The sequence below is a fragment of the Panthera onca genome (genome assembly GCF_046562875.1).
Source record: "Panthera onca isolate mPanOnc1 chromosome Y unlocalized genomic scaffold, mPanOnc1 haplotype 2 h2.ChrY_unloc_3, whole genome shotgun sequence".
Classification (NCBI taxonomy): domain Eukaryota; kingdom Metazoa; phylum Chordata; class Mammalia; order Carnivora; family Felidae; genus Panthera; species Panthera onca.
The window spans coordinates 662,502-734,590 of NW_027675866.1; positions in this window are offsets into that span (position 1 = coordinate 662,502).

The window sequence follows — 72,089 nt, forward strand, 5'->3', positions numbered from 1 at the left end:
GTGGAGGTGCTCCTTCCTGACTGTTGGACAAGAGAGGGCAGGTTATGCTGACCGAATTCTGGAAGAGAGAGAGAGAGGAGGTTGTCCTGATTGAGTTCTGGACGAGAGCCTGGAGGTTCTCCTGACTGACTTCTGGACCAGAGAGCAGAGGTTCTCTTGCAGGAGAGAGAGGGGTGATGCTCAGGACTGACTTCCAGGCGAGAGAGAGGGGAGGTTCTGTTGACAGATTTCTGGACTAGACACGGGAGGTTCTCCTGCCTTACTTCTGGGTGAGAGAGAGGGGTGTTTCTCCTGAATGACTTCTGGACCAGAGAGGGGAGGTTCTTGAGCGAGAGGGTGGGGAGGCTCTCTGAATGACTTCCCGACAAGAGCCAGGGGAGGTTCTCCTGACTGACTTCTGGACCAGAGATGAGAGGTTCTCCTGAGCAACATCCAGATGAGAGACAGGGGAGGTTCTCCTGACTGACTTCTGTCCTGACTGACTTCTGGACGAGAGAGGGGAGGTTTTCCTGCCTGACTTCTGGACGAGAGAGGGGAGGTTACCTGACTAATTTCTGGACCAGAGAGTGGAGGTTCTGCTGACTGACTTCCGGATGAGAGATGGGGTAGCTTCTCCTGACTGACTTCTGGATGAGAGAGGGGAGGTTCTCCTGATTGCCTTTCGGACTAGAGCGAGGGGAGGTTTTCCTGAATGTTTCCTCGACGAGAGAGGCTAGGTTCTCCTGAGTGACTTCTGGACCAGAGAGTGGAGGTTCTGCTGATCGACTTCCGGATGCGAGAGATAGGAAGTTCTCCGGACTGACTTCTGGATGAGAGAGGGGAGGTTCTCCTACATGACTTTTGGATTAGAGACCTGAGGTTCTCCTGACTGACTTCTGCATGAGAGAGGGGAGGTTCTCCTGACTGCATTCTGCATGAGAGAGGGGAGGTTCTCTTACAGGAGAGAGAAGGGTGATTCTCATGACTGATTTCCAGGCGAGATTGAGGTGAGTTTCTCCTGACTGATTTCTGGACCAGACAGAGGAGGTTCTCCTGTCTTACTTCTGGACGAGAGAGAGGGGAGGTTCTCCTGAATGACTTCTCGACCAGAGAGTGGAGGTTCTTGAAAGAGAGAGGGGGGAGGTTGTCTGACTGACTTCTGGACAAGCGAGGGGAGGTTCTCCTGGCAGACTTCCAGATGAGAGAGAGGGAGGTTCTCCTGACTGACATCTGGACCAGAGAGTGGAGGTTCTTTTGCCCGACTTCCGGACGAGAGAGTGGGTAGGTCCTCTGACTGATTTCTTCACCTGAGAGGGGAGGTTCCCCTGACTGACTTCTGGATGAGAGAGAGGGGAGGTTTTCCTGACTGACTTCTGGACAAGAGACAGGAGGTTCTCCTGACTGACTTCTGAATGAGAAAGGGGAGGTTCTCCTGACTGACTTCCGGACCGGAGAGTGGATTTTCTGCTGATCGACGTCCGGATGAGAGAGAGGGGAGATTCTCCTGACTGACTTCCAGGCGAGAGATAGGGGAGGTCCTCCTGACTGATTTCCGGACCAGACAGGGGAGGTTCTCCTGTCTTACTTTTCAATGGGAGAGAGGGGAGGATCTCCTGAATGACTTCCGGACGAGAGAGAGGGGAGGTTATCCTGACTGACTTCTGGACAATAGATGGGAGTTTCTGCCCACCGACTCCCGGATGAGAGAGAGGGGAGGTTCTACTGACAGACTTCTGGATGATAGGGGGGAAGGTTGTCCTGAGTGACTTCTGGGCGAGAGAGTGGAGGTTCTTCTGACTGATTTCTTGACCAGAGAGTGTATGTTCTGCTGATTGACTTCTGGATTAGAGAGAGAGGGGAGGTTATCTTGACTGACTTCTGGACCAGAGAGGGTAGGTTCTCCTGACTGACTTTTGGACAAGATAGAAGGGAGACTTCCCTGACTGACTTCAGGACCAAAAAGTGGATATTCTTGAATGAGAGAGAGGGGAGGATCTCCTGACTGACTTCTGGACGAGGGAAGGAGAGGAGGGCTCCTGACTGAATTCTGGACCAGAGAGTGGAGATTCTCTTGAAGGAGAGAGAGGTGAGATTTTCCTGACTGACTTCCAGGCGGGAGAGAGGGTAAGTTCTCCTGACTGACTTCTGGACCAGAGAGTGGAGGTTCTGCTGATCGACTTCTGGACAAGAGAGCGGAATGGTTCTCCTGACCGACTTCTGGACGATACAGGGGAAGTCTCCTGTCTTACTTTGGGAAGAGAGAGAGGAGAGGTTCTCCTTATTCACTTCTAGACCAGAGAGGGGGGGTTCTGCTGACTGAATTCTGGACCAGAGTGTGGAGTTTCTCTTGAAGGAGAGAGGGGGGAGGTTCTCATGACTGACTTCAGGCAAGAGAGAGGAGAGGTACTCCTGACTGTTTTCTGGAGCAGACAGGGGGGAGGTTCCCCTGTTGTAACTTCTGGACAAGAGAGAGGCGAGGTTCTCCTCACTGAATTCTGGACCAGAGAGGGGAGGTTGCTGAACAAGAGAGAGGGGAGTTTCTCCTGATTGACTTCTGGACCAGAGAGGGGATGCATTCCTGACCAACTTCCAGATGAGAGAGAGAGAGGGTTCTCCTGACTGACTTCTGGGCAAGAGAGAGAGGTTTTCCTGCCTGACTTCTGGATGAGAGATGGGAGGTTCTCCTGAATGTCTTCTGAACGAGAGAGGGGAAGTTCTGCTGACTAATTTCTGGACCAGAGACTGGAGGTTCTGGTGACCAACTTCCCGATGAGAGAGAGGGGAGATTCTCCTGGCTGACATCTGGACCAGAGACCGGAGGTTCTGCTGACCGACTTCTGGATGAGAGACAGGGGATGTTCCCCTGATTGACAAGATTCTCTCTGGATGAGAGAATGGAGGTTCTCCTGACTGACTTCTGGACCACAGAGTGGAGGGTCTCTTGGAGGAGAGACAGGGGTGATTCTCCTGACTGACTTCCAGGCGAGAGAGAGGGGAGGTTCTCCTGACTGATTTCTTGACCAGACAGGGGAGGTCCTCCTGTCTTACTTCTGGACAAGAGAGAGGAGAGGTTCTCGTGAATGACTTCTGGACCAGAGAGGGGAGGTTCTTGAATGAGAGAGAGAGGGGAGGTTCTCCTGAATGACTTCCCAACGAGAGAGAGGGGAGGTTCTCTAACTGACTTCTGGATGAGAGATGGGAGGGTCTGCTGACTGACTTCCGGACGAGAGAGGGGAGGTTCTCCTGACTGACTTCTGGATGAGAGAGGGGAGGTTCTCCTGAGTGACTTATGGACGAGAGACTGGAGCTTCTCCTGACTGACTTGTGGACCAGAGATGGGATGTTCCGCTGACCAACTTGCGGATGAGAGAGTGGGGAGGTTCTCCTGAGTGACTTCTGGACGACAGAGGGGAGGTTTTCCTGACTGACTTCTGGACCAGAGAGTACAGGTTCTGCTGACAGTCTTCCAGATGAGAGAGAGGGAATATTCTCCTGACTGATTTCTGGACCAGAGCCGGGATATTCTGCTGTCTTAATTCTGGACAGAGAGATGGGAGGGTTTCCTGACTGACTTCTGGATGAGAGAGGGGAGGTTCTCCTGATCGACTTCCAGATGTGAGAGAGCGGAGGTGGTCCTGAATGACTTCTGGATGAGAGAGGGGAGTTTCTCCTGACTGACTTTTGGATGAGAGAGAGGGGAGGTTTTCCTTACTGACTTCTGGACCAGAGACAGGAGGGTCTTGAACAAGAGGGAGGGGAGGTTCTCCTGACTGACTTATGGATGAGAGAGGGGAGGTTCTGCTGACTCACTTCTGGATGAGGGGGGGAGGGTTTCTGGCAGGAGACAGAGGGGTGATTCTCATGACTGACTTCCAGGCGAGAGAGGCGGGAGGTTCTCTTGACTGATTTCTGGACCAGACAGGGGAGGTTCTCCTGTCTTACTTCTGGACGAGACGGAGGGGAGCTTCTTCTGAATGAATTCTGGACCAGAGATGGGAGGTTCTCCTGACCAACTTCCAGATGAGAGAGAGAGGGAAGGTTCTCCAGACTGACTTCTGGACAAGAGAGAGTGGAGGTTTCCTGCCTGACTTCTGGGCGAGAGATGGGAGATTCTCCTGACTGACATCTGGACCACAGAGTTGAGGTTCTGCTGACTGACTTCTGGATGAGAGAGAGGGGAGATTCTCCTGACTGACTTCTGGATGAGAGAGGGGAGGTTTTCCTGACTGACTCTTGGACGGGAGCGAGTGGAGGGTTTCCTGACTGGCTTCTGAACCAGAGAGTGGAGGTTCTTGAATGAGAGAGACTGGAGATTCTCCTGAATGATTTCTGGACGAGAGAGGGGAGGTTCTCCTGACTGACTTCTGGATGGGAGAAGGGAAGTTCTCCTGAGTGACTTCTGGGTGAGAGACTGGAGGTTCTCCTGAATGATTTCTGGATGAGAGAGGGGAGGTTCTGCTGACCACAGTCCGGATGAGAGAGAGGGGAGGTTCTCCTGACTGACTTCTGGACGAGAGACGGGAGGTTCTCCTGACTGACTTCTGGACAAGAGAGGGGAATTTCTCCTGAGTGACTTCTGGGTGAGAGAATGGAGTTTCTCCTGACTGACTTCCGGACCAGAGAGTGGACGATCTTGATTGAGTGAGAGAGATGGGAGTTTCTCTTGACTGACTTCTGGACAAGAGAGTGGAAGTTCTCATGAATGACAGAGAAGGGAGGTTTTGCTGACTGACTTCTGGACAACAGAGAGGAGAGGTTCTCCTGACTGACTTCTGGACCAGAGAGGGAGGGGAGGTTCTTGAACAAGAGAGAGGGGAGGTTTCCTGACTGACTTCTGGATGAGAGAGAGGGGAGTTTCTCCTGGCTGACTTCTGGACCAGAGAGGGGATGTTCTCCTGACTGACTTTTGGATGAGAAAGAGAGAAGGTTTTCCTGAGTGACTTCTGCACCAGAGAGTGGAGGTTCTTTTATGAGAGAGAGGGGACATTCTCCTGACTGGCTTCTGGATGAGTGAGGGGAGGTTTTCCTGACTGAATTCTGGACCAGAGTGGAGGTTCTCTTTAAGGAGAGAGAGGGGAGAATCTCCTGACTGATTTCCAGGTGCGAGAGAGGGGAGGTTCTACTGACCAACCTCCAGATGCCAGAGAAAGTTGTTTCTCCTGACTAACTTCTGGACCAGAGAGCGGAGGTTCTGCTGACCGACCTCCGGATGAGAGAGAGGGGAGGTATCCTGTCCGATTTCTGGACGATATAGGGGACGTTCTCCTGAGTGACTTTGGAAGAGAGAGGGGGAGGTTTTCCTGATGGACTTCTGGACCAGAGTTCAGCTGTTCTTGAATGAGAGTGAGGGGAGGTTCTCCTGACCGAATTCTGGACCAGAGATGGAGGTTCTCTTGAAGGAGAGAGAGGGGAGATGATCCTTACTGGCTTCTAAGTGAGAGAGAGGGGGAGGTTCTCCTGACTGACTTCTGGACCAGAGATGGAGGTTCTGCTGACCGACATCAGGATGAGAGAGGGGAGGTTCTCCTGTCTGAATTCTGGACCAGAGAGTGGAGGTTCTCCTGACTGACTTCTGGACGGGAGAGAGGGGAGGTTCTGTTGAGTGACTTCTGGACCAGAGAGGGGAGGTTGTTGAAGAGAGAGAGGAGACATTCTTCTGAATGACTTCCGGATGAGAGAGAGGTGAGGTTCTCCTGACAGGATTCTGGACCAGAGAGTGGAGGTTCTCTTGATGGAAAGAGAGGGGCGATTCTCCTCACTGACTTCAGGCAAGAGAGAGGGGAGGTACTCCTGACTGACTTCCAGAGCAGTCAAGGGAGGTTCCCCTGTCTTAACTTTAGACGAGAGAGAAGGGAGGTTCTCCACACTGAATTCTGTACCAGAGAGGGGAGGTTCTTGAGCAGGAGAGAGTGTAAGTAGTCCTGAATGACTTCCGGAGAGAGAGAGAGGGGAGCTTCTCCTGACCGACTTCTGGATGTGACAGAGGGGAGGTGGTCCTGAATGACTTCTGGATGAGAGAGGGGAGTTTCTCCTGACTGACTTTTGGATGAGAGCGAGGGGAGATTTTCCTTACTGACTTCCGGACCAGAGAGAGGAGTTTCTTGAACAAGAGAGGGGAGGTTCTCTGAATGAATTCTGGATGAGAGAGAGGGGAGGTTCTCCTGACTGACTTCTGGATCAGAGAGGAGAGGTTCTGCTGACCGATTTCTGGATGAGAGAGGGGAGGTTCTCTTGCAGGATAGAGAGGGGAGGTTCTCATGATTGATTTTCAGGCGAGAGAGAGGGGAGGTTCTGTTGACAGGTTTCTGGACTACACAGGGGAGGTTCTCCTGTCTTACTTCTGGACGAGAGAGAGGGGTGTTTCTCCTGAATGACTTCTGGACCAGAGATGGGAGGTTCTCCTGACTGACTTCTGGATGAGAGAGGGGAGGTTCTCCTGACTGACTTCTGAATGAGAGACAGGGGAGGTTTCCCTGAGTGACTTCTGGACCAGAGAGGGGAGGTTCTTGAACGAGAGTGAGGGGACGTTCTCCTGAATGATTTTCGGACGAGAGAGAGGGGAGGTTGCCCCAACTGACTTCCAGAATAGAGACAGCGGAGGTTCTTCTGACTGACTTCCGGACCAGAGAGTGGAGGTTCTCCTGACCAATGTCAGATGAGAGAGAGGGGAGATTTTCGTGACTGACTTCGAGGCGAGAGAGAGGGGAAGTTCTCCTGACTGATTTCCGGACCAGACAGAGAGTTTCTCCTGTCTTACTTCTGGATGAGGGAGAAGGGAGGTTCTCCTGAATGACTTCTGGACCAGAGAGGGAAGGTTCTTGAATGAGAGAGAGGGGAGGCTCTCCTGAATGTCCTCCAGATGAGGGACAGGGGAGGTTCTCCTGACTGACTTCTAGATGAGAGAGGGGAGGTTCTCCTGAGTGGCTTCTGGAAGACAGACTGGAGCTTCTCCTAACTGACTTCTGGACCAGAGAGTGGATGTTCTGCTGACCGACTTCCAGATGAGAGAGAGGGGAGGTTCTCCTGATTGACTTCTGGATGAGAGAGGGGAGGTACTCCTGACTGAATTCTGGATCAGAGAGTGGAGGTTCTCTTGCAGGAGAGAGAGGGGAGATTCTCCTGACTGACATCCAGGAGAGAGAGAGCAGAGATTCTCCTGACTGGTTTCTCGACCAGACAGGGGAGGTTCTCCTGTCTTACTTCTGGATGAGAGAGTGGGGAGTTTCTCCTGACTGACTTCTGGACCAGAGAGGGGAGGGTCTCCTGACCGACTTTCAGGTGAGATAGAGGGGCGGTTCTCCTGACTGACTTCTGGAGTTGAAACCAGGCAGGTGCTCAGCGTGGCTATGTCACATCGAGGAAGCATCCTTACATTTGAAGGTGCTTGGGGAATGATGGCAACAGGGAAGTGCCAACTACCTCTTCTCAGGTGTAACAACAGTGGTTGTAGTATTTGCTCATTTCACCTACAGGTTGACTTCACTGATAGCAGATTCAGACAAATTGTGCCCAGCCAGCTCCAGGGGGCTGGTGTGAGCAGGACTCTGTCAGGATGGTCAGCAGGTGTGAGCAGGTGACCCACTGGGATGGTCAGCAGTTCTGAGCAGGTGCCCTGACAGGATGGTCAGCAGGTAGCATGTTGCAAGAGCCTGACAAGGACAGTGTAGGTGAGCAGTGTTCTGGGGATTATTGCTGGGGTCCTGTCTTTCAAATGGGATGGATGTTGCAACTGCTCACAGACACACTCCAAGGGGAATTACAGGGGATTTGGAAAAAGTTGTAGGGACTAGCAGTCCCAGAGGGTCTCAGGGCCTGAATGGACGGTCTGTCAGCCCAGGTCATGTGTCAATGCTTTCAGGAGGTCAGTAATTACTGGGGACACACTGGTCCTGTGTTTAGAGGATGGGTCAAGGGCACAGTGGGAGATGCGAGCTGCAGATCAGAGGAGGGGGCTGGACTGGAGAAAATCATGTGAGAATCACACATTCCTGTGCGGCTGAGGCCAGGGCCTGGGTGAGGTTCCAGAGTAACAGTGAGGATGTCACCCGTGAGGGAGTGAGGTCCACCATCTCTCTGTCTCTCACTCCACTCTTCTCTCTGTCTCTGTCTCCCCCATGTCTCTCCATGTCTCTGTCTTCTGTCTCTCTCTCTCTCTCTCTTTTGTCTCCCTCTGTCTCTCCTCTCTCTCCCCTCTTGTGTCTCTGATGAATGCCATGGCTGCCAGCTGGGTAGAAGAGACTATGCCTTACCAGCAGGCTGAGGAGCAGCGGGAAGGACACTGGAGACTGTAGCCAGGGGAGGAGTGTTTCTGGAAGGAAGTCGGTGCTGGGAGGTCCAGCAAGGGTATGGAGGATGGCGGTTGGGTGTGGGCAGGTGGAGGCCTCAGGAGACCCTGGGCAGGTTCCCGGGCCAGCCGAGGGGTAGGAGCAGTGTGGAGTGGACGCAGCAGTGGATGCGCCTGAGAAGCTGGTCTGGCACCCTCAGATGCCTCCAGAGGCTGTAGCTGGGGGAGCACTCGAGAGAAGTGGGAGGAGTTTTCAAAGGGAAGTACTGAAGCTGCCTACAGGTTGATGCAGCCAAGAGGGGAGTTTAATTGTGAAAGAGAGAGAGAGACAGAGACAGAGACAGAGACAGAGACAGAGACAGAAAGAAGGGAAACAATAGAGTAATGACCTCTGAATGTCATTCTCCCAGTAAGAAAAGGTGGCCGAACTGGTCAGAAGAAGCTTTTCCACAACTCTAGAAATTAATCAAAGTCTTCCAGGAACATAAGTTTTTCTGTGTTCTGGTTTTCCGTTGTTGTTTTGAGGAAAAGCCATTGAATTTTGTTAAGAACGGTGAGATTTCTGACTTTCCCCATATCGCTCCTGCTCTGCAACTCTGGGTGACCTTGAGCACCAGCAGTACCACCCAAGGGGTGAACACAGCCGGGGCTCGCCGAAACCTCCTCCTCAGAGCACTGTCCTCACCATACGTGTCCTGCAGTTGCTTGGACACCTCTGTCTACGAGGCTGTCTGTTTGCCTTGACTGGAGCTCACCTGGCGTGAAGTCAAGGAGGGGCAGGTGACAGACAGAGAGCCGGCCACTCAGTGATGGAGCACAAGAGCATTTCAGGTGGAGGGCACAGGTGCAGGTCCTGAGGCTGGAGTGAAGCTGGTTGGGATCCCAGAAGGAAGATCGGGGATAGGGCAGGTGTGGGAGTGCCAGAGAGGAGGGCTGGGGACCCTGGATCTCACCCCAGGGGCACTGACGAATTCTGGCTGCGTTTTGAGTTGGGGAAACCGCTCTGAGGTGGGGTGTTACTTTGTCTTTGAGCCACGATTCCGCTGGCCTGTGAGCGATGTGGGAATAGAGACTGCCTCTTACATCCTCAGGACAGAATCCTGCCATCTGTCACAGGTCCTGTCGTAGGGGCATTTGGGGAAAGAAAGAGGAAGGAAGGAAGGAAAGCTAGCCGGGTGGCCTAAGCTCACGCTGTTGCGCCTCTGCCCTTAGCATGCTGGAGGGGGTGCTCTGATTTGGGATTTGAGGCCTTTCCTGACTGTTTAGTTTAGCATCTGTGCCTGTTGGGCGTGACATGCTTCTAAATTCAATACCCTCTTCCTCTCATATTTTATGCCAAATTTCTCTACCTTGGAAATTCTAGATCCTTTCTTCTGGGAAAAAAAAATTGCATGTTTTTGATGCCATAAAATATAATTTACTGGGAGTTACACATAGCTTTTCCATTTAATCATTATTCATTTGTTCAATTTTACATTTCTTCTATCAATTTTATACCACTATGTTTCTCTCGGTTGTTAATTAGAGCCAGTCTGTATTCCAGGCATTCCTGGAGTCAGAACGCACAGGTTCGTTGTTTGCAAAGGTGAATGGGAGTTGCCAGCCTGTGCCTGCCCCAGTATGTCCCAGTATGCACAGTACACTCTGCGTTTGCACATTCTCAGAAGGCACCATATGTCCCATATCTGGCTGGGGAAGCCGTTGGTGGCAGGGATGGTCCTCACCTGGTGATGATCTCTTTACTGCGTCTGTTAAATAATGTAGTCACTTTTATTAATTCTCAGTCCATCTATGCAGGAGAAAATACCTGAACAGGCATATGGTTGACTTTAAAAAAAAATAATAATGTTTATTTATTTTTAGAGACAGAAAGAGAGAGACAGAGCGTAAATGGGTGGGGGCGCTAAGAGGGAAACACAGAATAGAAGCAGGCCCCAGGCTCTGAGCTGTCAGCACAGAGCCTGACATGAGGCTCAAACCCACAAACCGTGAGATCATGACCTGAGCTGAAGTCAGACACTTAATCATGCGAGTCACCCAGGCGCTCCCATACAGTTGACTTTTTAATGACTGCAAAATTCCTTTTTTTTCTTTTATGAAATTTATTGTCAAATTGGTTTCCATGCAACACCCAGTGCTCATCCCAACAGGTGGTCTCCTCAATGCCCATCACCCACCTTCCTCTCCCTCCCACCCCCATCAACCCTCAGTTTATTCTAAGTTTTTAAGAGTCTCTTATGGTTTGGTTCTCTCCCTCTTTTTTTTTTTTCCTTCTCCTCCCCCATGGTCTTCTGTTAAGTATCTCTGGATCCACATATGAGTGAAAACATATGATATCTGTCTTTCTCTGCCTGACTTATTTCACTTAACATAATACCCTCCAGTTCCATCCACGTTGCTACAAAAGGCCAGATTTCTCATTGCCAAGTAGTATTCATTGTGTATATAAACCACAATGTCTTTATCCATTCATCAGTCAATGGACATTTAGGCTCTTTCCATAATTAGGCTATTGTTGAAAGTGCTGCTATAAACATTGGGATACAAGCGTCCCTATGCATCAGCACTCCTGTATCCCTTGGGTAAATTCCTAGTAGTGCTCTTGCTAGGTTGTAGGGTAGTTCTATTTTTGTTTTTTTGAGGAACCTCCACACTGTTTTCCAGAGCGGCTGCACCAGTTTGCATTCCCACCAGCAGTGTGAGAGGGTTCCAGTTTCTCCACATCCTCGCCAGCATCTAGAGTCTTCTGATTTGTTCATTTTAGCCACTTTGACCAGCGTGAGGTGATATATCAGTGTGGTTTTTGATTTGTACTTCCCTGATGAGGAGTGATGCAGAGCATCTTTTCATGTGCCTGCTGGCCATCTGGATGTCTTCTTTCAGAAAGTGTCTATTCATGTCTTCTGCCCATTTCTTCACTGGATTATTTGTTTTTTGGGTGTGGAGTTTGGTGAGTTCTTCACAGATTTTGGATACTAGCCCTTTGTCCAATATCTCATTTGCAAATATCTTTTCCCATTCTGTCAGTTGCCTTTTAGTTTTGTTGATTGTTTCCTTTGCAGTGCAGAAGTTTTTTATCTTGATGAGGTCCCAATAGTTCATTTTTGCTTTTAATCCCCTCGCTTTTGGAGATGTGTCAAGTAAGAAATTGCTGCAGCTGAGGTCAGAGAGGTTTTCTCCTGCTTTCTCCTCTAGGGATTGACTGTTTCCTGTCTCACATTCAGGTCCTTTATCCATTTTGAGTTTATTTTTGTGAACGGTGTAAGAAAATGGCCTAGTTTCATTCTTTTGCATGTTGCTGTCCAGTTCTGCCAGCACCCTTTGTTAAAGAGACTATCTTTTTTCCATTGGATATTCTTTCCTGCTTTGTCAAAGATTACTTGGCCGTACTTGTGTGGGTCCAATTCTGGAGTCTCTATTCTATTCCATTGGTCTATGTGACTGTTTTTGTGCCAATACTATGCTGTCTTGACGATTACAACTTTGTAGTAAAGGCCAAAGTCTGGCATTGTGATGCCTCCTGCTTTGGTCTTGTTCTTCAATATTACTTTGGCTATTTGAAGTCTTTTGTGGTTCCATATACATTTTAGGATTGATTGTTCTAGCTTCTAGAAGAATGCTGGTGCAATTTTGATTGGGATTGCGTTGAACGTGTAGATTGATTTGGGTAGCATTGACATTTTAGCAGTACTTATTCTTCCAATCCATGAGCATGGAATGTTTTTCCATTTGTTTTTATTTTTTTTCAATTTCCTTCATAAGCTTTCTATAGTTTTTAGTGTACAGATCCTTTACATCTTTGGTTAGGCTTATTCCTAAATATTTTATGATTCTTGATGATGATTGAAAAATTCCTGGTGTCACATGAAAGATTCTGGATGCGTGCACATTATGCCTGATTTGCTGCTAACTACCAAACCTAGTTCCAATCCCCTCCTGGGGGACCTTTACTACGTGGCTGTGTATTTAAGAAAAGGGCACAGTTCACAGTGCAGGCACAGAGCTGCAATGCATACTTAATGGCTTGTTCCAAGGAGTAAATGAAGCCTGGAACTGTCACTGTATTAAACTTAGCAGAGCAGGTCTTGAGCATTAAGGAGAGACATTTCTGAGAGAGAGGGTTCATTCTTTCACATTGACTGAATAGTAAAATATAGTGAACTCTGACAATGTGATTTAGCAAAGACTCTAAAACATAACATGTTGGAGTGGCTGTGTATCAAAAGTTATTTTTCTGTTCTATTACCTTTAATGAATAGCTTAGATCACCAAGTATATTCACAGAGCTATGGCCCAGTACATTTTTGATAAGGAGAAAAAAAGTACCCTGGGTTATGGTGTAATTTTATATATGCCGACGTTGTGTGCTCAGTGTCCTGTGTGTGCAGAAGTGCCTGTCCCCGCGCACAGTGTCCGTGTTTGTTTACACACAGGGGCACGTGAAGATTTTACCTGTGGGGCTTCGACTGAATCAGGATAGGTTTGATAATAAAGAGCTTTATTGTGTTTTTCATCTTAAATAAATAGAAGCGCACAAAACCCTTTCTTGGAAATTCACTGAAGGGAGACACGTCATCAAATTAGTCCCCACAAGGCCAGCTGTGAGGTGAAGTGGTGAATCTATCTCAGATGAGTCACTGCTCTGTGAAAATGCCTCAGATTATTTAGCCCATGGCCTTGAAAGGACTAACTGTCTCCCAATGCATAGTTTCAAGCAGAGTTCAAACCACCCATTCCTTATTTTCAGAGTTCAGGTGGGAAGTGCCACTTGCCTTCTGGGCTGAGTCTCTTCTCCCCCTCCAGCAGTGTCTTCAGCTGCTGGGCAGGGAAGACAGTCTGTCTGCCCCTGAGGCTGGGTCGGCCAGTGACTCCCCTGCTATAGGACCCCATCCTGTACCGGGGACCCCTCACCTGGATGGAGAACCCTGGACAGGAATACTCTCCGTGGGGGTTGTGGTAAAGCCCTCTCCCCCATCCCCCGCAGGCTTCTGCCTGGTGTGGGTCAGCATGCCTCAGCTGGGACCACAGCTTTGCCGACCCCATGGTCACTGGAGGCACCCCCGCCACCACCCCTCTGGCCTTTCTTCAAGGTGCCCACCCCTCAGGGCTTTTGCTCTGACTGCACCTTTTGGCTGGAACACCCAAAGCCTGGTTTCCTTGTCCACATTCCTCTAAGATTTTTCTATCTTCTGAATCTATGATCATTCATTCATTCGTTCATTCATAACGTTTATTTTGAGACAGAGAGAGACAGAGAGAGAGAGAGCGAGCACTAGCAGGGAGGGGCGGAGAGAGAGGGGGACACAGAATTGGAAGCAAGCTCCAGGCTCTGAGCTGACAGCACACAGCCTGATGCGGGGCTCGAACTCAGAAACCATGAGATTATGAACTAACCTGAAGTCAGACAACTGATTGAGCCACCCAGGTACCCCGACACATATTTTTTAAAGTTTATTTATTTTGAGAGAGAGGGAGAGAGCAAGAGCAAGCAATCAGAGTGCACATGAGTGGGGATGAGACAGAGAGGGGGAACCCCAAGCAGGCTCCACGCTGTCAGTGCAGAGCCCCACACAGAGCTGGAACCCATGAACCATGAGATCACAACCTGAGCCAATATCAAGAGCAGACTCCCAACTGACTGAGCCACCCAGGCATCCCACGGCCAACCCATTGTTTTGATGACTTCCTCTGGATGGGAGGCACCAGGTAGAGGTGTGTCTCTGAATGAGCCATATGGGGGGATCATGTTCTAAGCAGGGGAGACAGTATACGTTTCATGGATGAGGACATGCATCACACACAATCTGTCCTGTGCTTGGCACAAGCCAGGCGTCACATGGGTTCAGGGGCCCTCATTCGGGCTGTCATAGGAATTTGTCATGGTGTGCACCACGCTGTATGAGAAAAGACCTCTTCCACTCCACTGTAAGTTCTGCAGGGCAGAGCCATACTGTTTTGATCTTTTTATACATAGTGTGGTGCCTTCTTGGCAGGTTCTAGAAAATACTTTCAGTGATGCATCCCACAAATATTTACTGAGCTCCTGCTGTGCAGCTTACCTCATTCTAGGTACCAGAGATGGAGATAGGTGAGGCTGCCACCCCCTGGGGAATGAGGGGAGGAAAGGAGGCTCAGTCAACTAGTTCACCTGGGACCCACCATCTCCAGAGTCTCTGATCAGGCAGGCGTGCCACGGGGTTTGAGAATGTGCATTTGCAGCAATCCCTGGAGCTGCTGCTGCCGGTGCATAGGACACTTGGAGAAGGGGACGTGGAAATTGAGGCCTGGAGGAGAGGAAGGGGGCAGAGTATTTCAGGGAGGGGCATCGAGGGCAAAGTCCCCGAGGTAGGAACAACCGGATCATAACACCAGGGGCCCTGAGCCTGGCGTCCAGTGAGAGGGGAGGAGGGACGTGACACACAGGGGATTTGGTGTCAGGTAGGTCCCCCAACCTGGGGCCACTGAGCTCAGCAAGGAGCTGATATTTTTGCAACAGCAGTGAGAAAGTGCTGTGGCCTGTTAACCAGGGAGTGACATCAGCTGATGTACATGACGGAAAACAGTGGCTTCAAGCACCACTGTTCTTCCCAGCTCCGGGCTCACCTGTGGTCTCACTGGGCTGAAGTCACGATGCCCACATGCCGCATTCCTCTTGGAGGCTCCCAGGGAGACTCCCACCTCCTGGCCTCTTCCAGCCGCTAGCGGCCCTCGTGGGCTGGAGTCTGCCTGCTCGGTGGTTAACACCCATGATGGTGCACCCACCAGTCTTTCTCTGCTCCCTTTCCCACCTTCAGGGATGACCCAGTTGGGTGACCCAGGGTACTCTCCATATCCTGCAGTCCACAGACGAGCCATCTTTGTGGGGAGCACTGTTCTGCCCGCACATCTCGTTTACGTTTAAAGTGAACACTGTGGATACAGTTCAGAGGTGGCAGCACAAGGGTCCCAAACTGGTCCAGGCATGGGATGGGCGGGCAGGGGTGCCATGAACTGAAGGACGAGGAAGATGAGGGTCAGAGTCAAATCTGTTCAACCTAGCTCACTTACCAGTATACACACCGGGCTTTAGAAGCACATAAACTTTATTTTTTGAACCAGAAGATGAATCTTGGGCTCTAGTGTCTTAAGGAAATCCATCACTCTGTGGGCTGGCACTGATTGACCTGTGGGACAAAAGGAATCTGCATCAATTCTGGAATGTTTCATAAAGAGAAAAAAGATGTTTGAAGACTGTGCTTGAAAGGAAGTGTGGACTTCTGGGATGGGCACAGGCTGACCTGAGTTTGAACCCAAGTTGGGCACTTACTAGTTGAGATATTCCAAGAACTTGGCTGACTTCCCTGACTCCTTCATCTGGAAATATGCCCTGAGAAATCAACCTGTGGGGTTGTCTAAGACTGGGCATGCTGTACATAAATGCCTCACAGCTCCTGAGAGTTCATTCTTACACTCTTCTGGTCTCTGTTGAGTTCTAATGAGTTGGAAATCCTTTGTTCTGACATTAGTACTCTGAGGCAACGGCTTTTTCAGGGTGCTATACAATTACTGATCCAATTGATATGCCCTATGAAGGCTCCTCAAAGCAGCCAATAATTAAAAAATTAAGCTTTGTAAAAAAGTTCACCATCCTTAAAAATATTTGTATTATTCGCTCTTCTTTATAGTCCAGCATGTGTTAAGAAATGTTTTACATTAAAAAAAAAATTAACTTTTTTTTTTATTTTTTTTGAGAGAGAGAGAGAGACACGGTGAGTGGGGAAGGGACAGAGAAAGAGGGAGACACAGAATCTGAAGCAGGCTCTAGGCTCTGAGCTGTCAGCACAGAGCCCAATGTGGGGCTGGAACTCATGGACCATGAGATCATGACCTGAGCCAAAGTCGGACATTCAGCCGACTGAGTCACCCAGGTGCCCCAAGTTTTTCTCTTCTTTTTTTTTTAAATGTTTATTTTGAGAGAGAGACAGAGAGAGAGAGAGAGAGAGAGAAAGGGAGAGAGAGACAGAGAGAGAGACAGAGAGACAGAGAAAGGGAGAGAGAGACAGAGAGAGAGAGAGAGAGAGAGAGAGAGAGAGAGAGCGCACAGTAGAGGTGCAGAGAGAGAGGAAGAGAAAATCCCAAGCAGGTTCTGCATTGTCAGCACAGAGCCCTACGTGGGGCTTGAACCCTGGGATCTCACGAACCCTGAGATCATGAACTGAGCCAAAATCAAGAGTCAGATGCTTAACTGACTGTGTCACCCACGTGCCCCCCCGGAAAGTTTTTCTAATGAAGAATTTGGGAATCTCTGTGAGAGTCCAGCAGCCCTCTTTGAGAGGTAGGAAACGTTACGTACAAAAACAATACATCATCTGATGTTTTCCAAACTGCCTTACTTCTCTCCTCCCGTGTTCTCATCTCTGTGTACTCTCCCATCTGGCGATGCGCACAAGTACTCGTCAAAAGTCAAAGCCATATTCATATGTTTGTTTTCTCAGACGGTTGGCAGTGAGTGAACAATTAGCAGGTCTGATTATGGTTTTAAATTCAGTCCCGCCTCCTAGTTGCCAAGCATGACAGGCTTCACGACCCACAGACACTGTGAGTTTATTTTTCATTTGTATTCATGACACTCGTGATCTGAAATGGCCATTTTCATGTGTCCCCACTCCTCTTTGCAACAAATGAGTGGAGTCAGTTGCTTCTGGCCCGAGGTCTCGTTTGTTGTGCCAAATGTGACCCGGATGCCAAGTTCCATCTCAGCATTGGCCTTTATAGCACATTGGACATAAAGAGACCCTGAAGGCCCTTATCTGCGGTCTGGGAAGGGGTCAGCATTGCAGTACCACGGACAGCTGGTGAACGCGCCTCCTGACACTTTATGTCTGGGGATGCAGTGACCACAGGCTGTCCCTCCCACACAATGGTTGCTGATGAGAGGGGACAGCTCCACAGGCTCTACTCCAGCATTGGGGTGTTGACGAGATGATTCTTGGTTTTGGCAGGGTTTGGGGCCAAGGAATTTCAAATACCTTTACTTTCATTGTGATTATTGATGCGGAATCTTCAGGTTGCTGAGTGTAGCATTTAAAAAAAATTAATGTTTATTTATTTTTGAGAGAGAGACAGAGTGCAAGTGGGGGAGGGGCAGAGAGAGAGGGAGACACAGAATCTGAAGCAGCCTCCAGGCTCCCAGCTGTCAGCACAGAGCCAGATGTGGGGCTCCAACTCACAAACCATGAGATGGTGACCTGAGCCGAAGTTGGACGCTTAACTGACTGAGCTCCCCAGGCACCCTAGTGTGCCATTTTTAACCACTATTTAAAAATATTATAAAGGTAATATATACAATATATGACTTTTACAAAGTCAAATGTAGAGAAGAAGGTAGAAGATCGATGCTACACACAGGTGTGGTTTCTACCGTTCTAAGTAGGATCTCAAAGATGGGGAGGATGTAGAAGCCTAAGTTAGGGTTCTCTCCACCCCTTCCACTGCGTGCTCGTTTTCTACACTTGACCTTCCACTGTGTACTCATTTTCTACACTTGATCTTAGCCAAAAGGCTGAGAAGCAGTGTAAGTTTATTTTCTAGAACTAGTATTTTTAGCTGTTAGCTACTTTATTTCTTATGTACCTTTATCGAAATATGTATGCATTTACCACAATGTCATCTATATAATACATCTCTGTAGTACTTATAAGGCATCTCCATATGTATACATACGCACATTTGAGAAGCCTGATTTAGATGAACGTTTCCCATTCTAAATGCACCTTTTTCCTTATCCGGTCTTGAATATTTCATATGTACAGAAGAGTACATATACTGGGTGCATTCCTTAAAGAATGGCAATGAGTGCATTCTCTACCCTACTCAGGTAACACAAGGAAGCCCATGAACACCCATCAACTGTACCCCTTCTCCTGTTACCCCAAATGCTATAATTATTTCTTTTCTTTTCTTTTTTTTTTTCTTTTTTGTTATTTTTTTAACGTTTTATTTATTTTTGAGACAGAGAGAGACAGAGCATGAACGGGGGAGGGGCAGAGAGAGAGGGAGACACAGAATCGGAAGCAGGCTCCAGGCTCTGAGCCATCAGCCCAGAGCCCGACGTGGGGCTCGAACTCACGGACTGCGAGATCGTGACCTGAGCCGAAGTCGGATGTTTAACCGACTGAGCCACCCAGGCGCCCCTCTTTGCTTTTCTTATAATTCATCACATATGCATACATCTACCCCCAAAGCTCAATATTTTCTTTTACACACATGGAATCCTCTGTTGTTCTGCAGTTTTCTTTTTTGGGGGTAGATTATTTTTGTGAAATTAATCTAGATTGATGGATAAAGGCAGATATTTGGATTGGAGATAATATGGGCCAATCAGGGGTGATCGAGGATGCTGACCGGGACGCTGAGAATAAACACGCCCCTGAGGTTCCCATGGATGATTCTTCAACGCATCTGGTTGGACCAGAACCCCGTGCTGTCCCCACACAGCGCCACCCCTCTGGCCTGGGCCACCAACATCATTCCTACCTGGGTTATGGCAGCCAGCCATCCTCACTGCATCCCCTGTACCCAAGTTCATGTCCCATCTGCCTGCAGAGCAGCGAGGGCCACATTGTGTCTCAGCACAGAGCCCGTCTGTGGACTCTCATGTCACCCCAAGCAGAAGTCAGGGTCCCTACAATCCTCTCCACGTCCTGACCCTGAGTCTCCTGGACCTCTGCACCATACCCCTCCCTGCCCTGCAGCCTCCAGCTGCCCCCGACACTCCTCCCCAGCCAGCTTCCTGCCAGCTCACTAGTCTCTTCTAAAATGTAAAATGGGGCACCTGGGTGGCTCAGTGGGATAAGTGTCCAACTTTAACTCAGGTCACTCATGATCTCATGGCTGGTGGGTTCAAGCCCCACGTTGGACGCTGGGCTGACAGCTCAGAGCCTGGAGCCTGCTTTGGATTCTGTGTCTCCCTCTCTCTCTGCCCCTCCCCTGCTCCCACTCTCTTTCTCTCTCTCTCTCTCAAAAATAAATAAACATTAAATTGATAAAATTTTAAAAAAAAGTGTAACCTTCTGTTGAGGGCTCCTTGAACCATCCTCTAAAGAACTACATCCTACTGCCCTCTCCCCCAGCTCCCTGCCCCGTGGCCATGGTATGTTTTCAGTACTACTTGTTATCTGTTAACATATGGTGTAATCTAGTCATTTGCACTGTTAATTGTCTTTCATAGCAGAACAGAATCTCCTGCTAGAATATTAGTGGGGAGTTGTGTTTGTTTTATTCTCTGATACATGTCTAGCATACAGAAGAACGTGGGGCACGTGGTAGGTACTAAATCAGTCTGTGTTGTATAATTGAAAGGAGGAATAAAATGGGACAGCCAAGTGTGCCCCGGATGTTTGTCTGACTGCGTCGGTGATGTGGGCTGCAGGTAGAGCCGTAGGACAGAGATGGACACATAGCTGGTGCCGGTGCCTGAGCGAGCTCACCTGGGAATGAGCAGTGGTGCAAGAAGAGGATGGAACAGTGACTGTCAGGGTAGGAGGTGTCCCAGGTGAGCGTGAGCCCTGGGGGTGGAGGAAAGAACATGCAGGGTGCCACCCTGGTGACAGTCTGACTGTGAGATTTGGTGATGGGATCCCTCGGGTCTTGCTGGAGGAGGTGATGGGAATAGGGGATGTGAACGCCCTTCTGTGGGAAGGTTTCAGGGAAAATGAGAGGAACAGAGGTGGTGACATTGAGTATGGTCACAGCCTCTGAGACCTTTTCCATAAAGGGGAGAAGAGAGTGAGGTACCTGCTGTGGGAGAAGGGAGCTTACGTGGTTTGTTCAAGGTTGGGGGCATTTTTGACACATCTGTGGCAAGAAGGAATTCTGTAGAGAAGCGAGTTGGTAACGAAAGACAAGATGACTGTGGTTGAGAGGTGGCCTTGAAGTTGTGAGAGGTCCAGGCCCCTGGTGTCCACACAGGGTCCCCAGCCTCCGCAGGGCACACGGGTGTGTGTTTGCAGGAGTGAGCAGGTGGAGGAGACATGGGGACATGGGTGCCAGGCGAGCAATGGCTGGGAGGACCTGTGTCTCTTTTTTGTTGCTTCTGTCTCCCTTGGTGATCTGGGAGGGAAGGCTGTCATGGGGAGAGGGGAGGCCAGCAGCCCCCAGCCCTTGCAAGATGGGTGGCCTTGAGTCCTGGAACGACCTGGACACATGTCTGTGCTGGCCTACTGCCACGGTCAGCTGGGTGGGTGCAGGCACACGTAGGAGGAGCATTTGGGTTAATCAGGGCAGGGGACGTCTGGGGACATACGCCATGTGGGCAGAGGCCAAGGGGGTTGCCTGCTCAGGAGGGATCAAGCTGCATGAGGAAGGAAGGCAAGGGACCCCAGACAGGCCCCCAGATCTGCATCTCAGGGACTCTCAGAAATGGCTGGGGTTTGGTTGTAAAATGACCAGAGCACGTGAGTCACTCTGATACATGTCTAGATACATGTGGTGTTTCGAGAGTGCTGTGCTTGACGTGATTGTATGCAGGTGGTGTGGCTTCACCAGCCACAGGGTCAGGAGAGAGCCATGGGGATGGGTGACTGAGGCAAGGAGGGTGAGGTTACTGGAAGAGAGAAGCCAGGAGCTATACCCAGTGTCCTCATAAATGCTGTGGCTTGAGCGTGTTGAGGGCAGAGGTGGGCTGGCTACTGGGACAGGCATCCATTTTCTGAGGTTACTGTTATGGGGAATTAGGATGTTGGCTGAAGGAGTTGGGGAGTGCTTGTGTGTCCTTGTGTCAGAGGTGAACAGAGAGGATATGACAGTCACAGAGCGACAGTGACAATGGCGATGGTGCTACTCACTGTCCTTAGTCACTTAAAAGCACTGGTTTGGTATGTTTTTCGTGACAACCTGAGGAGGAGGGCGCTGTATTACCCACACATTGCAGACAGAGAAACTCTGGCACAGAGGGTTTACATCACTGGATTGAGATTGAATACCTCATCAGAAATGGAACTAAGTCTGCACCCCGGAGATCAGATTTCAGAGCCCATGTTCTCATGACTTGGCGTCCGTGCTGGACCCCACCTGCCTGCCGTGCCTGTGCACCCCTCTGAGGGAGGATGATGGCCAGGGAGCACCGAGCAGATTGCCTAGCCTCACGGCATCTCTGGTGGGCTCAGGGCTCAGGGCCACCGTCTCAGAGCCAGCTACATCCAGCAGAGCAGGACACAAGTGCATGAGCCCAGTGTGCACTCAGCCACTACTTTGTTTCCCCTCCAACGTTCCACTGTACAAACTTCACACGTACGGAAGAGCTGACGGAATTTTACAGTGAAGGCCTGCATGAGATTCCTCCATGGAGCTTTTACTATTCTTGTTTTATCACAGCTTCATCCATCTCTCTATCCCCTCCAAGCATCAAACCATCATATGCTTTTTATGTATTTCAGAGTCACTTGTGGAAGTCAGTGCAAATTTCCCTGGGTTCTTCAACATATGTGTCTTAAACTAGAGTTTAGTATTGATTTAGATTTTTTTTCTTTTGAGGTAAAATTTGCATAACACTAAACGCACACATTTTAAGTGAATCATCCCATTTCGCTCTGACAAATGCACGTGTGTAAGTAACCCAGACTCCTGGCCAGACGCTGAACATCCCCCTCACCACAGAACGTTCCCTCCTGCCCATCTCCCATCACCTCCCGCTCCCTTCCCACACCCCGGAAGCAGCCGCTTGCTGGTTATTTTCCACCGTGGATTGTTTTTGCCTGTTCTAGAACTTTGGATAAATGGTACCATACTGCGTGCTGTTTTCTGTAGACTTGTTTCACTTGGCATAATGATTTTCAGGATTCAGTCATGTTATGTACCTACTCTGTTCGATTAAGTTACTGAGCCCCAGTCATTGTGTAGATAGACACACAGAATGTTTATCCATTCTCCCATTCACTGATGTCAAGATTATTTTTAGTTTTTGGCTCTGGTGAATAAATCTATGGGGTGTGTAAGTCTTTTGTGGACACCTGTTTTTATTTTTCCTTGGGAAAGCGCCTGGGCCGCAGAATTGCCAGGTCATGCTGTACATGTGTAGCTTCGTTAGAAACACTGACTGACAGTTGGGACACCTGGGGGCTCAGTCGGTGAGGCATCTGACTTGGGCTCAAGTCATGATCTCTCAGTTCTTGAGTTTGAGCCCCGCGTCGGGCTCTCTGATGTTCAGGGCATAGCCCACTTTGGGTCCTCTGTCTCCATGTTTCTCTGTCCCTCCCCTGCTCATGTGCTCTCTCTCTCTCTCAAAATAAGTAAATGAACTTTACTATATATAGTGAACTTTATATAAAGTTTATAAAGTTTATATATAAAGTTTATATATAAAGTTTGTATATAAAGTATATAAAGTTTATATAAAGTTATATAACTTTATATAAAGTTATATAAAGTAAAATTTATATAAAGTTTATTTAATATATATACACAGAGAGAGAGAGACAGAGACAGAGACAGAGACAGAGAGAGATGGATGAAACACTGACCAACAACGTGTGAGAGCCCCAGTCCTTCGACACACACATCGACATTTAATGTTGCCATTCTTTCAGTGGTAGTCATTTCGAGAGGGTGTGGTCATTTCCCATTGGAGTTTCATGTGAACTATAGAGTGAGTGATTCACATCTCTGTACATGACTCCATGCTCATCATATGTTTACTCTCCATCCCCATCACCTGTCTCACCAATCCCATTACCTGAGTCCTCTCTGGTGACCGTCAGTTTGTTGTCTAAAGTTAAGAGTCTGGTTTTCTTGTTTGTCTCTTTTTTTCTTTGTTCGTTTGTTTCTTAAACTCCACATGAGTGGAATCATATGGTATTTGTCTTTCTCTGAGTGACTTCACTTAGCATTATACTTTCTAGCTCCATCCATGTTGTTGCAAATGGCAAGATTCCATTCTTTTTTATGGCTGAGTAAAGTTCCGTTCTATGTGTATGTATATATAGCATATACACATATATCCATGTATACATATATGTACATAGACCAAGTCTTCTGTATCCACTCCTCTATTGATGGACACTTGGTCTGCTTCTGTATCTTGGCTATTGTAAATGCTGCCTTAAACATGTATCTTTTTCATTTTCTTTGGGTACATATCCAGCAGTAGAATTTAGTAGATCATATGGTAGTTCTATTTTATTTTTATTTTTCTTTAATATTTATTTATTCTTGAGAGAGACAGAGAAAGTGAGCAGGGGCAGAGAGAGAGGGAGACACAGAATCCGAAGCAGCCTCCAGGCTCTGTGCTGTCTGCACAGAGACCGATGTGGGGCTCGAACTCACAAACCTGAGCCAGTCAGACACTCAACCGACTGAGCCACCCAGGCACTCCACAGTAGTTCTACTTTTAATTGTTCAAGGAACCTCCATGCTGTTTGCCACAGTGGCTGCACCAGTTTGCATCCCCACCAATAGTGCACGAAGCTCTCTTTTCTCCATATCTTCACCAGCACGTTATTTCTTGTGTTTTTCATTCTAATAAGTCTTGAAGTCAGGTGACTTTCAATTTTGTTCTTATTTTTTGATATTACTTTGGTGATTCTAAATTATTCACATCTGCACACACATTTTTAAATAAGCTGGTCAGTTTCTCAGAAAATTCTTCTAAGATATGCTTGAAATCTTGTTGAATTTATAGATCAGTTTAGAAAGAATTGATATCTTAACATTATCAAGTCTTCCAAGGGACATGTGCATGCTATACGTTTTCATTTATTTAGGACTTACTTCATTTCTGCCAGCTATATTTGAAAGCTATCAGTGCATATGTCATGTGGATTTCATCAAATTTATTTCTAACCATGTTTCTATTGTAAATGGAATATTGTGAGTTTGTTATTTAAAGTTTCAAACTTAATATTCTACTTGTTTGCTAAGTACAATTGATTTTATTTATTTATTTATTTATTTATTTATTTATTTATTTATTTATTTATTTAATTTATTGTAGTGAGCTTGTATCCTGTGATTCTGCTAAATTGTCTTATTAGGTCTAACGGTTTGTTTGGTTTGTTGTTGTTGTTGTTGTTGTTGTTGTTGTTGTTGTTGTTGTTTTGTAGATTCCATAGGATTGTCTCTGAAGCAGTCTTTGTCCCACTCACTGGCCCAACACTGCCATCTCATGTAGAGCAGAGTTGGCGGAAGTGGGTATGTCTGCCTTGCTCCTGATCTCAGGTGTGCTAGCCTTTCATAGCTCACAGGTATGATGTGGCAGTAGGGTTTCTGAGATGCTCTTCAGTAGATCAAGGAGACTCCTTTCTGTTTCTGACAGGTTGCTGACAGTTCTTAATCGTAAATAAGCACTGAATTTTGTCAAAAGTTTTGTTCTTTATCATACAATAGGGTAAATTATGTTGACTTTGGAATGTGAAGATGTATTTGTGATCCAGGGATAAACCACATTTAGTTGTGACATGCCTCCCAGTTTGTGTATTTCTGCATTCAAGGTGTTCATGTTGGCCAAGGAGTGTTACGTTCACGAGGGATATCGGTCTGTAATTTCCCTTTTTTATATCATCTTCATCAATTTTTGATGTCAGGGCTGTGCTATCCTCATAACGTGATTTGGAAATTAATATCCTCGCATTATTATTTTCTATAAGAATTATGTACAAATTGTGATATTTCTCCCTTAACCTTTTTTAAATGTTTATTTTTGAGAGAGAGAGAGAGAGAGAGAGAGAGAGAGAGAGAGAGAGAGACAGAGACAGAGAGAGAGAGAGAGAGAGAGAGAGAGAGAGACATACACACAGAGTGCGAGCAGGGGAGGGGCAGAGAGAGAGGGAGACACGGAATCCAAAGCAGGCTCCAGGCTCTGAACTGTCAGCATAGAGCTAGACACGGGGCTCAAACTCACGAACCGTGAGATCATGACCTGAGCTGAAGTCAGACACTTACCTGACTGAGCCACCCGGGCACCCCTCTTCTTTAAATATTTGATGAAATTCACCAGTGAAACCATGTGGTCTTGAGGTTTTCTTTGTACACATGGTTTTGCTAACAAATTCAGTTCCTTTTAAAAGACAGAGATCTACCCAGAGTTTCTGCTGCATCTTGCCTCAATTGTGCTAAATTTGCATTTTCAGGGACTTTGTCCAATTCGTCTAAGCTTTCAGATTTCATTCATGCAATGTTACTTCCAGTATTCCGTATTTCCCGTGTACACTTGTAGAATACAAGTGAGGATGGCACTCCCTTTATCTCTGGTATCAGGAGCGTGTGTCTCTCTCTTTCTCGGTGGACCAGTTTAGGTAAGACCAGTTTTGTTCACCTTTTCAAAGAACCACATTTGGGCACTATGAAATGTCTCTATTGCTCATCTGGTTCCTGTGTCCTGGATTTTTATTGTTATCCTTATAATTCCTGTATTTACCCAGCACTCTGTTTTCTGGGTATCCACAGGTGGAAAATTTTAGGTCATCAATTTTAGACCTTTCTTCTTTTCTAATAATATAAATATTTAAGGCTATCTGTTTCCCTCAAGTACCACCTTATCTGATAGGTTGTATGTTTGTTTCCATTTGATTTTGAAATACTTCCTAGTTTTTCCCTTGACCCGTGGATTAATTAGAGGTGTGTTGTTTAATTTCCAAATACGGAATTGTGTTTTCTAGGAATCTTGTTATTGATTTTTAATTTAATTCCGTTGGAGTCAGAGAACATACTCAGTATATCTCAGTACTTTTAAGTTAACTGATACTTAATCTGTGGCCCAGTGTGGGGTCTGTCTCGGGGAGCTCACTGCATGCCCTTGTAAAGAACATGCCTTCTGCGGTTGTTGAGTGTGGTTGGTGTTCTGTAAGATCCATGAAGTCAAGGTGTTTGATAATGCTGCTCGTATCTTCTAGTATGCATTTATGTATTTGGATGGTTTTGCAATTCCCAAACTGTGTCCAAACTGATGACCTCGGGTGTTGTAATGAACCCACAAGTGTACCCTGGCATATTTGAACATGCTGACGTCTGTCGGACACTGTGTGCATTAGTGCTGGTGAGTCTTGGGGCAGATCTCCCAAATGTGGACACAGACTATTATACAATATCAAAATCTCATATTCATCAATATCACCACTGACTTATTCAGAAAAATCATTCAGTATTGGGAAGCTGTAAGGTTCATGGAGAAAAATGGAAGTTTTCCAAATTCTTCTCTTTTTCATTTTTAAAATTTTTATTTTTGAGAGAGAGAAAGAAACAGAATGTGAGTAGGGGAGGGGCGGAGAGAGGGAGACACAGAATCCGAAGCAGGCTCCAGGCTCTAAGCTGTCAGCACAGAGCCTGATGCAGGGCTTGAACTCATGAACCACGAGATCATGACCTGAGCTGAAGTTGGTCCCTTAACCAGCTGAGCTACCCAGGTGCCCCAACATGTTCCGAATTCTAATTCTGATATCGGTTCCATAGACCTAGGTCTGAAACACCACAATTTGTCTCTCAGTCATTTTTTTTTTGTTTTTCAAGTAAGAATAGTGGTCTCCAAAAAGGCATCGGTTTAATTAGCAACTCACACAATCACACAAATGTGTTTTCTTAGACAGCTGCCATTGCTGCAGATGTGTTCCAGATGTACTTTCTGTCACATGGGCAGCAAAAGGTATGTAATCAAGTTTTGAGATATCATAAAGTTAATATACCCCCAAACTACTCATCTCTACTCCTTTTTCAAGAACATTTTCAAGAGACACCAGCTGTGTGTGCCATTGCACGGTGAGTGTGTGGCAATGTGGAGTGATTGCTGGCAGAGCAATCAGGAGGGGCCCCTGCCACATCAGATCACCTCTGGTTAGAGTCCGTGAGATGTGGGTCCAGTCTTGGCCTCGCTCACCAAGAGTGTGACCTTGGGCACATCTTTCTATGCCGAGACATAAATTTGCACCTTACACAACATTTGTGAACATTAAGCATGCAAAGTATATCAAATATCCAGCAAAGAACCCGATTCATATGAAACAGTTGAGAACTGGTGGTGGTTCTTGCTGGTTTAAAATTAACAAAGGGAGGGGTGCCTGGGTGACTCAGTTGGTTGAGCATCTGACTTTGACTCAGGTCATGATCTCACTGCTTGTGAATTTGAGCTCTGCGTCAGGCTCTGTGCTGACAGCTCAGAGCCTGGAGCCTGCTTTAGATTCTCTCTCTCTCTCTCTCTCTCTCTCTCTCTCTCTCTCTCTCTCTCTCTCAAAAATAAACATTAAAAAATTAAAAAAAAAAAAAATATATATATATATATATATATTCATGTATATGTATATATCAGCAAAGTGATCAAGAGCCTGGACATTAGACCCAGACCATCCGAGTTTGCACCAAGTCCCCTTTATTTATTAGGTGTAACTTTAGAGAAGTTACCTAATTTCCCTGAACCCCAGTGTCCTCATTGGTAAAGTGAGAAACAGTCATATGTGTTGCATGAGATTGTTGTGAGGGTCGAAGTGGTTAACATTCTGGAATGTTAGAACAGGGCCAGCCCATAGCCAGAGCCATGCATGTGTTAGCAGTTGCTGTCGCTAGTATTATTAAAACCATCATTGTGCTGTTGTCTTTGGCACCAACATCATCATCGTCATTAGGGTGACCTGTAGTCCCTGCTGGGCCCAGACTCTTCTCTGGTTTTAGCACTGAAAGTCTGGGGTCCCAGGAAAGCTCTCTGTCCCAGGAAAACACTCAACTGGACCAGAGTGGAGCCCTGGGCCATGCGAGGCCATGCCCTCGCTTAAGTGCCCATCTCCTGTCATCACAAACCAGAGAGAATCCTCGTGGAGTTCATGTGGGCAGGCACCCATGGATGTGCCCCCGTCACACCCTCACACCCTCACACTCCGTGACAAGGGCTCTCCAGCCTTCCCCTGGGTATGTCCAAGATTTACTGGTCGTCTGGGCACCTAGAAGGAAACATTATTTTGCCGTAGGAACATTTTAGCGTGATAAACCCTGCAAGTGAGTCTTAGTTTCTGCTCCTAAGTTCTGGAAAGAAGCACCATCATTTAGAGGAGGCCAAGAGCTGTGAGTTTCACTCTTGCAAACCAATCATTTCTAAATAGAGCAATACCACAATCTTAATTTTCCACTCAATGGTGAAAGCAGTCACATTATTCAAAATTATTCATCAGCACCTAGTAATTCACATTCTAGAGCAATCTCAGAGTACTTTAATGTATATATTACGGGCGAGATTTATGGTGGGAATTACAGTATGGCAAAGCATTCTTTAAAATGGTGTGTAAATCACACAAGTTTAAAATACTAATTATGTAAAATATATTCTGAATTTTTAATTTCTACTTTTATTTAACAATATTCTCATTACCAGTGTTGGAAACAGGATAGGTGCACCTTCAGAAGCACTCAACCCTGAACCCATCTGTAAGGCAAACAACTTAGTGTTTTCACAATGCTGCTTGTGCCCCAATGCCCCCATTAAAAAAAAAAAAAAAGTGAATACTGATCATGTAAAAGTTACAATCATTGCAAGATAATGGGGCATGAAATTCCGTTCTGAGACAAAATCATCTCTAAAAAGTGCTTGAGAAGCCTTTGATGGCCATGAAATAACTATTTAAGTTAAAAGATAAAATGTAGGGAATATTTCTACTAATGATGAATCTCTGGGAAAAAAAAAAAACATTATCTTCACTTGATTGATTTCTCTTGTGTACAGACAAGGAGAACCTCTGGGAGATCTAGAACCACTTAATTTTCTGTAGCCATTTGTGACAGCCTGGTGGGCTTCTGGGAACCCCAGAGGGTGTTCATTGCCTCGAGGCTGAAGTCTGGCCAGAGGCCACGTTTACACACCTCCTGTCCCAGAGAACCACTCACACACACTGAAGACCAGGCTTTGTTTAAAGCAGCTCTTTCTTCGTCATTGCCAAGTAGTATTACTCCATTGTATATATAAACCACGTCTTCTTAATCCACTCATCAGTTGATGGACATTCGGGCTCTTCCCATAATTTGGCTGTTGTTGAAAGTGCTGCTCTAAACTTTGGGGTACATGTGCCCCTGTTCATCAGCACTCCTGTATCCCTTGGGTAAATTCTTAGTAGTGCTATTACTAGGTCGTAGGGTGGTTCTATTTTTAATTTTTTGAGGAACCTCCACACTGTTTTCCAGAGTGGGTGATCCAGTTTGCATTCCCACCAGCAGTGCAGGAGCGTTGCCGTTTCTTCACGTCCTCTCCAGCATCTAGAGTCTCCTGATTTGTTCATTTTAGCCACTCTGACTGGTGAGAGGTGGTATTGAAGTATGAAGGGAGGGCGGGGGAGAGGGGAAATGGGTGATGGGCATTGAGGATGGCGCTTGTTGGGATAAGCACTGGGTGTTGTATGTAAGCGATGAATCATGGGAATCTATCCCCCAAAACAAAAGCACACTGTATATGCTGTATGTTAGCTAACTTGACGATATATTTTTAAAAAAACAATAAACTATCTCAAGTTAGCCCCCTGCCACAGCTCCACCCCAGGCCCAGTGTCCAGTCTCTTGGAAACATGGGGATTGATTGCACATTAGTGGGCAGGCTGTGTCAAAGTCATGCTTCTCCAAGCATCAGTGTCCAGAACACAATTCTGTTGGTGGAGGGGAAGTTGGGGAGGGATATAATAGGAATAATGAAACCCACCCACATTACTCTTCACAGTGGGCTCTTCTAGAAAGGTGAACTCTTCAGATGACAGCCAGTGGACAGGGACGCCACCCACACATAGAGTAAGCATTTAAATCGTTCTCCACAGAAAGGAGTAGTTTAATGCAAGGGTTTCACGAACCCTGAGGATGTGTCTGCCGGGTTAGATGGGGGGCATCTTAAGGCTGGCACTAGGTCACATTCATCTTTGTCCCTCCCACTGCACAGAGCCGAGGAACTAGCCCGGTGGGGCATGTCAGTGAGCATCTGCTGGCTGAACGTTCAGATGAACTGTGCCCACAGATACCAGGAAGAGTGGCTCGCTCCGGCTTCTCATCTGTAACAGGGCCTTCCTCACCAGGCCTGGCTCTAGAAGTTTCTTCTGTTTTGGAACTTTCACTGTGCAGTTGTCTTTAGTAGCATTCTGGACTCTGATGTCATGTGCTTAAAAATGAGCCAATGCCTGGGGCACCTGGGTGGCTTAGTCAGTTAAGCATCTGACTTTGGCTCACGGTTCATGGGTTCAAGTCCTGCATCCAGCTCTGATCTTCGTGCTGTTTGCACTCACAGTTGGCCATTTCTGGCCCACTGCTTCTTTTGGATCAGGGTCTCATCCAGCCTTGGAAGGGACAGGTTCAGGAGCAGGGTCTGTGCACAGGGGCTTGGTCCCTGTGCCACCTCTGGGAGTGCTGACCCACTGTTTTCCTCTCCTGGAGTAGCTGATTCAGATTAGTCAGTTAGCAGCAGGCACCCTGTGCCTACTCCAGGAAGAGCTTCATGCACCCAGGCTCACATCGAAGAAGAGAGAAGAGAGGTAGGCGACAGAGGGCAAGGGCAGGGGGGACACGACTTTCTTTCCCATTGCGGTTGTTTCTTCCAGGGAGGGGATAGCCCTTTCTTAACATTAACATCCATGACTGTGTTCCATCCTGAGAAACATTCACCACAACCTATTGTGTGAACGAACACATCCATCACCTCCCTCACATAGCATTGTCTTTATGGGGATGCTTATGGTCTACTCTGTTAAAAAGTGTCAAGTATAGGATATGGAATTGTTAACTGCAGTTGACCCCAGAACTTACTCCTCTGCACCCTTTGTCCGGCCTCTCCCCATCGCCCTCACCCTGGTCCCTTGTATCCACCAGTCAATCTCTGTTTCTGTGATAATATGTGTGCACAGTGGTTGGGATGCATAGGGAACCACCTGTGTCTGTTGAATGAATGGGCATCTCCAGATATATAATATTTCTTTGTATATGACATATGTAATATTCCATTATGCACAATGGAATCTTGCGGAGCCATAACAGGGAAGGAAATCCTGCCGTGTGTGACCACATGGATGAACCTGGAGGCATTATGATCAGTGAAATAAGTCAGAAAAAGAAAGATGGATACTGCATGGTATCACCTATATGTGGATTCTTAAAAAGAAGGAAGAGTAGGAGGAGGAGAGGTCCTTGAGCATCAGGGACTCAAATCCCTGTAGCTCGGGAGCAGCCATCCCCACGTCTGACATCATTTGTCGGCCTGGATGGACTCCGAGGGTGAGTTGGGGAACACGATGTTGTGAGCAAGTGTGGGGTGGCCGGGGGACAGTCCGTGGGTAGCAGGAGCACCCTGAGGCTTGCAGAGTGAGAGGACACAGCTAGCGGTGCTGTCACTGTGACAGACGCATTCCCTCCGGGGCAGGGAAACCCTGAGTTAGCACCAGAACGAACTGGAAAGAGCGCGGAACCATGGCATGGCAGGTTTCTAAAATACCCGCGAGATGGCCTAATTTCCCACGTTCATTTTGTGGAATATTAACTTACCGGACAGACGAACAAAGTGTCCGTTGTTCCCACCTAAGAGGCTCAGACCCTGGGAATCTGCCTGATGAGGGGGTAACAGTCTTGAGTCCCCAATGGGGGTGAGCATCACACCGCTTGCTCAGGCTGGGGTGTAAACTCATTCCAGGTAAGTAAACACATGACCTCTCACCAGGGTGGCCACATGCTCTCCTCGTGTTGAATCTGCCCCATTGTTGCCCAAATCTCCTAGTCGCACCTGAGATGGGAGCAGGTTCTATGCTTCGGGCATACCCTGGTTCTGTGCAGCCTTCCTCTGGTGATTAAAAAAGAAGCTTCTTTTCTAAAGTGTGTGAAATGGGTAAAGAAGGGGTGTTGTGATTGAACCTGAATGTGGCTTAATTAAGCTGAATCTCTGTGCAGCCCTACAGCCCGTCGGACGCTCCAAACAGGATTCCCTTCGGATCTCAAGAGGCTGAAGCTCCTTGGGTAGGAGTGGAAGCCAAGTCCGGAAGCCAGCTGGCCCTTCATGCTGCTTCTTCATTAACTTTGATGAAATCCCTGGCACATCGTGAAATGGGTTGGGAGGGCTTCAGTGGAAGAGAGCCCCTGAGAAATCAGTCTCCGATTTTCTCTCCCAGTTTGTCAGTTTGTTAATATTACAGTGGCCAAAATAGACCCAAAGTAAAAGTGTGTGTGTGTGTGTGTGTGTGTGTGTGTGTGTGTGTGTGTGTGTGTGTGACCAGCAGGAGCATGTAGTGTCAATTGCTCCCACCTTGCCAGGCGTGCTCTCCACACACCTTTGGGGCATCATTGACAGCCCCCACTCCGGGCAGCCTCCTGAGGGAGAGGGGTCTTCCCTCCGTGTGGGGGCTCTCCGGGAGGTCCCTTCACCAGTGGTTATGCAGGGGATGGTCTGGCTTCCCCGGTGGAGCCATCACTCAAGACTCCCTTCTTTTGTACACAGAGTCTCCTTATGACTTTAATTCCTAGCTTTGGGGTATTTCTTAAGAAGCTGGAAGGAACAAAGTAAATTCAAATTCTCTGTCATATCTAAACATAAGGCCTGGGCATTCTTGTTTTTCCTCCACCATATTGTTGAATTGGGGGAATTTTTAAACCGACGTCAACCTGATCATCTTCTGCAAGATACCAAGAGTTTTCTGATTTTTCTCCGCAATAGTTTCTCTACTTTTTTTGAACACATACGTTTACACACTATATACGCACAGCACCCCCCACACAAGCGCATGCACCACCTCTTATAATATTTGTACTGTTTCCTATTTAGCAGAATATTCCCTTCTTAGAATACGCTCTGAAAATTATTCACACCAAAAACCCTGCAGCTTTTTAAAAGATGTATTTCATTTTTCTCCTTGTGTCGCACAGAATTAATCAAGGTTCTGATGATTGCTCTGCAGGTGTTATTTCAAAAACAAAAAGTACCCCCAAATCAGTAAGTTTACAGGGAGACATTTGATTACAGGAGCTGATGACTATTATTTCTAAAACAGAAGATGTGAAGTGTGACAAAAATCAATGACACCGCCATTAGGTTGGAGCTAAATTTACCCAGGTTTTACATTTGTGAGGTTCTTACCCCCTTCTCTGCAAATACTCACCATGTTGTGACTTGTGAGTGTGTACACTTGGATATTTCTAACTTATCCTGATGATTTGGGGAAGAATTTGAAAGAATCAATGCCCAGAGATCTACTCAACAATATTACTGAGGAGCTGATCAGTGCAAGGCTTGACCCTGGGCCACAAAGGATTTGACACAGGGCTCTTCCCAATGGATTTTCTTTTTGAGAGAAGAGACAGACATTAAGCCAACAGGTACCTGCGTGCATACATAATCCCAGGATTGATAAGAAATACACGTGGGCACCTAAATATGGGAGTCATATTATGGGAAGAGGCCCAAAGGAACAGACAGAGGGTACACCTTGAGTTATTTAGGGCGTGGAGTCGTCCCTAGGAATGTGGTTGCAGAGAGAGAAAACTAATCTGCGTTTTGAAAAACTCTCTTTACCCCAAATCCTGTTCCCTCATGTCAATTTCCAGGACGGCGTGGAGAGCTCAGGTTTCAGGTTTCTTAAAATGTGTGCTGTTGCACACCATTATGAGAATGCAGGCACTTCCTTTGCACAACATTCTACAAGTTTGTCTCTACTTTGCAAAACTCACATGTCCCCAGTGTCAGGGGCTGTCAGCGGGGTGTGACTCTGCCCCTGCCCCTGCCCCAGGGGATGTGTGACAATGTCTGGAGACACTTTGCCTGGTCATAACTGGAGGGGAAGTGGTCCTGGCATCTAGTGGGTAAAGACCAGGGATGCTGATAACCACCCTGTAGTGCCCAGGATGTTGACAGTCTCCCCCCGCCCCGCCCCCAACCCCCAGGACAGAGAATCATCTGGTGTGAAAGCTCAGTGACCCTTCTTCACTTGTGTCCCTCCCTGGATGGCAAAATCCTCGTGGACAGCACAGCAGGTACCACGGAAGCGGCCAATCACACGTCTGCAGTTTCTGTGGGAGCCGCTGGGCAGGTCCAACTTCTGTCCTGCCGCCTACCAGATGTGCATGCATCCCGAAAGCTTAAACTCTTACCCCTCTCTTTCCTCCTTGGGAAAATAGCAATGCCTGTGTGGCCACAGGAGCTGAAAGTAACTCCTGGGTGGGCTCCTAGTAAGTGCTCAGTAAATACTGCTGGTCTTTGCTAACCCTGGAGGAAGTTCACAGCTTCCCAAGCCTTATCTTAAGCCTTGTCCTTCTCCCTTTGAAAAGCCAAAGAAAAGGAGCACATGCCCCCACATTGGAGTTGAAGTGAGAATGTAAAAGGTTTATTGGCCTTTGGAAAGGCTCTGGGCCTGAAGGAGGCACAGGTTAGAGATAAGGATTATCAGTGTCTCCCCCCACTGGGGTCCTGGGTGCCTCCTCCGGATGCCTGTCATCATCACTGCTGCAGGCCGCCCCTCAGATTCTTTTATGTACACACCTCTGAGATCACACCATTTGGTTAAGGACTGTGCTGTCACACTTTGTCCTCAGAGCTCAGGGGGCTGCCCCCCAGCCCCAGACACACAGCCTTCTCCTCTAGGTCTGAGCCGGCCACCTGCTGGAGAGAGAAAGAGAAGGGACCTCGTGACTGAGCCCACCCAACCCCCGCCCCGTTCCCCTGACTGTCATGCCTTCAGCGTCCATGTAACTACAGCCTTCTGCAGGTGTGTTGGTACGTCAGGGCTCCAAAGCTCAACCCAGACCCTCTGTGATGTTCCAGACCCTTGGCCAGTCCATTTGGGGTCCAGGGATCCAGTTGCAAATTGGATCCAGCTCCCACCTTTCTGATGTATACAGTCCAGAGCAAGGGAAAGGATTAATTTTGAGGAAAACATGCAAATACATGTAAAAATGATAATTGGACCAAGTGCTATGGAGAAGGGCAGGTGCTATAGGTACAGGTGAGTATGGTCTGATGCAGTGAGCTCATGGGGGCCCGGCCTGAGTGTGTGGCCATGAAGGGGATAGTCCAGGAGACCTGGAGGAGTCAGGGGAGGAGACCACTGTGTGGGAGGTGAGGCTGGCGAGAGCAGAATCCCCTACTGGGCTGCCACAGGCCAACGCCAGTGACCAGCATCTCCATCTGGGATATGATGGTCCAGGGTTTTCTCCATCAGAGGAGAGCCCCATGTAGACTTGTTGTCCTACCCCACTAATCCCTTCCTCCCACAGATGGCACTCTTCAGATCCCACAAGCAAGGGCACAGTGGAGTTTCTGCAGCAGAGGGACATGACCAAACCCATGACTGAAAACTTCCTGGGTGCTTCACAGGGGCTGGATTGAAGCTAGGCACAAGTTGGGTGCCATTGGGGAGGACGTGATGGTCCTCTGGATTGGAAGGTGGCCATGGGGGGGGGGGGGGGCGGGCGGTGAGAAGAGGCACATTTCCCAGACTTCTGGGAGTCAGAATCCTTGGACTCAGCATTTGATGGGTTTAGAGGCTGCGGGAAGAGCCTGCAAGCGTGACGTCCAGGTTTTGGGTTTCAGCACTTTGGGTACAGTGGCTACATGGACTAGTGTGTGGAGGGCTCGCTGAGAAAATCCCCTAGAGCAGTGCCGTGTTGGGGGAGGCGGGGGCACTCCAGAGGCGTGCTGGGGACATGCGGCACAGTCTCATCCCTATACGTCATGTCCTAGACAGAGTCCATGCCTCCCCAGCTGGCCCTCTATCCCTGCTCCAAGTACACCTCCCTTCCCTCCCCGTCCCCATGCACTGACCCTGTGTTCCTCCTTCCTCTTGCTTCCTGAGCTCGGCACGAAGCCACCCCGCACACCTCCAGCCACTTGTGGACTCACAGATCCACGTTACCTGAATAGAATGTTGGGGCTCAAAAGAACTCCAGGTCACCAGTTGCCATGACCTTTTCCAATGCTCCACTCCTCAAGGTCAGCAGCCATGGATCCCGTCGTGTCCCATAAAGGACAACTATAGAGTTGTTCTCTCTTCCACGCAAGAATGTCATCAATTCTTCTCTGCCAGGCAGTCACCTGGCCTCTGCTTGTGTGTCTGTGGATGCTGGAAAGTTCCCCCTTGGGGCTGTTCTGCCCCAAATGCTCAGGTGGGGATCTTCTCCCACCAAGTGAAGTGTCTTTTCCAATTGGGACCTTAGGAGTTGGCCGCCTTCTCTATGGCAGGACCGGCCTTTCCCCAAGCAGGAACCGGGGGACTTGTTACTTGGTAAGTGGTCCTAACGCGGAGTTGTCCCCCAGCTCCTGAGGGCAAAGTCCCCTTTGTGCCCAGTGTTTGCTTCTGGGCTGTCCTTGTGTGTTGCTCCTGGAAAAAGGGGAACAAGCAGGGGAGTTTCACTGACTAATGCAACCCCAGTAGACCCAGAGGGGTTAGCCCAGTGACAGCGTCTGTCTCATGTCTCCCTGCCCATCTCACGGGGACCTCGCCTCACATGATTCTGTGTCCCTAGAGCGCATCCCTGGAACACGGTCAGTACACAGTGAATGTTTGCTGAGCCTGTGTCTCAAGAAGGAGGAGATTGCAGATAGTTGAGCATCTCCAGTCCTCACCGCACAGCCACCTCCAGGAGGATCCACATTCTAGCACATTCTGTTCATTACAAGCAAGCCACTAAGTACACCCCATGCTTAAGTAGACAGGAATTACCCCCACCTTTTAACATGAGGGTTATCAAAGGGGCTCTTGTGGACGTCCTAACAAGAACAAAGGGCCCAGACATGGAGGGACTTCCTTGTAGAGATCTGTCTCTTGGTCCTTCTGTGCTCTCCAGACTCCATCCTCATGTGCATCAGAAATAAATCCTCTCATCTTTCCAGGTGTGCAGTATGGAAATTGAGCCTCCCCATGCTTTAAAGTTGGCCCCAGCAGATCTGAGCTGTGAACTCTCCCTTTGCTGACCATTTACACCGCGGACCATTCAATCTGCCCATCAGAGTGTGCACACAGTACTCACCTGCCCGCAGCTTAGCAGCTGAAATTTAGACAGCCACGCCCGGGGACCTCCACCCTGCTGGTAAGGTGTGTGCTCTAGCCTGTCCAGTGGGGAGAGGGAGGATTTCTCCATTAAACAAAGAGGCCAGCCCTCCAAAGCAGCGATAAAGCCAAAGCCACACTTGATATTTTCTGATCGTTTTAGCAAAGGCATGTAAGTTCTCCCAGGTCCCGCAGGAAAACACCGCGTTCCCACATCTCGCACCATGGATTTTGTTGACTGCCGTGGGTTTCTGCCTTGGATGGTGTCCTGAAGGCCTGAGTGCTTCTCCAGAGAATTATGCAAGGGCTTCAGGAACTTTCTGAATTTTTATGCAAGCTCTGTGTTCGTTATGTATATATCTATAGATATAGATATAGATGATAGATACAGATATAGATACAGATACAGATACAGATATAGATATAGATATATAGATATAGATAGATATATATTTATAGATAGATAGATATAGATAGATATAGATTATAGAAATAGATAGATATAGATAGATATAGATACAGATATAGATATAAATATAGATATAGATATATAGATAGATATAGATATAGATATAGATAGAGATAGAGATAGAGATAGAGATAGAGATAGAGATAGAGATAGAGATAGAGATAGAGATAGAGATAGAGATAGAGATATATTAGATATAGATAGATATAGATATAGATATAGATATAGATATAGATATAGATATAGATATAGATATAGATATGGATAGATATATATTAGATATAGATAGATATAGATATAGATATAGATATAGATAGATATATATTAGATATAGATATAGATAGATGATAGAGATAGAGATAGAGATAGAGATAGAGATAGAGATAGATATAGAGATAGAGATAGATAGATGGAGATAGAGATAGAGATAGAGATAGAGATAGATATAGATGATGATACAGAGAGAGATAGATATAGAGATAGAGATAGAAATACAGATAGATAGAGATAGAGATAGAGATAGAGATAGAGATAGAGATAGAGATAGAGAGAGAGAGAGATAGAGATAGAGATAGAGAGAGAGATAGAGATAGAGATAGATGATGATAGAGAGAGAGATAGATATAGAGACAGAGATAGAGATAGAGATAGAGACAGAGTTAGAGATAGAGAGAGATAGAGATAGAGATAGAGATAGAGATAGAGATAGAGATAGAGATATTAATGGAGAGTCAAAAACTTTTTCAGATCCTTTAGAATCCCTGATGAATTCCCACTGACTGTCCCTCTGTCCCCCATCCAGACACACTCATATCAAAAACAGTAGGTAAGTAAGTGACCCCCCACAATTGTGACTCTCTAACAGAAGACATGCTCTCTGTCCTGAAGTTTGGACCACTGGTGTGTCTGGCCAGTGGACGTGGGTCGACGCTCTGAGAGAGTTGTAGCAGCTACATTTCCCCGATCCCCTGCCATGGAGTCATGAGCTTTGACGGAAAGGGCCATGACTGCGTCTGCTCTTAGCTGTGGTTTCTCAGCACATGGCTCTTTGTGGAACAGAGTCTCCACGACTTGCCAGAGCTTGGCTTCCAGGAGCTGGTTCTGGGCACAGTTTTTCCTGCTGCCATATGCTGGTCTCACGCAAAATAGAGCAGAGTGTTTGCTAAATGGCTATCAGCTTGTCATGTGCAAAATAAGCAAGATAAACCAGGAGGCAGATCCAAACAGAATCTAGGAAATAAATGTGATGTTACGGACTCGGCCCCCTTCTGACTGCGGAACTGTCACCTCCTTCCTTCCCTCCTCCCCCGCTCCCTCAGCAAAACTTACCCCGGATTCACCCAACACTGTGCAGAGGGCCAGGAGCCTGGGACAAACGGGGATGTGTTGGATGTCCCTGTATGGAAGGGGGGACGTAAGGAACCACCCAACACCATTCATAGCCTGAGAACACCCTGGAGGCAGGAACTTGGTACATCCTTGACCTGCCCTGTGATCTGATTTCAACATAGCAGCCTGAGTGTCCTTCAGAATGGGTTGGACCACGTCACTTGTGTGCTTAAAACCACCGGCTGCTGGATAACACTCAGAGCAAAAACCACATTCTTATGCCAGCCTGCAGGGCCCACATTGTCCCCTTCCCTACCAGCTCCTCCTCCTTCCCCCCCACCCCCCATTCTCTACCTCTCTGCTCTCTCCCCTGTCTCACTGCTGCCCAGCCCTCTCCTCCCCTCCACTCAGCTCCTTGAGCACTTTGTCCTGGGGCTTCCTCCTGCCCCAGGGCCTTTGCGTTGGCTCTTCTCTCTAACTAGCATGTTTTTCCCAGATGTTATTTTCTCTCTAGTTGTTCTGTTCTCACCTCAAAAGGCACCCCTCATGGAAGCCCTCCCTACTTTTTATTTTCCGTGGGACCCTCTCACTCCATCACTCTCCGGCTCTGTTAACCTTTGGCTATATCTGTCCTTGCAGGTACACAGGCTTTCTTGGTTTTGCACATGTCAGCTACTGGAACACCATGCGGGGTGGGGAAGGGCAAATTGCTTGTTCACGTCCGGGTCCTCAGTGTCCAGACCATGCCTGGCAGTGAGTGGGTGCTGCTTAGTGCCTGAGGAAGGAGAAAGGGGGACACGTTATTTGTGATTCCCAATCCCTGGCTCCTCCCACTGCCCGCTCCACCCCTGCCCTCCTTCCCTTCTAGAAGGTGCAGCTGGAGTAAGAATCCCTCACATTTATACACTCTGTTTTCAATCTATGATGTCGACACCCAGAAAACAGGAGGTGCTCAGTGGGCATTGGTAGGATGAGTGAAGGAGTGAATGAGTGAATGAGTGAACGAATGCACAAAGTTTAATCAGAGCTCGCAGATTCCAGCCAAGGGAGTCAAGGGGCCTTCCCAGGAGAGCGGAGTTGAGCTCTTTCCTGAGGGAAGACCGAAATCGGCCTGGGAGCTGTGCCCAGGTGTGCCTGCATGTGCCCTGCACTGGTGGGTCGGAGACCCTCTTCCTGTGTCCTCCCTCTGCCTTGAATAGCTCAGCCTTCCCCTGTGCTGGAAGCCCAGCCCTGCCCTGGCTGTGCCTCTAGGCCCGACCCCTGTCCCTCCTTTCCTGCTCTCTGAAGTGGACGCCCCCTGGGGCTTCCCTCTCCTCTCCACCTGCTCCCTCCTGAACTGCTTAGAGCATTTCTCCCGCAGAGACATTGTTCTCCTTTGGAGCCTGAACCCTGTGGAGTAAAGGTGGGCAGGAGAGCTGAAGATCAAGAATGTCTGTGAAGAATGAGGGTGACTTTTGAAGACATTGAGGCGGTGGAGATTGAGGCGGCAGAAGGATGCTGCCTACGACCATTTAGGAAGGCAGAAATGGGTCCCCTGAGCCCAGGGAAAGAGGCCACCATCCCCATTTCTGAGAGGCAGTGTCTATTGTTAGTGTGCTGGGGTCAGGTGCCTGCATCAGGCCCTGTGATGGGGAGGAGGAAGAAGAATGTGTGTATAAATAGGTAGGTGCATGAACATGTGTGCACAGACACCCACAGACACACACGGCATAATTATATGCGTCAAGCTAGTGCTTTAAAGCCGTAGATCTTGCCTACTATTGCTTCAAATGTAAAGGTATCTGCACAGTTAGATGCAGAAATTCTACTTCTAGTTATGTGTCCTAAAGGGATACTTACGTATGTATGCGAAGCTGGGCAGTCAACGATGTTTATCGTAGCACGGTTGTAATAGCCACCACCATGCCCCCTGATGCACAGGAGACTGGGCAAGTCCAGGTCAAATGAGATGAATAAGTACAAATAAGTAAGCTGTCAGTGATGAGGCAAAAGCTTTGACGCCAATACAGGAATATCACCAAGCCCCAACATTTGTGAAAGAAAACAAGGGACGTTTGCATGTTTGAAAAGCTGCTGGGGGGTACGCATCCTTTTGTTGAAATTTCCACTACTTTAAAAAAAATTGTTATTATTTACTTATTTCTGTGAGAGATACAGAGACAGAGTGCGAGTGGGAGAGGGGCAGAGAGGGAGGGAGACACGGAATCCGAGGCAGGCTCCAGGCTCTGAGCTGTCAGCACAGAGCCTGAAACGGGGCTCAAGCCCACGAACCGTAAGATCGTGGCCTGAGCCAAAATCAGATGCTTAGCTGACTAAGCCAGCCAGCCCCTCCAAATTTTCACTACTTTCTTGTAATAACGTAAGAATGTCCAGTTTTCTTAGGTAATTGAAAGTCACCTCTCCGATGGCAGAGATCGAGGGGATGGTTGGGGCTGATGTGAAGCCATGTGCACGCTCAGTGAGGAGATTCCCCAGAAGCTCTTTCTGTTGGTATTTTTTACAAGGAGGAGCTATGCAGGCTTTAGAAGCAAAATGGAGTAGATTCTTGCCTGTCTCCATATTTGAAGGAAAAGGCTCTCCTTTATGAGGCTTCCCTCTGGGACACAGCCTGTCCTTTGGGTTTGAAAATCATTCAGCCTCCGCAAGTTAGAGGCTCGTTCAGACAAAACTACCACATGCCTCGTGTTCCAAATCTCCTTGTCTGCTGGTTGTCCAGTGTACATCTTTGAGCACTTACTAAGAATCGAGAACTAGGCTAGGAATAGAATATGAGCAAAATTAAACATGTCTTTGCCTGCAAGGACGCTGCAAATACGTGTTCATAGCACACGCAAAAAGCGTGCTATGGGAATGAGTCACGGAAGCTCTGAAGGGAGCCACCTGCACGGTTGTGTGGTCTGTGTACTGACCAAGGGTTTTCTCAAGAGGGTATAATGAGAGGGGATTGAAATCTAGCCCACACTTTGCTGACCAAACCCTGTGCCCTAATGTAGGGCTGTATCCACCTGCTGGGGGCACCACCATCCTTCCCCAAGCCATAAGTCCCCAGGGCTATGTTTGGCCAGAGGCAGCATCCTTCCTAAGCGTCTACCCAGAAGGGAAGTCGTATATTAATGCTTCCACTATTATCTGTAGGCTAGATGTGTCTGTGGATATGGCCTCGTCGGGGATATCAGGGAGGGCTTCCTGGAGGAAGTGACACATGCTCTCTGGATGAGGAATGAGAAGAGCTCTCCAGCCAAGAACGAGTGGAGGCCGAGGGTGGGAAAGGTCACGGTCCGTGTGGATGATGGTGATAGGAGGGGCATAGCGGCAGACGCTGCCTGAGCATCCCTGCCTCTCTTGTCTTTCGCACACTTGTGTGAGCATTCCGCTTGACAGATGACTGGACACCGAGCTGCTGACTAAGAGCCCGCACTTTCTCCGAACGCAACAGAAGTACACAGGACTTACCAGGAGCCTCACTGGGCCCCTGTGGAACAGCTCATCCTGACCCCTGCTGACCAGAGCCAAACCAAATTTCCCCACTGGCCTGAAACCTCATCGTCTTGTTCTTCCAGGGCATTCTAGTGAACAATTTATTTTATCTATTTTTAATTTTTTTTAATGTTTATGTATTTTTGAGAGAGAGAAAGAGACAGAGAGAGAGAGAGAGAGAGAGAGAGAGAGAGAGAGAGAGAGGAAGTGGGGGAGGGGCAGAGAGAGAAGGAGACACAGAATCCGAAGCAGGCTCCAGGCTCCGAGCTGTTGGCACAGAGCTGGACGCAAGGCTCGCACCCAGGAACCTGGAGATCATGACCTGAGCCAAAGTCGGATGCCTGACGGACTGTGCCATCCAGGTGTCCCTCAAAAAAAATTTTTTTTTAAAGCACCCTCTGAGGGGCGCCTGGGTGGCTCCGAAGGTTGAGCGTCCGGCTTCAACTCAGGTCATGATCTCGCAGTCAGTGAGTTCGAGGCCCGCGTGGGGCTCTGTGCTGACAGCTCAAAGCCTGGAGCCTGTTTCGGATTCTGTGTCTCCCTCTCTCTGACCCTCCCGTTCAGGCTCTGTCTCTCCCTGTGTCAAAAGTAAATAAAACGTAAATAAATAAATAAATAAATAAATAAATAAATAAATAAATGCACCCTCTGAGCATGGCTTGTGGGCTCCTCTAGAAGTAAAAGAGAGGAACCCCCTTTGACCGTCAGTTAAGTAGCTACAAGGAGGCGTCAGAAGGTCTCACTATGGACAGGTGCAGATGGCAGTGTGGGGAGAGCTGGAGGCGCCTTCGCATTCTACAAAGTCAACCCCATCGGTGGGCGGAGACTTACTGTCTGGCTACAGGGCACATCAGAGGCACGAAGCCCGTGACTTGCCCAAGGTCCCAGAACTCTGCAGAAGTGCCTCTAGGGAGTTTGGGGGAGGACGGGTGTTCCTGGCTGTTTCTGCTCAATCACAGACACTCTTAATTTAGCTCCCTCCACGATGGGGTCCCCTGGGCATGATGTTTTCAAGTCTCACTGCACAAACAACTTTGTAAACTGATGGAATCCACCTCCCTTGTTTTATGCAGAAGAGTAACCGAGGGAACAGGGAAACGGAGGTTGTCAGTATCACAGGTGATTAGTGGCAGAGCCGGGGCCGGGACCCACAACTGTTTAGAAGATGGAAGTTTTTGTACACTTGAGTTCTGAACCCTGGCTGCACATGAGAATTACCTTGGAAATGTTTTAAAAATTGCCATGTCTGGGCCCACTCTGCTCAATTGCATCAGAAACTTTAAGCGTGACACGCACATTCGGTATCTTCCTAAGTTTCCCAGGATATTCAAATGCACAGCTCTGACAACACTGCTGGGTAGAAACCTTCAATGGGAGGAATCACAGGTCCTCTGGATGGAAAAGTAGCACTGCTGTCCTGCTGGGCTATTCAGACGTTCTGTTTCTACTTGTGACAGTTTTGGTAGGTTGTGTTTTCTTTTTCATCTAAGTTGTCAAATTTATTGACATAAAACCATTTAAACATTTCCTTGTCCATTTATTTATTTATTTATTTATTTATTTATTTATTTATTTATTTATTTATTCATTCATTCATTCATTCATTCATTCATTCATTCATTCATTCATTCATTTTATTGACGTGTTTTATTTTTTATTTTTATTTTTTTTAAAATTTACATCCAAATTGGTTAGCATATAGTGCAACAATGATTTCAGGAGTAGATTCCTTAGCACCCCTTACCTATTTAGCCCATCCCCCCTCCCACTGCCCCTCCCGTAACCCTCAGTTTGTTCTCTATATTTATGAATCTCTTCAGTTTTGTCCCCCTCCCTGTTTTTATATTATTTTTGTTTCCCTTCCCTTATGTTCATCTCTTTTGTCTCTTAAAGTCCTCATATAATTGAAGTCATAAGATTTTTGTCTTTCTCTGACTAATGTCACTTAGCATAATATCCTCCAGTTCCATCCACGTAGTTGCAGATGGCAAGATTTCACTCTTTTTGACTGTCAAGTAATGCTCCATTGTGTGTATGTGTGTGTGTGTGTGTGTGTGTGTGTGTGTGTATGTATATATATATATATATATATTATATATATATATAATATATATATATATATAATATATATATATATATATATATAATAACACTTCTTTATCCATTCATCCATCGATGGATATTTGGACTCTTCCCTTGTCCTTTCAATGTCTGTAGGGTCTGTAAGGATGTACATATTTTTATTCCTTATGTCAATAACTTATGTTCTCTTTCTCTCTCTCTTTTTAAAATTAACACAGTATTGGGCACTTGGGTGGGTAACTCGGTGAGCATCCGAGTCTTGATTTTGGCTTGGGTCATGATCCCAGGGTCGTGGGATCAAGACCCGTAGTGAGCTCCACACTGAGCCTGGAGCCTGCTTAAGGTTTTCTTTCTCTCTCCTCTCTCCTCTCCCCCCTCCTGCACTCATGCTCTTTTCTGTCTCTAAAATTAAAAACTAAATAAATAAAAGTTAAATTAAAATAAATTAATACAGTATTATTAGGGGGGTCTAGCAATTTTATTACTCTTTCCAAAGAAAAACTTTTCAATTTGTTAAAATTCTTTCTGCTTTTGTCTATTTCCTATTTTACTAATTATTGCTGTCCTACTTATAATTTCCTCAGGTAAGTCAATTGATTTCCTTAGTTACTCCGCATTGGTCCCCTCCCACCAACACTTGGCAACCACTAATCAATCATCTTTCTGTTTCTGTGGATTTTCTTATTCTGGACATTTCATATGATAGTCATAGAAAATGTGGCCTTTTCTTTTACATAATTTTTTCAGGGTCCATCCATGTTGTTGTAGCCCTGCATTCCTTCATTAGCCCTTCAGTTCTTTTTATGTTCCACTGTATGGAAATCACACTTTATCTTCTGATATGTTGATGGACATCTCAGATTGTTTCCACTTTTTGGCGATCATGAGTAATGCTTCTAGGAAAATTTGTGTACAAGTTTTTGTGTGGAAATATGTTTTCCATTTTCTTAGACATACTTTGGAGTGCAATTAATTGCTTGTGTCATTAGGAACTCTATGTTTAACATTTTGAGAAAAATGTCAAAAGGTTTCCAAAATGGCAGCGGTTCCATTTTACAATCACATAGCAAAGTCTGATCGTTCCAATTTTGCCATATCCTTGCCCAGGCTTGTGATGTTGTCTTCTTCCTTTTAGCCATCCTAGTGGGTGTAGAGTGTTATATCATTCAAAATACTCTGTTTCACTTGTGATTTATTCCTTGGTCTCTGGCTTGTTTCAAAGTGTGTTCTCCAATTTATAAGATTTTAGAGTTTTTATCAGGTTATTGATTGACATTAATTTCTGTTTTAAATATAATTTATTGTCAATTAGGCTAGCATACAGTGTGTATACAGTGTGCTCTTGGCTTCGGGAGTAGATTCCCATGATTCCTTGCTTACGTACAACACCCAGTGCTCATCCCAACAAGTGCCCTCCTCAATGCCCATCACCCATTTCTCCCCCACTCCCCAGCAACCCTCAGTTTGTTCTCTCTATTTAAGAGTCTCTTATGGTTTGCCTCCCTCTGTTTGAAATTATTTTTCCCCTTCCCTCCCCCATGGTTTTCTGTTAAGTTTCTCAAGTTCCTCACATGAGTGAAAACATATGCTGCTTTCTGTGACTGACTTATTTCACTCAGCATCATACCCTCCAGTTCCATCCACGTGGCTGCAAATGGCAGGATTTCATTCTTTCTCATTGCCAAGTCGTATCCCTTTGTGTATATAAACCACATCTTTATCCATGATTGACATTAATTTCTCACCTAATTCCAGTGTGGTTAGAGAACCTACACTGTATGATTTAATTCTTTTGAAATGTATATATTTAAAAATTATATAAATGGAATAATTCACTATATAGCATTTTGAAATTAGATTCTTTTACTTAATGATATGCATTTGAATTCTTCCTGTGTTGCACGTGTCAATAGTTTCCTATTGCTGAGTAGTTTTTCATTGTGTACATAAACCACAATTTATTCATCTATTTGGGTTGCTTAACAGTTTTGACTCTAAGGAATAAAGCATATATGTAGAACTCTTTATGTGGACACACAGTTTCATTTTTCTTAAAAACCTAGAAATGGAATTGTTGGGTCATTGATTGAATGCATGTTTATACTAAATTCACAAGGAATTTTCTAACATAGCTGACATGCTTTCCATTCCACTGGCAACATTTAAGAATTTCATGTATTCCAACACTCTACAAAATTCGAAATTCTCAGTCTTTCTGTTTGGTGCTATTATGTTAGTTGTGCACTGGTATCTCGTTGTGGTTTTAATTTTCACTATCTCTAGTGATCAATACTGTTGAATGTTCTTTTACCTGTGTCTTTAACCATATACATGTTCTTTGGTGAATTACCTGTTTGTGTCCTTTATTGCTTGTTTAATCTTGTTATTATTGAATTGTAAGTATTCTTTACATATTCTGGAAACAAATAATTTGTCAGGTAAAAGTTTTGGAAATCCTTCCTCCTACTCTGTGGCTTGGCTTACATTTTATTTTCCTAATAGTGGTCTTATGAAAGCAATGTTCTTAATTCTGATAAAGCCCAATATATCTTTTTAAATTAAAAATTGTATTTGAGATACATGTACATTTGGGATTGTAAGAAATAACACAGTTGTCAGAAATAATACAGAGAAGTCCTGTGTACCCTATACTAAGTTTCCACCAAAGGCAACACTTTGCAAAAATATACTTCAATATAACCACCTAGATATTGACATTGGTATAACCAAGGTACAGAACATTTACATCCACAGGGATCCGTCATGTTGCCCTGATGTTGCTAAAGGCACTTTTCTTTTTCTACCTCCACCTGCTTAACTTAACCCTGGAAACCACCAATGTGTTCTCTATTTCTATAATTTTGTTATTTTGAGACTGTTATATAAATGGAATCATACAGTATGTAGCTATTTTGAGATGAGCTTTATTGCACTCAGAGTAAATCTCTTGAGATTAATCCCAAGGAGTTGCTAGTATTCCTTTTTTTATTTCCCAGTAATATTCCATGGTATGGATATACCACAGTTAGTTTAACAATTAACCCACTGAAGGATATTTAGGTAACTTCCCATTTTTGACTGTTGCTAATAAAGCTATAAATTGTGTCTATAAGTATCTACATGAACATAAGTTTAGAATTATTTCCTGGGAGTATTGTTGCTCGATCTTTGATAATTCCATCACTAATTTTAAAAGAAACTTTCTAATTATTTTCCAGAGTAACTCCACCATTTTAAATTCCCACCAGCAATGTAGGAACAATTCAGTTTCTCCAAATCTTTACTAGCTTTTGGTGTACTCACTATTTTTAAAATTTCTGTTGTGTTGATGGTGTGGATTTCAGTATGCTTTTAATTTCCATTTCCTTAGTGGAAAAGAGGTTGAACATTGTTTCATGGGCTGATATGACATCTTTGTATCCTATTTAGTGAGATGTCTGTTCCTATCTTTTGCTCAGCTTTTAATTGGATTTTTTAAATCCAATTGGATTTTCACAGATTCTGTATGTAGTTTAAAATAAGGCTTTTGTTGGAAATATAATTTGAAAATATGTGTCCCAGTCTCTAATTTGTCATTTTGTTATCTTGACAGGGCCTTTTGAAGAGCAAAGTGGTTAATTTGGATGAAGTCCACCAAATTATACTGGTGTCCAGATCTTTGCTTAACCCTAAATCCCCAAGTGTTTGTCCCCTACTATAATTCTTCAAGTTTTAGTTTTGTGCTTTATATTTTTTACCCACAATTCATTTTTATTCATTTCTGTGTAAGTGATGTGAATCAGGTCGAGTTTCAGATTCTGTGCTATTGTTGTTGTGTATTTTCCTCCGCGTGTGTTACAAACACCACGCCTCAGTGTTGTTATTCTTCTCTAAGGAGCTAAAAGTCTCTTAAAGAGACTTGAGTAATGAGTAAATATATATTTTCTCACTTATTCCCCACTTGTGGTCTTCATTAGTTTTCACGTAAATCCCTGTTTCCATCTATTATCATTTCCCTCGTTCCCGAAGAACTTCCTTTACTATTTCGTGTACCAGGTCTGCTCATCACAAATCCTTTCAGCCTTCCTTTTACACATAAAGTGTCTTTATTCCAGCTTCACTTTTGAAATATACGTTTGTTCTGATTAGTATCCTAAGTGGACAGGCTTGTATTTGTTTTCCCTCAGTGGAAATGCTCTCTGCCGTCTTCTTCCCTGGGGTCTTTAGACTTACCTTTGTTCCTGTTTATGGAATGTTTCTTTGTTCCCTGAATGCTTTTTTTTTTTTTTTTTTTTTTTTTTTTTTTTTGCTTTTGAAAATATCTTGTGTCTTTTTCTCAACTTAGTATGTTTTTAATTATTTATTTTTTAAGTTTTTAAGTGTTTATTTATTTATGAGAGAGACAGAGACAGAGCGTGAGCAGAGGAGGGGAAGACAGAGAGGGAGACACAGAATTGGAAGCAGGCTTCAGTTTCCGAGCTGTCGGCACAGAGCCCGACACGGGGCTTGAATTCCCAAATGGTGAGATCATGACCTGAGCTTAAGTCGGATGCTCAACCAACTGAGCCACCCAGGTGTCCCATCAACTGGGTGTGTTTTTAAAGATTCTACCACAATCTGTACATTTATCTGAAGTTTTCTCTTTTTCATTCCTAGATAACATCCCCATCTCTGAACCTGTGCTCTTTGTTAACTACAACTTAGACGATGAACCTCTGAGCTATTTTTAGTCTAGAATCTCTGATTGCTTTTAAGATTTTTCTCTCCATCATTGGTTTTGAAGAAATTAGTTATGCTGTACCTTTGTGTGGTTTTCATGTTTCTTGTGCTTCAGGGCCATTGAGATTCTTCCATCTGGGAGTTTATAGTTTTCATCCAATTTAGAAAATTTTCACCATCATTTCTTCAATATTTTTCTCTTCGAACTGCTTCTTATTCTAGGCTCTTAAAATTATTAGGTAGCTAAATACTCCATTTTATGTTTTGAATGTTTTTAGTCCCTGTGTTTCATTCTTCAGAGCTGGTATCACTGTGTCTTCTGGGTCACTGATTTTTTTTCTTCTGTGACATCTACTTTGCCACCCACACATGTGTCACATGTTGACCCTGTTTTCATGAAATCCATAGTCTGGTCAAGGAGACCCAATTCTCTTGCCCATTTTGATGTGAGTTTTCTTTCTTCCTTCCCCTGTAATCTTCTGAATACGGAACCTTTAACTTTGAAAGCATATGTTCCCCCTTAATAAATCAGCCAACTGGTTCTTCTAAGACAGAGAGAAGGTTTCTTTGTAACATCGTAATAATGAATGTGGCAAAAAGTATCATTGCTTCATTTTTAATGTTTATTTAGTATTTACAGAGAGAGAGAGACAGACAGAGAGAGAGAGAGAGAGAGAGAGAGAGAGAGAGAGAGAGAGAAACCAAGGCAGGCTCCAGGCTCTGAGCTGTAAGCACAAAGCCTGTCAAACTCAAAACTGAGATCATGACCTGAGCTGAAGTCTGACACTTAACCAAGTGAGCCACCCAGGGACCATGTCATTGTTTCTACACTGAAGTACCTTCCTCTTCACCACAGTTACCTTCCTTGTATGAACCTGCTTCAAATTCTGTGCCTCTCTCTCTCTGCCCCTCCTCCCACTTGTTCTCTCTCTCTCTCTCTCTCTCTCTATCTATCTCAAAAATAAATTAAAAAAAAAAACATTAAAGAAAAAGATGCATAAATTCTAGGAATCTAATGAACAACATAGTGATTACAGTTAAGGTACTATACTGTACACTTGAAATTTGCTAAGAGACTAGGTCTTAAGTGTCCTCGCCTCACACACGTGATCCTAATCGTGAGATGTTGGGGTTTTTAACCACCTTGACTGTGGTGATCATTTCACAATATATCCGGCATTAAACCAACAGAGTGCACCCCTTGAAAATAAGGTACAGTATGTATTTCAATAAAACAGCCTGGTGTGGCACGAGGGAGGCAGAGAGCCTAGAGGAGACTGTCAGGGGGGCGTAAAGGGAGATTGGAAGCAGGCAGAAGGCCCTTACTATGTTGTTCCAGAAAGCGTGGCCAGCATCGTTGCTCATAGAAAACAGAAAATGGTTAGTGCAGTTTTTTACCAAGTGAGTTTTCAGGCCGTGTGTTCACAGGAACCCTCATGTTTTTTTTTTTCCAGCTGACTGTAGTCAGAGGAGCGAAGGAAGAGATGAGCTTTTAAAATAATTTATCAGATGGAGAGGAATCGGGACACGGTGGGTCCCAGATTCAGTACTTTCTCATCCCAGCCCTCTCAGAGAGCCCACAAATCTCAACTCAAGCTATAGCTTCCAGGGAAACCAAACCCGGGAGTCTGTTGTTCAAAATCATGGTGTAAAGAAACAGCCATGGATCTGACTTTAAAATTTCCTTGGGGACGCAGAAAGATTAAAGACCCTTTGCACAGACCACGGCCTCCCAGACCCTCCCTTTTGGACTGTCATGTCCCCAGCCACCCCCAGGGCATCGTAACCAGGCCACCTCAGCTCAGATTTCCAGGCATGGCTTCTGTCAAATGGCATGAACTCCAATAAGTTTCACAAAAGATGTGTAGGGTATTGAAGAGCATTCTGTGCACAGAAATGCTGCCCACGAGGACTAATGGGAAAAGACACAGTGAAAAAAAAAAGAAAAGAAGGTTTTGAATCCCAAACATGTTGGCTCAGGAAGCAAACAGAGAAACCAGCTGCTGTAGATGTGAGCTATATATTCATGCCAGGGAGAGACAGTTGGGAGGTCTGCACTGGGAGCCCGCGGGCAGAGCCAGGGACTGGGGACAGCCACTGAAGGCAGCAGGACCGGGCAGCTTACCTCCATGGCCCGCCACATCACCCGATTAACAAGAACGTCGCAGATGGGGTGGTGGCCCCGTGCCTCCTGTGGGCACGATCAGGGGTCTTTGCAAAGAGAGCTGGACCAGAGGAGTGATCCAAGAGCAGCCTGATCCAAAGCTGGACCTGATTTGAGGTCAGGGTCCTGGCCTCCAGCTTGAGCCTAATGCATGATAACAGCTTTCGACAGGTATGGGGGACAGTGCGTGGATTTGGCGTGTGGGAGGAATATACGTAATTTGTGACCTGAGGAACGACCACAGGGGTTTCGAGACAAGGCCCCAAATTCTTCATTTCTCCCATTAGTCAGTGGAGGGGTCTGACGCCCCTTTCCTTTTCACGTGGGTGGTCGAGGACCTTGCTGGTCGTTAATGGAATACAGCCAAGGTTGACACTGAGGCCCGTTTAGGAAAGTGAATAGAGCATCCCTGCCGTCTATCGGGTTACTCACTCTTAGAACCAAGTTGCTTTCCTGCAAGCCTGGCTTTGCAGAACACAAGTGCGGACCTTCCCCCAAAGAGCCCTTGCTGAGATTCCAGCGGAGGATGGCTGCCCATCATGATGTGTAAGTGAGGAAGCTTCTCTCCACCGTCCGCCACTGTGGGACCGTCGCCACCTAACGAACCCCAAGTGAAAACCACCCAGCTTATTCCAGCTGATTCCCAGAACTGTGAGAATTAATAACAGCAATAAATCGTGGGTGTCATTTAATGCCACCAAGTTAGGGCTGGATTATTGTGCAAACATCCAGCCTGTGCATACGGGAGACCAGGTGTGGGAAACAGAGGTGTGCAGAGACCGTGAGGCCACGAGGCGTGCACCCCCTCTGATCCCTGTGCTGTTCCATGAGAACCTGGAAACCCAGATTTCTATGCAAAATCTCCTGATTTTGAGAACACTGAGGTGGCCACGCCAAATGGCAATGGGTACGTGCAGCTCCTCGGGGAATTCGCCCCATTGGTGCTCCTTCAGCATGAAGTCCAAACAGCAGAAGACACGCGGCCTGGCCCAAACCTGCCTTTTTTCCTCGGCACTCGCTGCTTCTCCTGCCGTCTGGTGACTTTGGAGGATTTCCGTCGTGTGGCTGTTCGCAGAGCTGTGGTGTCCGCATTGTGGCTAGGGGGCAGTGTGTCTTGCTTTCCAGAATTGCTAATTGCTGTCCAGAAAGCCCCACCAAAGACCATCAATGCTAAATACTGATGATGCTAGAAGGCTTTCAGGAGCTGGCTCTCAGCCGCAAAGGCGATGCTTATGTATTCATTCTGCCCAATATAGTTCACTAGCCTTTAGAAGTATTTTGAAATATCTGAGAGATGCCGTGTGTCCACTGGTGTCAGTATCTGGACATCTTTCTTTCGCCTGGGCTTGTAGCATTATTTAAATCTCAGGAAATGAAGAAACTGGGTCTCCACTCAGTCTTTCAGGGGGGCGTCAGAGAGGTAAACAGTTTGGTAAAGTGATGTTTTGCTTTCAAAAATTTAATTCAAAATTCAGAAATTTTGTTGGGGCTTTCCAGACCGCAGCACTTTTGCCCATGCCGAAAAGTCTCAGAAGGCCCTTTTCTGAGAGGGCCCTGGCATCGGGAGCAGGGTTTCAGAAGCCCTTGGCCAACGTGGCCGTAATGGTCACCTCAGCTGAACCGTGGACAGGCTTCTTCATGGCGCTAGCCACTGGACCTCTCTAAGAGAGTTTACTTCAGACAGGTCATCATTGTAAATGCTTTCCCTACCCCACGGAGATGGATGTCCTTCCAACCCAGGAAAATAATTGCTGGAGGACCTTTGCGATGGCATCTTCTGGAGAGAGTAGGGACCTGACGCTGATGGGCTCCAGGTTTCAAACACAGATGCCCAGTCACACAAGAAGACATGCGTGAACTCAGGAAGGACTCCGCATGCCGGACACCTCCCGTCCATCAACAAGCCCTCACCGATCCCCCAGGACTTCCCATCAGCCCCTAGAGCTAACAGCCCCTCCACTTCTTGCCCTCAGCACTCCGATGAGTTCTGACCCATCTCCTGTTGCAGTAGGCTTGCAGAAAGTCTTCTTTCCTGTTGTACTTTGTGTGTTTTGCACCTCCAGGTACACTGTTCCTTACTTTTCAGTTACTGATACTTTTCCTTATTCCTGTTTCCCTTTATTATGTGCCTGAACTCTGCCATAAGGGGACCCAGTCGCTGCTTGCTGGGATTACGGTGCTGGGATTGGAGGGAACGTGACGTTGTGCATGGACTATCACTGGTGGAAATTCCGCAGATCAGATTGCTCTGTGAGTGAATGAAATACAGGCCACTTATCTTCCAGAACTGCCTCAAGCATTCTTTAATGTGTTTTGCAGCGTTGGGTGGTGGTAGAAGGTGTCCCAGTAGATCCTTGGTTTTGAACCCAAGGGCTCTTTGAAAGTCACCTCTAATTGAGACTGTCTCTGCTCTGGATCCTTCATGCGTGAGCAATAACTAAGTTTGGCAGGGTTTTGGTTTTGTTATTTTTTTTTTGTTTGTTTCTTTTTTTGTTTTTTGTTTTCTTTTTTTTAAGTATTCCAGTGACAGAAGAGAGAACATGGATGGACTGTGCCCAAGTGAGCCCCATGGCTGGGCTCACCTCATTGTAAACACTGCTCAGCCCTCATTCACCATGTCTGGGTTTGTGATTTGAGCCATCCATTGCCTACCCATTATCAGCACTGCTCCTCAGAGATGATGACTTTGCAGCCAGAAGCCACAGTACTGCCCACCCCCAGAGGGGTTGTTGTTGGATTGACTACAAGGATACTTATGCCTGTAACTTGGCTGCCAGTTACCATTTGTCTGAGAACCAGGGGTTTTGGAGAACGTTCCTCGAAATATGTCCAGTGTAAGACCTCTTCCTTCTTTGCCGATGCCTACACAAATATTTATGCTGGGTGCCTATTCTGAGCCAAGAACTGTGCTGGACTCTGGGATGAAAACGTTCATTTAAAAGGTGGCTAACCCACCCACGGAACTTAGAGCAGATTTTCTTCAGTAATAGTTTTTGCCCACCTAAGAATTCCTTTGCTTTGGGGCACCTAGGTGCCGCCGTCGGTTAAACACCAACTTCGGCTCAGGTCACAATCTTGCATTTTGTGAGTTCGAGCCCCATGTCGGGCTCTGTGCTGACAGCTCGGAGCCTGGAGCCTGCTTCAGATTCTGTGTCTCCCCCTCTCTCTGCCCCCGCCATGCTCATGCTCTCTCTCTCTCTCTCAAAAATAAATACACATTAAAAAAAAAAAAAAGAATTCCTTTGCTTAGTGAATAGGGGATTTGATTCTTTTAATTTACATGGGCAACTCAGGCACACATCTGCCTTGTACAGGTGAGTTCCCAACTTATATATGTAAGTGGGGCAGTTTTCCCACCAATAAGTGGAGAAACTAGGTATCATCTTAGGTACCGTGATGGCACGTTAGGCAATTTGACAATCTTTGGATATGTGTTTTCCTCTTTTGCTACTACTGTAGCTCTGTGAGTTAGGGATGGTCCCTTATGCTTATTCAATGGGCAGGGATGCTGGTGCTCAGAGTAATTAGGTGTCTCAAGTAAGGCCACATGGCGGAGGAGGTGACATGTGCACCCAGGTCGGTCTGTCTGATGCAGAAGGATAATCATAATCCCATGAGAAGAATGAAAGTTTCACAGATTCTTGAGTCAATGCTCTTTCTTTGAGACCGCATTACCTCTTACTTCGCTTTTAAGAGGCACGATCTAATGGAATATTATTCAGCCATAAAAGAGACAGTATCGACATGCTACCACGTGCATGGACCTTGAAAATGTAGTACTGAGTGAAAGGAGTCAGACCCAAGTCACATGCTCTGTGATTCCACTGATAGAAAATCCACAGAGACAGAAGAATGAGTGGTTGGCAGGGGCTGTGTGAAGAGAGAATGGCGTGGCTGTGTAATAGGTCAGGGTTCCTTTTGGGGTGAGAATGTTTTAGAACTGGATAGGAGTGGTGGTTGCACAGCACTATGAGTGTACTAAATGCGGCTGAATTAGACACTTTAACAGGGTTGGTTTTAAGTTATGTGAATGTCACCTCAATAGAAAAGAGTAAATGGAGATCGGAGAAGCAGGTCCCCAACCAGCCTGACACACCAGGAGCAACAGAGGACGCTTCTCCCCAAGAGCTGTGTCGTTTTCCTACCACCCAAGGTTCCCGCCTGTGACATTGCAACATGGCCAGGTGGTGACACTGCCGAGTGTGACTTGGAGCCTGAGAGCAGACACTGGTCCACGAAAGTGGGTCCTTCCAACATGGGTGCAAGGATCAGCGTTGGTGTTACCACCCCAAGGACAGCACAGCTGTGAAGAGCCCGGGCTCTGGAGGCAGATGAGTCCAGTGTGGATCCAGCTGAGGCGCTTTCCTGCTGTGTGATCCCTCAAAGCCTCACTTTCCCCATATGTTATGGGGTCAGTAGTATCTTCCTCGTAGGGATGTTGTGGAGGTTAAGGAGACAACGTTCCAGGGCCTAACACAGTTGTGGTGAGCTGCTGGGCTCTGTTACAGACTCACATCGCTCGTGGCACAGCAGGATTGTTGGTAAGGTGAGGGCTGGACGTGCCCTGGTTCCCCAGAGCCCACCGAGCCAAATGAATCAGCCTTCCCAAGTGGCTCTGCACATGACCTCCCTCACCAGGGCCCTCCGCCTCCCTGGCACCTGGTTGACTCTAGCTCAGATCGTGGGCCCCTATCACAGGTCTGATTTTGTTCAGTTGATTCCAATGGACCACATCCACAGGCTGCGGAAACACAGGAGCCCGTGTTCATGCACACAAAGTCCTTGGGGACGCACAGGCGGTGAAATTGTCAAGTGCCCTTGAGATAATCACACACGGCGACTTGTAGGAACCATGGTAATGATTATCCCTTCCCTCAAGGACAAAGGGGCTGGTGCGAGCTGCCCTGACCTGGAGAACAAAACTCCCTTCTCCAAGTGCAGAGTGTTTGTTTGCAATGTGGTGTTGTTTTCAGAATTTCTGAAGCATCCCTTGGACCAAAGAAAGCTGCACAATGGGGGCCCACAGCTCGTCCAGGGCTCCTTGACATTTGGAAGGCAGTACACCTGTTCTCTGCCTTGAAGATATTAAGCACAAGCCCTTGAGGATGCTTTCTGCATCCTTTTGCTTGGGGGGAGAAAAAGGAACATTTTCCTTCTCTGTTCAGTGTGAACACCAAGGGGCTAATTCACCAAGAAACAACCTACTCACAGTCATATGCAGGAGACTTGGTAGAATGTGTTTGCTGGCTCAGGAAGAGCTGTAGTAAGGTGTGTCTTGAGCAATTGGAAGCCCTAAGAAAAAGTCACTCTCCAGCCCCCTGGCTTCATCCGCTGAGCAAGACCGAGTGCCCCGCTGTCCTTCCCTGCACTTGTGAAGCTCGGTGTCGCATAGCTGCCTTTCAAGCCAGAGCCTCATAATGAAAGGAGGATGCCACTCGAGGCCTGATTCAGGGCTTGGGGCTGATGCTCACCTTGATCCTCGCTGGTCGGCATCTCAGCCCCAGCGACCCCTGGATGTTCGGCTGTGGTTCTGGGAGCAGTGCACTATGGGTATGTCTGCAGGTTCAGCTCAAAGCCTTCCCGAACTGGGGCAGTAGTCACCCTTGTGACAGCATAAGGAGACGGACTAAGGGGAGCTTTTGGGTGGTGCTGATCACATTCTGTTTCTTCATCTGGGTACTGGTTATGTGAATGTATTCAATTTGAGAAAATTCGTCAAGTGGTACCGTGTGTGTTTTCAATTTCAGTGAATAAAAGTGTAAAAACAGAGTTGGGTCCTGGCCTGAGGGAACCGTGTTGCTTTCTTGCCTCTGTCTTCCATACCGAAGATCCAGTTGCACATGCGCCTGACCAGTCCCTGGGCTCACAAAGTCATGAAGAAAGTAGTACCTGGGGATCAAAGAGCTTTGGGATAATGAAGAAGAAACCAGGTGGAGATGGGTGAGCTGTGGGGGAGTTTTGCAGAGTGAAGGACTGTCACAGCTCAGAGAAAGAGACCAAGAACATCAGGAAAGCTGGAAAGGCTTCATGGAAGTCTGAGTTGTGCTGATGTGTGGCAGGGGCTCCACGAGTCTCCTGAAACATGCCCTGCAGCACATTTGACCCTGAGCCATCTGATTCTGAATCTCATGCCCTCTCAGCATCCCCACCTGGCCTCCCACCTGCTCCTGCCCCTCCCTGGTCAGACTCTGTAAGCTCTTCTGTGTCCTTTCTGTGACCGAGCCTTTGGCCTGATTCCTCACCTTGTTCCCTGGTCTTGATTTCCTAGTCCCAATCCCCTTACCCACCTCCTGCACACTTCCCTGACCCTCAGCTCCCCTGGGCATTTCTGTCCTTACCAGCTTCCTAGTATGGGCCTGCTGGTCCCCCTGCTTGATAGCAGAGACTGCCAGGCCCCTGCCCTGTGTCTGCCAGCACTTCCCTGCCTTCTCTTGCCCAAGTGGCAGCGCAAAACTTTGGGGAACTTTCCCTTTTTGGAAGAAAGCCAGCCTGTAGAAATGAAGCCCTCCTTTTCTTGCTCCATTTTCAGGGAAACCAGAGGACAGATGGTCATTGTCTTCCACCCTGAGAAAAAAAAAAATCTCACCAACAATTAAAATTGAAATGACCAGTATGTAAAACTGCCATCTTACCAGAAGTCCAAAATATAAAATAAATAGCAACATTTCCTGGTTGCTGCGAAGCTCAGTGTTAGAGTTCTCTTTTTTTAGAACAGGCGGACTAGTATAAAACTTTAAGGGAAGATAAATGATTTCCTTTATATTTTTAACTAAGGGTGTTAAGGCCACTAGTTTTTATGACCTTCTGTCTTTCTCCATGGCAAGGTCTTTGTACCATTGTCTTCAGAAGAGAGTCTCCTGAGAGCCCTGTGCTGTCTGAGCCTCGCTGCTTGTGTCCCTGTCCATAGACAAAGGTGGGAACAAAGTTGCCCTCATTACAGATGTGCAGGGGAGCACCCTGCTGTAGGGAAACTTCAGGAAACATTCGGGAACTGAAAAATGGCTCCTGGAGAACACAAACAGATACGCCTCAATTTCAGAAACAAATGCACATGAAACATCATCTTTTATTGGAGGACATATATATTAACTTAAACTCTTTTAAAAAAACATAACCAGGAAACAGTGACCTTTCCAACGCCTTCATGAGCTGCGGTTTTAGGAGAACATAATAAATGCCACGAGACGCTCTGGAACAGAAAACATAGGGATTCAACAAATGAAACTCAGGACACACGGCCAAGATACCCAGTATAGACCTATGTGTACAGTCACTGCTATGTATTATTTTTCCCATCAAAAAGTTGACATTCAGGATATTCAAGAAATAGGAGTCCCCTTTCAGACTTCAAACTGGGATTTATTTCCTGGTGATGCTGTGTTTATTTAGCCATTTATTAGTGTAATGCAATAGAAATGGGCTTTCATGAAAATAAAATCTCTTACTTCTTGCTATCAAAATTCAGCATGAATTCTATTAAGAGAATGAAATGTTAGGGTAGGTTCGATGCACTAATCGCTCTTTATATGTAGAAATTTAATAGCTGAAACCATCTCTGCTGTGCCTTCTCCTTCGAACATTTGTTTATGAGCATGTTTGAGTTCATAAGCTATCCTGAACTAAGAATTAAATTCAGGCTAAAATGTAAGGTAATAGTAGAATACAGAAGAGAATAGGTTACTGTATATATTTGAGAACATGTTCAGATTTTGATGTTTGGGAGAAAAGCCAGCTTTCTGTGCTAGAATTTTTCCGCATTTCCCCTCATATGGGTCTATATGCAGAGGTCTATGCTGGTTTTCTGAGTGTTTACTTATTATGAGGCAGGACCGGCCACCACTGGACTATTTTCAAGCCAAGTGTGACTATCTGCTCTTGAATTCTCTGTCTTCTTCATGTTCCTACACCCACATCCTCACTTTCCAGAGCCATTGGAAAGGATGAAGGGCACTGTAGTGTGAGCCCACCTCAGTGCTGAGTTGCCTCATGGGGTGACCGACTGACTGAGGGGACAGACTGGTTTGTTTCCAAGTGATGGGGCAATGTGCGTCCCCTGGGACCTGGCCCTCAGATGTGACAGCTCAAAACGTCAAGTAAAGCAAACCATTACTCTTCCTTGGGAACGGGCTGTTGTGTTGGCCAATAATGAACATGGAAATTGTGCATCTGAACGTAGAGGATGCTCATCTTGCAAATCTATTTTCTTATCCTGAATGAGCATGAAGTAACTTTTTTTTAGTCCATGATCCTGAAAAACTGAAAGATTATGGCATACAATTATCTCACTGTCAAAAAGCTTTCTTCTGTTGAAAACGAAGTCAACTTCCTTGAATGTTTAGCCCTTCTTTTAATTGATCTATTTTGAGATTTCACTGGCATGTTCGGGATACTCAGAAGTTGGGGTATTATACACAGTTGTTTACTGGGGTCTGTCAGGAAGGTGCCTGGCCCCGGGAATGGCTGCAGATGGAGAGATGCCAGCCCTATGTGGCTCTCATCAGAGATGTGCACCAGGTGGTGAGGGGTGACAAGTCCCAGTGCCAGAAGCCTTCACAACCTGGTCCTCACCCCTCTATAGCTTCATCCCAACGCCCCAGCACTCAAGCCCTGTTCAGTTTGATGTGCCCCTCTGATATCATCCCTGTCCAACCGTCTCTGTTTCTGCGTCTTTGTCTCTTGACTTCTCTTTCTTCTCCCAGCGCTGCACACACCATGCATCTGCCTACAATGCTGTTCTCTCCCTCCTTGACTGACTGTATTCTGTGCATCCATTTGGTACTCGATTAAGTATTGCTTCTTCTGGGAAGACATCCTTGGCCTTCTTTGAGAACACCAGAGTATTTCTCATACTTGACTGTATTTATTTAATGATTCCCTTTGTTAGATTCTATACTGAAAATCTCTAAATCATCTACTTCAAGCCAAATGCTGCTCACTGCCTGTTTTTGTAAACAAAGTTGTATTGGCACACGGCCATGCCCATTCATTTTGACACATGGCTGCTCTTGCAGTATGAAGGCTGAAATGAATGCCTCTTCCATCAGAGGTGTATGGCTCAAAAATCCTAAAATATTTGCTCTCTGGCCAGTAGGAGAATAAGTTTGCTGACCCCTGCTGTAAACAGTTAGGTCAGAGACCTGGTACTATTCCGTCATCAGTACTTGGGCTAGCACAGACAGGCATTTATTTTCTGGACATTTGTTGAAGGAAGGAAGGAAGGAAGGAAGGAAGAAAGGAAGGAAGGAAGGAAGGAAGGAAGGAAGGAAGGAAGGAAGGAAGGAAGGAAGGAAGGAAGGAATGATTGAACGAATGTGAGTACATTGGCTGAGAAGCTCAGCACGAAGGCACTAGCGGTAACTGGCTTACGTTTGCGGAGGATCTGATAAGCAGAAAAATGCAGAACATTAATGTTCTTGATTCTGTTTGTACTGATGCTACTTCTAACCAGTTAGCGTGTATTGACTATTCACTACCTGCCACAGATAGTGCTAACGGATTTAACTGGTTTCTCTCACTCAATCCTCGCAACAATCCAGCATGGTAGGAACTAGTGTCATATCCATCTTACAGAGATATACACGGAGTCTGGGGAAGTTTGGTTTGGCCGTGACCCCCACGTCTAGGAAGCAGACTTTTGGGAGCTCACTTCTTTCACCCATGAGCCTCCACATGAACTAGCTCATTTGCTTATTTGGGAATTGTGTCTTCAGTTGCATTTTGTTTTTGTGCAAAGCATATCTTCTGTCTGAGCAACTGTCTAGGTGTCTAGGTGAATGGTTAGTTTTGTAGGAAGTCCGGCTTCTGTAATGAAACTGAATTTCCCATAAATTCCATTGTAGCCACAGGTATAAGATATATTTTCAGAATTGTTTTATTTGGACTAAAAAAAGTGTGAACCCAACAATGCGACTAAGGAAGAATTTTCTGAAGTCAGGAAGTACATGGGATGGACGGGTAAAAATCACTGCAACCAAACAATTTCAATGACAAAACAACAGCAACAATAAACGTGAGCAAAGCTGAAAGGCATTTTAATAGATCATCCCCATGAAGAGCGAGCACTCTTATGGGTAAGAAATCTGATGGGTGGAAAGGACCCCAGAGACCAGGGACATATAATCTTCAAATGGGGTTATGAACAGCACAGGCATTTAAGTGGAGCACTCATGGTAGTCCATAGAATAAATACTATATTCCGTAATGAATGAATGGAGTGATGTTTACAGTGTGACTTTGGCCTTCTGATAGCTACTAACATCTAAAAGTTGGAATTACATTTTTAGTCACTTACCTTCCATACTTTGACATTATAAGCTATTCATATTTTATTTGTCTCTTTTGTAGTAAGTAAGCCGTTAACCCGAAAACGGGTCCACAGATACAAGAGGGCTTAGATGTGCAATGAAAAGTCAGAGGAAACCTACATTTCCAAGATTTTCTGAACTAATTGCCAATGGGAATATGCATAAACTTGGAAGCAATTTCTTTGGTTAAATGAAGAAGTTCTTCATCCAAATTGCAAAATCACATGGGCTTCACATCAGGGCCAAAGTTAAAAGTGACTGAATTGGTCATTTGAAGGAAAATCTTCAATTTATGTTTTAATACGGTTCTTTTAAAAGCTGAACTATTTGAATCTTTAACCAAAAACCTACAAACAAACAAGCACACAAAAAATGACCAGGACCACGTGACTACCAATGAACTCTAACAGACATCTAACCAATCAGTACCAATTTTCTCAACCTCTTCCAAAACATGGAAGAGAAAGGAATACTTCCTAACTTATTCCATAGGGCCAGCATTACCCTGATATCAAAGTCAGCAAAAGACATAAAAAAAGGCTAATGTGCCCATGAATAAAACACAAAAATCCTCAACAATACATTAGCAAACCAAAGCAAGTAGCAATAGTAGCAATATGCACCATGAGCAAGTGGGATTCACTCCAAGAATGCAAGAGTAATTCAACATACCAAAACCAATCAGTGTAATACCTCACATTGATAGAATGAAGAAAGAAAAGAAATCACATAATCATTTCAATAAAGGCAGATTAAAAAAAAAAAAACAAGCATCTGGTAAAATCTAGTGCCCTTTCAAGTTAAAAACAAACAAAAACTAAACTAAACAAGGAATAAAGGGAACTTCCCCGATGTAATGAACAACATTTATGTAAAATCCACAGCTAAAATCACACCTGAATGAAACAAGAATTCACACTTTCACCATCTTTTCAGCATTGTATGCGAAGTCCTAGCCAGAGCAATTAGGCAAGAAAAAGAAATAAAAAGACACCAACATTGGAAAGGAAAAAGGAAAGTTGTCTCTATTTATAGAGGATATAATCGGTTGCATTTCTGTAATGAACTGTCTGAAACAGAAATTAAGAAATCAATTCCATTTACAACAGTATCAAAAAGAATTAGGTACTTAGGAATAATTTGAGGAGGTACAAGTCTTGTACAATGAAAACTACAAAATATTGCTGAAAAAAATGAAGGCAGCTAAATATAAAGACACCCTGTGTTCACGTGATAGAAGACAATAGTGTTGAGATTGTAGGACTCCCCCAAACAATCTATGGATTCCTTTTAATAGCTATGAAAATCTCAATGGCTTTTTGTAAAAGTAGTAAAGCTGGACATACATTTGTAAGAAAATTCAAGGCACATAGAATAGTCAACTCTATCTTGAAATAGAAGAACAAAGTTGGAGGACTTATACTTGTTCATCTCAAAACTCTTTCCTGCATCAAAGGACACTATTCAGAATGAAAAAAAGAACGCACAGAATGAGGAAGAATTTACAAATGACATATCTGAAAAGGGTCTAGTATCCAGTATATATAAAGAACACTTACAATTCAACAACAAAAAGACTAAAAGCCCAATTTATGCATGGGATATCAACATGAACAGTCATTTGAGGAATGCAGATAAAACCACAATGAGATAATGCCACTTCACACCCACTAGGATATCTAGAATCATAATCATAATCCAGAGGAAATAAGTGTTTGTGAGAATGTGGAGAAATTAGAACACTGTGCATTGCTGATCAGAATTTCAAGTGATGGAGCCACTCTGTAGGACACTTTGGATGATCCTCAGTAGGTTAAACCTAGAATTGCCACATGATCCAGCATTTCCACTCCTAGGTATATATCCAAAATAATCGAAAACAGGTGTTCAACCAAAAACTTTTATGCGAATGTGTGTTGCAGTACTTAATACAGTAGCAAAAAGGTGGAAACAACTCAAATGCCCATCAAGGGATGAACAGATAAAGAAAGTGTAGTATAGCCATACAACGGAATAGCATTCTGGTATAAAAGGGAATGGCGTACAGATACATGCTATAACACAGATGAATCTTGAAAACTTTGTGTTAAGTGAGCAAAGACACAGAGGCCACATGTTGTGTTATTCCACTTACATTAAACATACAGAATAAGCAAATCCATATACAGAAAGCACATTTGTAGATTTTAGGGGACAGGTGTATAGTGGGGTGGGAACTCAATGTGTACGGGATTTCCTCTTGGAGTGATGAAAATGTTCTGGAGCTACATGGTGGTGGTGGCTGCACAAGAGTGTGGAAGTACTTCACTGCCACTGTGTCGTACACCCTGAAGTGGTTAAAATGATAAACTTTATGTTTTGTGTATTTTACCACAGTAAAAAGCTGAGCTATTATGGCCAGTTTCTCCGAAGCAATGAAATTATTTTTTTATTATGCATCTTGGCAATTTCATACTTTAAGTGCCTATTTTTTTCTGATTAGAAAAACAGTATTTGTTTACTAGGAAGATTTCAGCCACACAGAAGCACTATGGGAAAAATAAAACATACCCGTGTTCCCACTACTAACAAGTAGCCACAGTGAGTTTTTAATGTCAATCCTTCCAGGCTTTTTTGTCACGGGCATAAGGGTGTGTGCACACACTCATGGTTGTTATTTGCATTTTTAACAAAACTGTTATTATGCAGTACATAGGCTGTTATAATCTGCTTTCCCTCTTGCTATATCATGAGCATTTTCCTATTGTCATTTCATGTTCTCCCGCATCACATTAAATGGCCAGATAGCATTCCATCTTATGGTTGTAACATACTTTATTTAGCCAATTTCTATTGTTGGCTAGATCCTAACATTTTAGAGTCGGAATACACTATAGACATTGTTGTGTCCAAGTTATTTCTTTCCCAAGCTTTATAGCTGCAAGCCTTAAGCACATGGCACACAAAAACCATTCGACATTTTGAAAACAGTGTTAATTTTTCACTTTCCAGCTGGATTTGGGTATTGCGGGGGCTTTGGATTTGCCATTCAGGAATCTAAAAGATGGAAATAGTGGATGGGTGGTAGGAGGGGGGAACGAGCCAGGTGTGAAATAGTGCCCAAGGCATCAAAACTCTATCCTGAATGGTTTGTGTCCCTGAAAAATAGATATGGCAGACCACAAAATAGGTTCTATTGAATCTGTTGATGACAGTTCCATCATGCAAAATGGATAATGCCTTGACAGAGAAGAGACTAAGTAGAGAACGGGTTGCGGTGAATGTGTCTCTCATAGTCAAGCAGCACTTTCTCTTCCCCACAGTTCATGGAATGAGAACATCCAGTCATTCGGTCTTGCTGTGCTGAGCCTCTTTGTGTTTCTGGAGGCACGGGGGCCAGGCAGAAGTCCTTCTTGACGCTTTTTTTTTTTTTAATGTTTATTTTTGAGACAGAGAGAGACAGAGCGTGAATGGGGGAGGGTCAGAGAGAGGGAGACACAGAATCTGAAATAGGCTCCAGGCTCTGAGCTGTCAGCACAGAGCCCGACGCGGGGCTCGAACTCACGGACCGCGAGATCATGACCTGAGCCGAAGTCGGCCCCTTAACCGACTGAGCCACCCAGGCTCCCCATTGACGCTTTCATTTCAACTGCCCATCGGTGTCAGAGACTTCAGGATATTCTCTGATGATGTCTTTAAACCCAAATGAGTCACATCAAGGTAGAAATAACTGTGTTCCTTGAGGTCTACACCAAATGTGACAGATACTCTGGATGTTGGAGGATTATTGAAGCAGTTGTGTGTGTTTCCTGGGGCGTCCCTCATGGGACGGAGTCTTTCCAATTAGAGTGCTGCACTCTCACTGTCACCAAGGCATTTTCCACAATAGGGTGGCTTCTCAATAACCCCCCCCCCCCATTGACTTAGTTGGGTTTGGTAGAGGGCACAGGAGGCCACCTTGCCTGGTCTTAAGCTGAAGTTTTCAGTCCAAGTTAGATTGGTTTTATGAAGAATCGTTCCTAGACTATTTTTTTTCTATTGTGTTCAAAGGATTTTTCTTATTGAGTTATAGAAAATTTTCTATCTCAGGCACCAATTATTTTTCTGTGTATGTTTCAGGTTATTTCCATATCTGTTGCCATCAAACTATGTGCATAGTATAGAGAAATTTAAGAATCTCATGTAACCAAACACGTCTTTCTTTCCTTCCTTGTTTCTGTACTTTATGACTTAATTTAGCAAGGCTTGCCCTCCCCAGTAAATAGTGTTAGTTTTTAATATTTCTTTGTATTTTATTCCTAGGCTTATATGACATCCCCCTTCCATTTCGTTCTATTATCCACCTGATTTTAGATTTGTATGTCATTGGAGGCAGGGGATGAAGAATACTGTTTCAAGACCACCACCTATATAATCTTATGTTCTCCACTAACAAGTGTGTCTTCAGGATGCATTTCCTTCCTTTGGAAATTAAATCTAGAAGCAAGTCTTGTTTGTGAACAGTCAGAGAAGCTTCATTTGGTGTGAATTCCCAGTGGTCTTACTTCAAATCAAGGCCAGTACAAAGCCTGGATGCTTATTTCAGTGATCCTTTTGGCTTCTTTCCAAGGGAAAACATTGTAAGGTCATTCACAGATTTATAAAATGTGTTCTCATGGCTTGTGCTGGCTACAGAGGAATTTCTAGTATGGCCCAGTATGCCTTGAAAAATTTGATGAGCTTTCCAGAATGAGTAGGTAAGTCTGTGCTGTAAGATCAAAAGCCCTAAGTCCAGATCACTGTCTTAAAAAGGCCTTCTTCTGAGTGCCTGGCCAAGGGCCTTTGCTTCTTATGCAGTTGTCAAAGGTAACAACAGGAGAGCCACTGGCAGGTGAGGCCTCCCCAAGGTAGGACTTAGAAAGGACTTACAATGCTCACCCTTTGCAGGGAGGGGCATGGTCTAGAACCTCAGTGATCCTGGCTCCCCCCTTTTTTTCTTTCACGAATTTCCTTGTTCAGGGAGAGGTTTACCTTTGCCAGAAAAAGGCTTCTAGTTCAAGCATACATCTGTCTGTGGGGACACCGTGTCCCCTCTTTCCCTTACCAGACCACAGGCACTCAACAAAGAGCATCTTATAAACACATCAGAGCCAGGTAAGGTTAACCAGAAGGAAGGAAATGACACTGAGTGATTGGGGTGCAATGATCCTGGGTCACTCCAAATCACCACAGCTTGAACTCACAAAGTCTTCTCTTTGCTCTTGGATGTCTCCCACCAGCACCTCTGGACGCCCGGTGGAAGCATCACCACCCACAGAAACTTTCCACTGCTGGTTCGAGAGCCTTTTTTCCCAACAGAGCAGCACAGATGGATGGTGTCAGCAGAGGGCTAGGTGAGTCAGCAAGGTCAGGCCAGACCATTCAGCCCACATCTGTGTCTAGTTGAGCAAACAGCAGAGCCTAGGGGATGCTGTCGGGAGTATTGTAACACTGATGCAGTTTGTCTTGCTGGCCTTGATCTCTGATGCAATTAACAAATTCATAGTGAATGTACTCCTCATAGCTTTGTGCCCTGGAAACTTCTGGGAGATTCCTCTCTCTCCTGCACGTTCTAAGAAGCTGGTGAAAGACAGGGAAGGTGGAATTTTTATAAAACGCAATCCTTCCTGGAGCTAATGCTGAGTTATGCTTCCTGCCCTCTAGACACTTGCTCCCATTCAACTTCAGCAGGAGCATGAGGCACTTGCCTGTCACATGGGCACATGGTGGGAAGTGAGAGAGAAAGAGAGAGAAAATACAGATATATATATATCTGTGGGAGAGAGAGAGAGAGAGAGAGAGAGAGAGAGAGTGCACGTGCCTCAGATGTCTGCTCCAGAATTTTCCCCTTCATCCCTTTACTTGCTGGGCCGCCAGATGGAAAATGTAAAACAGCGCTGCTGCAGGAAGCCCTGTGACTGCCCGGGGTCCTGAATGATGTCTTTTGCCAACTTAGAGACTGGACCTTCTCCAGGTCTGAGGCTCCTTGTAGAGATTGAATTCCAGGATTCCAGAAGGCTCTCCCCTTCTTACAAAAGGAAACGATTGTCCAGGCAACAGTCCATTCACATCTGGCAAAGGTACAGATAACTTCTTGGAATCGAGCTCAGTATTTTACAGCTGTGGGCGCTCGAATGCTCTCTTGGTGACCACTAGACCCAGCCCTCAATCTTTCTTCTTTGCAAGAGAGGGTCTCCCGGAAGTCCAGACGTGTGTTGAGGCACAAGGAGAGGTGCACCTGCTTACCGCATTGTGGTCACCACAGAGAAAGTTAGGGGGAAGAGGGCTTTTGGTTGGCTGGGGACGCTTGCTGCCCTTGGCTTGGCACCTCCACCCTCACGGTCGGGAACCTGGACAGGGAGTAGCAGATGGGCCCAGGGCTGGAAGCAGCCAAGAGACTGCTTCTGCACCCAGAGTGCTTGTGGATGAGCGAGTCTCTGAGTCACAGCATCAGATGAGTTTGCCTCCATGGCCTCCAACCCTTGGCTGAAGGACGAGGGCTCTCTCCATCTGCTCCGGAATTTACAGAGTGGAGCCCTTGCCGTGAAGCCCACTCAGGAGGCCTTTCTGAGAGCTGAGTGAATGTTCTACAGTGTGTGTCGACAGCTGGCCTCGTGCTCTGTGCTTGGTGCCTGTGCTCCTGGCACAGTCTTGTTGGATTAGAACCCCACCCTCCTGACGTCATCTAACCTTGATTACCTCCTTGAAGGCCCTACCTTCAAACACAGTGACATTTGGGATTATGGCTCCAATCTAGGAACTCTGGAGGGACACACATTACTACAAGTTACTACAATTTAACTATAACCTAAAAGCCAAGATGAACATATTCCTCCTACACATGAAGATTTTAATGAGTTTCTTTCTTCCCTTTCTCTATTCCAGTTGGGAGAGTACACTGTGCACCAAGAAAGCTCAAGTCCCAGTAGGCAGAGGGGAGAAGTACCCTACAACCCCTCCCATGCCCCCTGTCTCCACTGTTACCAGGGACAGGAGCATAGTCATGCATGCCAGGACAGATGCCCACCGGCCTGTGCCCTCCCAGTGAGGGGGTCCCCGCTGGCCCTGCTCCTGGTCGGTGTGTGGGCGTTGGGTCTCAGACTGTCTCACACCTCACTCAGATGTGCACACACCATGTGGTTGCTCTGTTTTTGCAAGCGGCTGCTCCAGTGTCCTCGGGGGTCCCCCATTTGCCATGTAGCAAGTGGGGGGAGCCTTCAGCCCAGCCCAGTGAGCTCGGTCTGAAGAAATAATTTACATCCGGTAAAACCTTGGATTGCAAGTAACTTGTGCTGTGAGTCTTCTGCAAGAAGAGCAAACACTTGTCATAAATTTTAGCTTGATAAACGAGCGATGTCTTGCCATACGAGTCGTAGGTGGCACTGAACGTTCCATGATCACAACTGAGCCGATGGTTCTTGAAATTCACCTTGATCTATGAGTGCTGTGGATTCCAAGTGTGTTTCTGGAACGAATTACGCTCACACACCAAGGACTTACTGAATTTAGTTTAGCATGTTTGGTCTCTTCATGTAAAGATTCAGACTTGGGTCACATTCCTCTGTCCCTCTGCAGGGTTGAGGCTGGGTGGGTGTAGAGGCACAGCTTGTGGCCTGCTAGTGGCAGAGGACAGAGGGAGACCGTAGGCTAGGGAGGCACGGCCCCCTCTGGCTGTGGACTGATGCCCCTTCTACACCTGGGACATGGATGATGCCCTGCCTTCCCAGGGAGGTGCCTGTCTCCAGGGACTTTCACACCGTGGCGCCTCGCCGACACATGCTCCCCCTTTAGGAAGCCAGGCTCCTTCTCACAGCCTCAGCCTGAGCCCCAAGGGTGTCCTCATTAGGAATCTTAAAGGGGTGTTGCTTTAGGGACTGGGGACCTTCCCCCAGTCCTCCTGTTCCCTGCTCCCCCGTGGCTAAGGGGTGCCTTGGCTGGTGGCGTGGGGAGAGCGGGGCTAATGAGGCCTGCTGGAGAAGTGTTTCAGTTCAAAGTCTGAAACGTTGCAAAGCTTCCCCCAAATCGCACACCTCCTTTGCACTCACAGCCTTTTGAAGTGGCTCAGCTGACTCGAACCAGAGAGATTCAAAGCTGAATTTCAACCACTGTTCATTTCTTATTTGAGAATAGGGAAGGCGGATCCTTAGATGGTGAATGCACTGTGTCTGTTCAGGGGAGAGAACGCGAGCTGCTGCGGGACCTCTCGGGGATGCACAGCCAGGCTCCTCTCTGGGCTCCGGGCGTGCGGGGGGCGGGGGGTGGGGGCGGGGGGGGGCGGGGGGGGACAAGCCCATTCAGACACAGGGCACAAGTCTGCAGCACCTCACTACAAATTTAGCAGCAAGGCAGCGATCACACAGTGATGATAAATTAAAAGATGAAAAAATAGAGATTAAAAAGAGGGAGAGAGCAGCTCAGCTCCTGAACAGAAGCCAAGCAGGAATTTGCTCCCAGAGTGGTTGGCGGTGCATCAGGGGTGAGTCAGGCTTGCACCCACTTCCTCCCGCCGCTGCGGGCAGTCATCTCCTTTATTCTCTCTGGAAGGCACGCAGCATGGGGCGTGCGTTTACCTTCAGGGCTTGTGAGCACATCAGACGTCTCATCTGGATGTAACGCACCCAGGAGTGCAATTTCTCAAGTTGGCAATTTAAGCCATAGGTGGAGAGGTGGAGTGATCTCCCTGCTCCCTCAGATTCTGGGAGTTGTGAGGTCACGGAGTCCCGCCCCAGGCCTGGGTCCAGTGCAGACTCAGCCCTGCTGGCTGCTTGAATCCTGGTCTCCTTCATTTGCATGCTGATTATCCAATTAGTTAATGTTCCCTTCTCCAGCTGAGTGGGCTGGGGTGGGGGGAGTGGAGAAAAATAGTAGGGTGGAATCTCAGGGCCATAGTAATGGCTTTCTACTCCTTGAGAAGCATTTGATGGGTGTTTTTCCACAGAACTTAATTCAGTTTTGAATATGAATCAGGATGGAAACAGAACAAATCTAATAGCAATCAATAGAATTTCGCCATGGTGGATCTCGGGGTCATTTAAGATGAACTGGCACAAGGCAAGCTAAATCAAACCAATAAAGGCTTCACGCCTTTACCAGAGAGGTCGGACAAGGGCGTCCTTTAGGGTAGAAGTTCTTAGCTGGGGCCTCACAGCTCAGCATTACGGGGTCCGTGTAGTCCTGGATATGGGATTCCAAGCCAGCTGGTGTGTGCATTTTGGGGGGAAAGGATCCTTAATTTTTTCATCAGATTCTTAGAGCAGTGTCAGGTGATCCCCACTGGCTTTGGCAACACTGTTTAAAAGAAGATTCAGGGATTGATTAGAGACCACAGGGGGAGAGATGTTACCAGACCTGGGCCTTGGAGATGCAAATTGTTGCCGTGTGTGTGTGTGTGTGTGTGTGTGTGTGTGTGTGTGTGTGTGTGTGTGTTGGGGGTGCACTCATACCCTTGTGCGGGTCTGCCAGACATGCTAGCAGAGTGAGAAAAGCACTGGCCCAATATCTCAACCCTGTTTCTGTCTCCCACTCTGTGACCTCAGACAAGTTTCTCAACCTTCCTGTGCTTCAGCTTCTTACATGCAGAATGGGGACAGTCGTGGTGTGCATGCCATAGAGGCTTTGAAGATTAAAAGCATCATTCCTCACAAAGATCTGCAGACCGCAGAGCAGAGACAGAGACACAGTGGTCTCCGGCTGCTTTGTGCCTCCACTTAAGGCAGCGTCGCCGTTTCTATTCTCGATCCCGCGCGCTTCACGCTGCCGGTCATTTCTGTGTTAGGTATGGGCAATGAGGCACTCGGCAAAGTGCCTGGTGCGAGGTGAGCGTAGTGGAGAGTCAAGGCATGTTTGTTGGGGTGCAGTTCTGTCTGCCAAGTGCAGCCACGCAGTGCGAGAGCCATCCAGGGTGCCTGGAGGAGCCCAGACTTCAAAGCTGGTGACGGCCGCACTTCTGTGAAGCCCTCCTCCTCTGTGCTGATGGCGACAACTTCTATTTGTATTTTCATTGTCTTTCTCCTAAGAGATACATTTTGTGGCCTGCCATTGAGTCTTCTTCCCAAAATGCAGCTTGGAGATTTTTTTTTTTTTTTTTAGATAATCTATCCTGTGAAGAAAGATAGATACTATATTTTAATCTGGGAACATTGCATTCGGAACGTCTTTTTTTTTTTTTTTTTTTTTTTTTTTTTAAGGCAATATGAGTGGTGCTATCATTCAGAGGATATGGACGTTTCGACGAAATTTACATCCAATTGTGCCTTTGAAGCTTTACCAGCCCTGGGCAATATCATCTTTCTGTCTGGAAACAGCAGTGGCTATGGATGTAACACATGATCCCGGATCATAGTGCCCACACCACGAAGGTCCGTGTCCA